Here is a 72,089-nt window from a genome sequence, read left to right as displayed (position 1 = left end):
TTATTTCCAAGTTTATAGAGACAGCGTTTTATATATTTCCATGTTTATACAGATAGCGGTGAAGATATTTCCATGTTTATACAGATAGCGGTGTAGATATTTCCATGTTTATACAGATAGCAGTGTAGATATTTCCATGTTTATATAGATAGTGGTGTACATAATTTCAATTTTATACAGAGAGCAGTGTAGATATTTCCAAGTTCATACATATAGCGGTGTAGATATTTCCACGTTTATAGAGATGGCGGTGTAGATATTTCCATGTTCATACAGATGGCAGTGTAGGTATTTCCATGTTTATAGGGATGGCGGTGTAGATATTTTCATGTTTACACAGATGGCGGTGTAGATATTTCCATGTTTACACAGATAGCGGTGTGGATATTTCCATGTTTATGCAGATAGCAGTGTAGTTATTTACATGGTTATAGAGATAGCAGTGTAGATATTTCCAGTGATATACAGATAGCTGTGTAGATATTTGCATGTTCATACAGATAGCTGTGTAGATATTTCCATGTTCATAAAGATAGCGGTGCAGATATTTCCATGTTCATACAGATAGCGGTGTAGATATTTCCATGTTCATACACATAGCGGTGTAGATATTTCCATGTTCATACAGTTAGCGGTGTAGATATTTCCATGTTCATACAGATGGCGGTGTAGATATTTACATGTTCATAGAGATGGCGTTATAGATATTTCCATGTTCGTACGGATGGCATTGTAGATATTTCCATGTTCATACAGGAGGCGGTGTAGATATTTCCATGTTTATACAGATAGCAGTGTAGTTATTTCCATGTTTATAGAGATCGCAGTGTAGATATTTCCATTGATATACAGATAGCTGTGTAGATATTTGCATGTTCATACTGATAGCGGTGTAGATATTTCCATGTTGATACAGATAGCGGTGAAGATATTTCCATTTTTATACAGATAGCGGTGTAGATATTTAAATGTTTATACAGACAGCGGTGTAGATATTTCCATCTTTATGGAGATAGTCGTGTAGATAATGCCAATTTTATACAGATAGCAGTGTAGATATTTCCAAGTTCATACAGATAGCGGTGTAGATATTTCCACGTTTATACTGATGGCGGTGTAGGTATTTCCATGTTCCTACAGATGGCGCTGTAGATAATTCCATGTTTATAGAGATGGCGGTGTAGATATTTTCATGTTTACACAGATGGCGGTGTAGATATTTCCATGTTTACACAGAAAGCGGTGTAGACATTTCCAAGTTTACACAGATAGCGGCGTGGATATTTCCATGGTTATGCAGATAGCGGTGTAGATATTTTCATGTTCAGATAGCGGAGTAGATATTTCCATGTTCATACACATAGCGGTGTAAATATTTCCATGTTCATGCAGATGGCGGTGTAGATATTTACATGTTCATACAGATGGCGTTGTAGATATTTCCATGTTCCTACGGATGGCATTGTAGATATTTCCATGTTCATACAGGTGGCGGTGTAGATATTTCCATGTTTATACAGATAGCAGTGTAGTTATTTCCATGTTTATAGAGATAGCAGTGTAGATATTTCCATTGATATACAGATAGCTGTGTAGATATTTGTGTGTTCATACAGATAGCGGTGTAGATATTTCCATGTTCATACAGATAGCGGTGTAGATATTTCCATGTTTACAAAGATAGTGGTGTGGATATTTCCATGTTTATGCAGATAGCGGTGTAGATATTTCCATGTTTATACAGATAGCGGTGCGGATATTTCCATGTTTATACAGATAGTTGGGCAGATATTTCCGTGTTTATACAGATAGCGGTGTAGATATTTCCATCTTAATACAGATGGCGGTGTAGATATGTCCATGTTCGTATAGATTGCGGTGTAGATATTTGCATGTTCATACTGATGGCGGTGTAGATATTTCGAAGTTTATAGAGATAGCACTGTAGTTATTTCCATATTTATAGAGAAATCTGTGTAGATATTTCCATGTATATGCAGATAGCTGTGTAGATATTTCCATGTTCATGCAGATAGCAGTGTAGATATTTCCATGTTCTTCCAGATGCTGGTGTAGGTATATCCATGTTCATACAGATGGCGGTGAAGATATTTCCATGTTCATACAGATGGCGGTGTAGATATTTCCATGTTCGTACGGATGGCAGTGTAGATATTTCCATGTTCTTACAGTTGGCGGTTTAGACATTTCCATGTTTATACAGATAGCAGTGTAGTTATTTCCATGTTTATAGAGATAGCAGTGTAGATATTTCCATTGATATACAGATAACTGTGTAGATATTTGCATTTTCATACAGATAGCGGTATAGATATTTCCGTGTTCATACAGATAACGGTGTAGATATTTCCATGTTCATACAGATAGCGGTGAAGATATTTCCATGTTCATACAGTTAGCGGTGTAGATATTAACATGTTCATACAGATAGCGGTGTAGATATATCCATGTTCATACAAATGGCGGTGTAGATATTTCCATGTTCGTACGGATGGCGGTGAAGATATTTCCATGTTCATACAGATGGCGGTGTAGATATTTCCATGTCCATACAAATGGCGGTGTAGATATTTCCATGTTCATAGAGATGGCGGTGTAGATATTTCCATGTTTATACAGAGAGCAGTGTAGTTATTTCCATGTTTATAGAGATAGCAGTGTAGCTATTTCCATTGATATACAGATAGCTGTGTACATATTTGCATGTTCATACAGATAGCTGTGTAGATATTTCCATGTTGATACAGATAGCGGTGTAGATATTTCCATGTTCGTACAGATAGCGGTGTAGATATTTCCATGTTCATACATATAGCGGTGTAGATATTTCCATGTTCATACAGATAGCGGTGTAGATATTTCCATGTTCAAACACTTAGCGGTGTAGATATTTCCATGTTCATACAGATGGCGGTGTAGATATTTACATGTTCATACAGATGGCGGTGTAGATATTTCCATGTTCATACGGATGGCAGTGTAGATATTTCCATATTCTTACAGGTGGCGGTTTAGATATTTCCATGTTTATACAGATAGCAGTGTAGTTTTTTCCATGTTTATAGAGATAGCAGTGTAGATATTTCCATTGATATACAGATAGGTATGTAGATATTTGCATGTTCATACCGATAGCGGTGTAGATATTTCCATGTTCATACAGATAACGGTGTAGATATTTCAATGTTCATACAGATAGCGGTGAAGATATTTCCATGTTCATGCAGTTAGCGGTGTAGATATTTCCATGTTCTTTCAGATGGCGCTGTATTTACATGTTCATACAGATGGCGGTGTAGATATTTCCACGTTCGTACAGATGGCGGTGTTGATATTTCCAAGTTCATAGAGATGGCGGTGTAGATATTTCTATGTTTATGCAGATAGCGCTATAGATATTTCCATGTTTATATAGACGGTGGTGTATATATTTCCATGTTTATAGAGATGGCGGTCTAGATATTTCCATGTTTATAGAGATAGTGGTGTAGTTATTTCCATGTTTATAGAGACAGCGCTGTAGATATTTCCATGTTTATACAGATAGCGGTGAAGATATTTCCGTCTTTATACAGATAGCGGTGTAGATATTAATTGTTTATACAGACAGCGGTGTAGATATTTCCATGTTTATAGAGATAGTGGTGTAGATAATTCCAATTTTATACAGATAGCAGTGTAGATATTTCTAAGTTCATACAGATAGCGGTGTAGATATTTCCACGTTTATACAGATGGCGGTGTAGATATTTCCATGTTCCTACAGATGGCGCTGTAGATAATTCCATGTTGATAGAGATGGCGGTGTAGATATTTTCATGTTTACACAGATGGCGGTGTAGATATTTCCATGTTTACACAGAAATCGTTGTAGACATTTCCATGTTTACACAGATAGCGGCGTGGATATTTCCATGTTTATGCAGATAGCGGTGTAGATATTTACATGTTTATACAGATAGCGGTGCGGATATTTCCATGTTTATACAGATTGTTGGGCAGATATTTCCATGTTTATACAGATAGCAGTGTAGATATTTCCATCTTAATACAGATGGCTGTGTAGATATTTCCATGTTCATACAGATGGCGGTGTAGATATTTCGAAGTTTATAGAGATAGTGTTGTAGTTATTTCCAAGTTTATAGATAGAGCGGTGTAGATATTTCCATGTTCATACAGATAGCGGTGAAGATATTTCCATGTTTATACAGTTAGCGGTGTAGATATTAACATGTTCATACAGATGGCCGTGTAGATATTTACATGTTCATTCAGATGGCGGTGTAGATATTTCCATGTTCGTACAGATGGCGGTGTTGGTATTTCCATGTACATAGAGATGGCGGTGTAGATATTTCTATGTTTATGCAGATAGCGGTATAGATATTTCCATGTTTATATAGATGGTGGTGTAGTTATTTCCATGTTTATAGAGATGGCGGTCTAGATATTTCCATGTTTATAGAGATAGTGGTGTAGTTATTTCCAAGTTTATAGAGACAGCGTTGTAGATATTTCCATGTTTATACAGATAGCGGTGAAGATATTTCCATTTTTATACAGATAGCGGTGTAGATATTTAAATGTTTATACAGACAGTGGTGTAGATATTTCCTTGTTTATGGAGATAGTGGTGTAGATAATTCCAATTTTATACAGATAGCAGTGTACATATTTCCAAGTTCATTCAGATAGCGGTGTAGGTATTTCCACGTTTATACAGATGGCGGTGTAGATATTTCCATGTTCCTACAGATGGCGCTGTAGATAATTCCATGTTTATAGAGATGGTGGTGTAGATATTTTCATGTTTACACAGATGGCGGTGTAGATATTTCCATGTTTACACAGAAAGCGGTGTAGACATTTCCAAGTTTACACAGATAGCGGCGTGGATATTTCCATGTTTATGCAGATGGCGGTGTAGATATTTACATGTTCATACAGATAGCGGTGTAGATATTTCCATGTTCATACACATAGCGGTGTAGATATTTCCATGTTCATACAGATAACGGTGTAGATATTTCCATGTTCATACAGATAACGGTGTAGATATTTCCATGTTCATACAGATAGCGGTGTAGATATTTCCATGTTCATACAGTTAGCGGTGTAGATGTTTCCATGTTCATACCGATGGCGGTGTAGATATTTACATGTTCATACAGATGGCGGTGTATATATTTCCATGTTCGTACAGATGGCGGTGTAGATATTTCCATGTTCATTGAGATGGCGGTGTAGATATTTCCATGTTTATGCAGATAGCGGTATAGATATTTCCATGTTTATAGAGATAGTGGTGTAGATAATTCCAATTTTATACAGATAGCAGTGTAGATATTTCCAAGTTCATACAGATACCGGTGTAGATATTTCCACGTTTATAGAGATGGCGGTGTAGATATTTCCATGTCCATACAGATGGCGGTGTAGATATTTCCAAGTTTACAGAGATGGCGGTGTAGATATTTCCATGTTCATAAAGATGGCGGTGTAGATATTTCCATGTTTACACTGATAGCGGTATAGACATTTCCATGTTTACACAGATAGTGGTGTGGATATTTCCATGTTTATGCAGATAACGGTGTAGATATTTCCATGTTCATACAGATAGTGGTGTAGATATTTCCATGTTCATACTGTTAGCGGTGTAGATATTTCCATGTTCATACAGATGGCGTTGTAGATATTTCCATGTTCGTACAGATGGCGGTGTAGATATTTCCATGTTCATAGTGATGTCAGCGTAGATATTTCCATGTTTATGCAGAAAGCGGTATAGATATTTCCATGTTTATGCAGATGGTGGTGTAGATATTTCCATGTTTATAGAGATGGTGGTCTAGATATTTCCATTTTTATAGAGATAGTGGTGTAGTTATTTCCAAGTTTATAGAGATGGCGTTGTAGATATTTCCATGTTTATACAGATAGCGGTGAAGATATTTCCATGTTTATACAGATAGCGGTGTAGATATTTCCATGTTTATACAGATGGTTGTGTAGATATTTCCATGTTTATAGAGATGGTGGTCTAGATATTTCCATTTTTATAGAGATAGTGGTGTAGTTATTTCCAAGTTTATAGAGACGGCGTTGTAGATATTTCCATGTTTAAATAGATAGCAGTGAAGATATTTCCATGTTTATACAGATAGCGGTGTAGATATTTCCATGTTTATACAGATAGCGGTGTAGATATTTCCATGTTTATACAGATAGTGGTGTAGATATTTCCATGTTTATAGATATAGTGGTGTAGATAATTCCAATTTTAAAGAGATAGTAGTGTAGATATGTCCAAGTTTATACAGATAGCGGTGTAGATATTTCCACGATCATAGAGATGGCGGTGTAGATCTTTCCATGTTCATACAGATGGCCGTGTAGGTATTTCCATTTTTATAGAGATGGCTGTGTAGATATTTTCATGTTTACACAGATCGCGGTGTAGATATTTCAATGTTTACACAGATATCGGTGTAGACATTTCCATGTTTACACAGATAGCGGTGTGGATATTTCCATGTTTATGCAGATAGCGGTGTAGATTTTTCCATTTTTATAGAGATAGCGGTGCGGATATTTCCATGTTTATACAGATAGTTGGGCAGATATTTCCATGTTTATACAGATAGCAGTGTAGATATTTCCATCTTAATACAGATGGCGGTGTAGATATGTCAATGTTCGTACAGATAGCGGTGTATATATTTCAAAGTTTATAGAGAAAGCACTGTAGTTATTTCCATATTTGTAGAGAAATCTGTGTAGATATTTGCATGTATATGCAGATAGCTGTGTAGATATTTCCATGTTCATGCAGATAGCGGTGTAGATATTTCCATGTTCATCCAGATGCCGGTGTAGATATATCCATGTTCATACAGATGGCTGTGAAGATATTTCCATCTTCATTGAGATGGCGGTGTAGATATTTCCATGTTCATAGGGATAGCGGTGTAGATATTTCCATGTTCATAGAGATGACGTTGTAGATATTTTCATGCTCATACAAATGGCGGTGTAGATATTTCCATGTTCATAGAGATGGCGGTGTAGATATTTCCATGTTTATACAGATAACAGTGTAGTTATTTCCATGGTTATAGAGATAGCAGTGTAGATATTTCCATTGATATACAGATAGCTGTGTAGATATTTGCATGTTCATACAGGTAGCGGTGTAGATATTTCCATGTTCATACAGATAGCGGTGTAGATATTTCCATGTTCATACAGATACCAGTGAAGATATTTCCATGTTCATACAGATAGCGGTGTAGATATTTACGTGTTCATACAGATGGCGGTGTAGATATTTCCATGTTCGTACGGATGGCACTGTAGATATTTCCATGTTCATATAGGTGGCGGTGTAGATATTTCCATGTTTATACAGATAGCAGTGTAGTTATTTCCATGTTTATAGAGATAGCAGTGTAGATATTTCCATTGATATACAGATATCTGTGTAGATATTTGCATGTTCATACAGATAGCGGTGTAGATATTTCCATGTTCATACAGATAGTGGTGTAGATATTTCGATGTTCATACAGATGGCGGTGTATATATTTCCATGTTCATACAGTTAGCGGTGTAGATATTTCCATGTTCATACAGATGGCAGTGTAGATATTTACATGTTTCTACAGATGGCGGTGTAGATATTTCCATGTGCGTACGGATGGCAGTGTAGATATTTCCATGTTCATACAGGTGGCGGTGTAGATATTTCCATGTTTATACAGATAGCAGTGTAGTTATTTCCATGTTTATAGAGATAGCAGTGTAGATATTTCCATTGATATACAGATAGCTGTGTAGATTTTTGCATGTTCATACAGATAGCGGTGTAGATATTTCCATGTTCATACGGATAGCGGTGTAGATATTTCCATGTTTATAGAGATGGCGGTGTAGATATTTCCATGTTTACACAGATAGCGGTGTGGATATTTCCATGTTTACGCAGATAGCGGTGTAGATATTTCCATGTTTATACAGATAGCGGTGCGGATATTTCCATGTTTATACAGATAGGTGAGCAGATATTTCCATGTTTATACAGATAGTAGTGTAGATATTTCCATCTTAATACAGATGGCAGTGTAGATATCTCCATTTTCGTACAGATGGCGGTGTAGATATTTCCATGTTCATACAGATGGCAGTGTAGATATTTCGAAGTTTATAGAGATAGCACTGTAGTTATTTCCATATTTATAGAGAAATCTGTGTAGATATTTCCATGTATATGCAGATAGCTGTGTAGGTATATCCATGTTCATAAAGATGGCGGTGAAGATATTTCCATGTTCATACAGATGGCGGTGTAGATATTTCCATGTTCATCCAGATGCCGGTGTAGATATATCCATGTTCATACAGATGGCGGTGAAGATATTTCCATCTTCATAGAGATGGCGGTGTAGATATTTCCATGTTCATAGGGATGGCGGTGTAGATATTTCCATGTTCATCCAGATGCCGGTGTAGATATATCCATCTTCATACAGATGTCGGTGTAGATATCTCCATGTTCGTAGAGATGGCGGTGTAGATATTTCCATGTTCATACAGATGGCAGGGTAGATATTTCGAAGTTTATAGAGATAGTGCAGTAGTTATTTCCATATTTATAGAGAAATCTGTGTAGATATTTCCATGTATATGCAGAGAGCTATGTAGATAATTCCATGTTCATGCAGATAGCGGTGTAGATATTTCCATGTTCATAGAGATGGCGGTGTAGATATTTCCATGTTTATACAGATGGCGGTGTAGATGTTTCCATGTTCATACAGATGGCGGTGTAGATATTTCCAAGATTATAGAGATAGCGTTGTAGTTATTTCCATCTTTATAGAGAATGCTCTGTAGATATTTCCATGTATATGCAGATACCTCTGTAGTTATTTCCATGTTCATACAGAGAGCGGTGTACGTATTTCCCTGTTCATCCAGATGGCGGTGTATATATATCCATGTTCATACAGATGGCGGTGTAGATATTTACGTGTTCATACAGATGGCGGTGTAGATATTTCCATGTTCGTACGGATGGCAGTGTAGTTATTTCCATGTTCATATAGGTGGCGTTGTAGATATTTCCATGTTTATACAGATAGCAGTGTAGTTATTTCCATGTTTATAGAGATAGCAGTGTAGATATTTCCATTGATATACAGATATCTGTGTAGATATTTGCATGTTCATAGAGATAGCGGTGTAGATATTTTCATGTTCATACACATAGCGGTGTAGATATTTCCATGTTCATACAGATAGCGGTGTAGATATTTCCATGTTCATACAGTTAGCGGTGTAGATATTTCCATGTTCATACAGATGGCAGTGTAGATATTTACATGTTCATAAAGATGGCGGTGTAGATATTTCCATGTTTGTACAGATGGCAGTGTAGACATTTCCATGTTCATACAGGTGGCGGTGTAGATATTTCCATGTTTATACAGATAGCAGTGTAGTTATTTCCATGTTTATAGAGATAACAGAGTAGATATTTCCATTGATATACCAATAGCTGTGTAGATATTTCCATGTTCATACAGATAGCGGTGTAGATATTTCCATGTTTATAGAGATGGCGGTGAAGATATTTTCATGTTTACACAGATGGCGTTGTAGATATTTCCATGTTTACACGGATAGCGGTGTGGATATTTCCATGTTTACACAGATAGCGGTGTAGATATTTCCATGTTCCTACAAATGGCGGTACAGATATTTCCATGTTCATACAGATGGCGGCGCAGATATTTCCATGTTCATACAGATGGTGATGTAGATATTTCCATGTTTATAGAGGTAGCGTTATAGTTATTTCCATGTTTATAGAGATAGCGCTGTAGATATTTCCAAGGATATACAGATAGCTGTGTGGATATTTCCATGTTCCTACAGATAGCGGGGTAGATATTTGCATGTTCATACAGATAGCGGTGTAGATATTTCCATGTTCATGCAGATAGCGGTGTAGATATTTCCATGTTCATACAGATAGCGGTGTAGATAATTCCACCTTCATAGTGATGGCGGTGTAGATATTTCTAAGTTCATACAGAGGGCGGTGTAGATGTTTCCATGTTTATAGAAATGGTGGTGTACATATTTCCATGTTTATACAAATGGCTTTGTAGATATTTCCATGTTTATAGAGATGGCGGTGTAGATATTTCCATGTTTATACAGATGGCGGTGTAGGTATTTACATGTTTATAGAGATGGCGGCATAGATATTTCCATGTTTATACAGAAAGCGGTGTAGATGTTTCCATGTTTACCCAGATAGTGGTGTAGAGTTTTCCATGTTTACACAGATAGCGTAGATATTTACATGTTTATAGAGATAGCGGTGTAGCTGTTTCCATGTTTACACAAGTAGCGGTGAAGATATTTCCATGTTTTCACACATAGCGGTGTGGATATTTCCATGATTATACAGATAGCGGTGCAGATATTTCCATGTTTATACAGATATCGGTGCAGATATTTCCAAGTTTATAAAGATACCGGTGTAGATATTTCCATGTTTATACAGGTAGCGGTTTAGATAATTCCAAGTTTATACAGATAGCGGAGTAGATATTTCCATGTTTATACAGATAGCGATGTAGATATTTCCATCTTAATACAGATGTCGGTGTAGATATTTCCATGTTCCTACAGATGGCGGTGTAGATGTTTCCATGTTCATACAGATGGTGGTGTAGATATTTCCAAGATTATAGAGATAGCGGTGTAGTTATTTCCATGTTTACAGAGAATGCTCTGTAAATATTTCCATGTATATGCAGATACCTCTGTAGTTATTTCCATGTTCATACAGAGAGCGGTGTAGGTATTTCCCTGTTCATCTAGATGGCGGTGTAGATATATCCATGTTCATACAGATGGCGGTGAAGGTATTTCCATGTTCATACAGTTGGCGGTGTAGATATTTCAATGTTCATAGAGATGGCGGTGTAGATATTTCCTTGTTCATAGAGATGGCAGTGTAGATATTTACTTGTTCATACGGATGGCAGTGTAGATATTTCTATGTTCATACAAGTGGAGGTGCAGATATTTCCATGTTTATACAGAGGTCGGTTTAGATATTTCCATGTTTACACAAATAGCGGTGTAGATATTTCCATGTTGATACACATAGCGGTGTAGATATTTCCAAGTTTATAGAGATAGCGGTGTAGATATTTCCATGTTTATAGAGATAGCGATGTAGACATTTCCATGTTTATGCAGATAGCGGTATAGATATTTCCATGTTTATAGAGAGAGTGGTGTAGTTATTTCCAAGTTTATACAGATAGCGTTGTAGATATTTCCATGTTTATACAGACGGCGGTGAAGATATTTCCATGTTTATACGGATAGCGGGGTAGATATTTCCACGTTTATACAGATATCGGTGTAGATATTTACATGTTTATAGAGATGGCGGCCTAGATATTTTCTTGTTTATACAGATAGCGGTGTAGATATTTCCTTGTTTATGGAGATAGCGGTGTAGATAATTCCAATTTTATACAGATAGCAGTGTAGATATTTCCATGTTCATACAGATAGCGGTGTAGACATTTCCAAGTTTATACAGATAGTGGTGTAGGTATTTCCATGTTTATACAGATAGCGGTGTAGATATTTCCATCTCCGTACAGATGGCGGTGTAGATGTTTCCATGTTCCTACAGATGGCGGTGTAGATGTTTCCAAGTTTATAGAGATAGCGGTGTAGTTATTTTCATGTTTATGGAGAAAGGTGTGTAGATATTTGCATGTATATGCAGATAGCTGTGTAGATGTTTCCATGTTCATACAGATAGCGGTGTAGATATTTACATGTTCATCAACATGGCGGTGTAGATACATCCATGTTCATACAGATGGCGGTGAAGATATTTCCATGTTCATATATAGGGCCGTGTAGATATTTCCATGTTCAAAGAGATGGCGGTGTAGATATTTCCATGTTGATACAGATTGCGGTGTAGATATTTCCATGTTCATCCAGATGGCGGTGTAGATATATCCATGTTCATTCAGATGGCGGTGAAGATATTTCCATGTTCATACAGATCGTGGTGTAGATATTTCCATGTTCATACAAATGGCGGTGTAGATATTTGCATGTTCATAGCGATGGCGGTATAGATATTTCTATGTTTATACAGAGGGCGATTTAGATATTTCCATGTTTACAGAGATAGCGGTGTAGATATTTCCATTTTGATATACATAGCGGTGTAGATATTTCCATGTTCATACAGATGGCATTGTAGATATTTACATGTTCCTACAGATGGCGGTGTAGATATTTCCCTGTTCGTACGGATGGTAGTGTAGATATTTCCATGTTCATACAGGAGGCGGTGTAGATATTTCCATGTTTATACAGATAGCAGTGTAGTTATTACCATGTTTATAGAGATAGAAGTGTAGATATTTCCATTGATATACAGATAGCTGTGTAGATATTTGCATGTTCATACAGATAGCGGTGTGGATATTTCCATGTTCATACAGATAGCGGTGTAGATATTTCCATGTTCATCCAGATGGCGGTGTAGATATTTCCATGTTCATGCAGATGGCGGTGAACATATTTCCATGTTCATATAGATGGCGGTGTAGATATTTCCATGTTCATACAAATGGCGGTGTAGATATTTCCATGTTCATAGAGATGGTGGTGTGGTTATTTTCATGTTTATAGAGATAGTAGTGTAATTATTTCCCTGTTTATAGAGATAGCAGTGTAGATATTTCCATTTATGTACAGATAGCTCTCTAGATATTTCCGTGTTCTTACAGATAGTGGTGTAGATATTTCCATCTTTATACAGATAGCGGTGTAGAAATTTCCATGTTCTTACAGATAGCGGTGTACATATTTCCATGTTCATACCGATAGCGGTGTAGATATTTCCATGTTCATACAGATAGCGGTGTACATATTTCCATGTTCATCCAGATGGCGGTGAAGATATTTCCATGTTCATACAGATGGCGGTGCAGATATTTCCATGTTCAAACAGATGGTGATGTAGATATTTCCATGTTTATAGAAGTAGCATTATAGTTATTTTCATGTTTATACAGATAGCGCTGTAGATATTTCCATGTATATACAGATAGCTGTGTGGATATTTACATGTTCCTACAGATAGCGGGGTAGATATTTGCATGTTCATACAGATAGCAGTGTAGATATTTCCATGTTCATACAGATAGCGGTATAGATATTTCCATGTTCATATAGATAGCGGTGTAGATAATTCCACCTTCATAGTGATGGCGGTGTACATATTTCTATGTTCATACAGAGGGCGGTGTAGATATTTCCATGTTTATAGAGATGGCTGTGTAGATATTTCCATGTTTATACAAATGGCTTTGTAGATATTTCCATGTTTATAGAGATGGCGTTGTAGATATTTCCATGTTTATACAGATGGCGGTGTAGGTATTTACATGTTTATAGAGATGGCGGCGTAGATATTTCCATGTTTATTCAGAAAGCGGTGTAGATGTTTCCATGTTTACACAGATAGTGGTGTAGACTTTTCCATGTTTACACAGATAGCGTAGATATTTACATGTTTATAGAGATAGCGGTGTAGCTATTTCCATGTTTACACAGGTAGCGGTGAAGGTATTTCCATGTTTACACACATAGCGGTGTGGATATTTCCATGATTATACAGATAGCGGTGCAGAAATTTCCATGTTTATACAGATATCTGTGCAGATATTTCCATGTTTATAAAGATACCGGTATAGATATTTCCATGTTTATACAGGTAGCGGTGTAGATAATTCCAAGTTTATACAGATAGCGGTGTAGATATTTCCATGTTTATACAGATACCGATGTAGATATTTCCAACTTAATACAGATGGCGGTGTAGATATTTCCATGTTCCTACAGATGGCGGTGTAGATATTTCCATTTTCATACAGATGGCGGTGTAGATATTTCAAAGAATATAGAGATAGCGGTGTAGTTATTTCCATGTTTATAGAGAATGCTCTGTAGATATTTCCATGTATATGCAGATACCTCTGTAGTTATTTCCATGTTCATAGAGAGAGCGGTGTAGGTATTTCCCTGTTCATCCAGATGGCGGTGTATATATATCCATGTTCATACAGATGGCGGTGTAGGTATTTCTATGTTCATACAGGTGGCTGTGTAGATATTTCCATGTTCATAGAGATGGCGGTGTAGATATTTCTTTGTTCATAGAGATGGCAGTGTAGATATTTACTTGTTCATACGGATGGCAGTGTAGATATTTCCATGTTCATACAGGTGGAGGTGTAGATATTTCCATGTTTATAGAGATGGTGGTGTAGATATTTCCATGTTTATACAGAGGTCGGCTTAGATATTTCCATGTTTACACAAATAGCGGTGTAGATAATTCCATGTTGATACACATAGCGGTGTAGATATTTCCAAGTTTATAGAGATAGCGGTGTAGATATTTCCATGTTTATAGAGATAGCGATGTAGACATTTCCATGTTTATGTAGATAGCGGTATAGATATTTCCATGTTTATAGAGATGGTGGTGTAGATATTTCCATGTTTATAGAGATGGCGGTCTAGATATTTCCATGTTTATAGAGATAGTGGTGTAGTTATTTCCAAGTTTATACAGATAGCGTTGTAGATATTTCCATGTTTATACAGACAGCGGTGAAGATATATCCATGTTTATTCAGATAGCGGGGTTGATATTTCCACGTTTATACAGATAGCGGTGTAGATATTTACATGTTTATAGAGATGGCGGCCTAGATATTTTCTTGTTTATACAGATAGCGGTGTAGATATTTCCTTGTTTATGGAGATAGCGGTGTAGATAATTCCAATTTTATAATGATAGCAGTGTAGATATTTCCATGTTCATACAGATAGTGGTGTAGACATTTCCAAGTTTATACAGATAGTGGTGTAGGTATTTCATTGTTTATGCAGATAGCCGTGTAGATATTTCCATCTCAGTACAGATGGCGGTGTAGATATTTCCATGTTCCTACAGATGGCGGTGTAGATATTTCCAAGTTTATAGAGATAGTGGTGTAGTTATTTTCATGTTTATGGAGAAAGGTGTGTAGATATTTGCATGTATATGCAGATAGCTGTGTAGATGTTTCCATGTTCATACAGATAGCGGTGTAGATATTTACATGTTCATCGACATGGCGGTTTAGATACATCCACGTTCATACAGATGGCGGTGAAGATATTTCCATGTTCATATATATGGCAGTGTAGATATTTCCATGTTCATACAAATGGCGGTGTAGATATTTCCATGTTAAAAGAGATGGCGCTGTAGATATTTCCATGTTCATACAGATTGCGGTGTAGATATTTCCATGTTCATCCAGATGGAGGTGTAGATATATCCATGTTCATGCAGATGGTGGTGTAGATATTTCCATGTTCATACAAATGGCGGTGTAGATATTTGCATGTTCATAGCGATGGCGGTATAGATATTTCCATGTTTATACAGAGGGAGGTTTAGATATTTCCATGTTTACAGAGATAGCGGTGTAGATATTTCCATGTTGATATACATAGCGGTGTAGATATTTCCAACTTTATAGAGATAGCGGTGTAGATATTTCTATATTTATAGAGATAGCGTTGTAGATATTTCCATGTTTATGCAGATAGCGGTATAGGTATTTCCATGTTTGTAGAAATAGTGGTGTACTTATTTCCAAGTTCATAGAGATAGCGATGTAGATATTTCCATGTTTATACAGATAGCGGTGAAGATATTTCCATGTTTAAACACATAGCGGTGTAGATATTTCCATGTTTATACAGATAGCGGTGTAGATATTTCCATGTTCATACAGATAGCGGTGTAGATATTTCCACCTTTATAGAGATGGCGGTGTAGATATTTCCATGTTCATACAGATGGCGGTGAAGATATTTCCATGTTCATACAGATGGCGGTGCAGATATTTCGATGTTCATACAGATGGTGATGTAGATATTTCCATGTTTATAGAGGTAGCATAATAGTTATTTTCATGTTTATACAGATAGCGCTGTAGATATTTCCATGTATATACAGATAGCTGTGTGGATATTTCCATGTTCCTTCAGATAGCGGGGTAGATATTTGCATGTTCATACAGATAGCGGTGTAGATATTTCCATGTTCATACAGATAGCGGTGTAGATATTTCCATGTTCATACAGATAGCGGTGCAGATAATTCCATGTTCATACAGATAGCGGTGTAGATAATTCCACCTTCATAGTGATGGCGGTGTAGATATTTCTATGTTCATACAGAGGGCGGTGTAGATATTTCCATGTTTATAGAGATGGCTGTGTCGATATTTCCATGTTTATACAAATGGCTTTGTAGATATTTCCATGTTTACAGAGATGGCGTTGTAGATATTTCCATGTTTATACTGATGGCGGTGTAGGTATTTACATGTTTATAGAGATGGCGGCGTAGATATTTCCATGTTTATTCAGAAAGTGGTGTAGATGTTTCCATGTTTACACAGATAGTGGTGTAGACTTTTCCATGTTTACACAGATAGCGTAGATATTTACATGTTTATAGAGATAGCGGTGCAGCTATTTCCATGTTTACACAGGTAGCGGTGAAGATATTTCCATGTTTACACACATAGTGGTGTGGATATTTCCATGATTATACAGATAGCGGTGCAGATATTTCCATGTTTAAACAGATATCTGTGCAGATATTTCCATGTTTATAAAGATACCGGTGTAGATATTTCCATGTTTATACAGGTAGCGGTGTAGATAATTCCAAGTTTATACAGATAGCGGTGTAGATATTTCCATGTTTATACAGATAGCGATGTAGATATTTCCATCTTAATACAGATGGCGGTGTAGATATTTCCATGTTCCTACAGATGGCGGTGTAGATATTTCCATGTTCATACAGATGGCGGTGTAGATATTTCCAAGATTATAGAGATAGCGGTGTAGTTATTTCCATGATTATAGAGAATGCTCTGTAGATATTTCCATGTATATGCAGATACCTCTGTAGTTATTTCCATGTTCATACAGAGAGCGGTGTAGGTATTTCCCTGTTCATCCAGATGGCGGTGTATATATATCCATGTTCATACAGATGGCGGTGTAGGTATTTCTATGTTCGTACAGATGGCGGTGTAGATATTTCCATGTTCATAGAGATGGCGGTGTAGATATTTCTTTGTTCATAGAGATGGCAGTGTAGATATTTACTTGTTCATACGGATGGCAATGTAGATATTTCCATGTTCATACAGGTGGGGGTGTAGATATTTCCAAGTTTATAGAGATAGCGGTGTAGGTATTTCCATGTTTATAGAGATAGCGATGTAGACATTTCCATGTTTATGTAGATAGCGGTATAGATATTTCCATGTTTATAGAGATGGTGGTGTAGATATTTCCATGTTTATAGAGATGGCGGTCTAGATATTTCCATGTTTATAGAGATAGAGGTGTAGTTATTTCCAAGTTTATACAGATAGCGTTGTAGATATTTCCATGTTTATACAGACAGCGGTGAAGATATATCCATGTTTATTCAGATAGCGGGGTAGATATTTCCACGTTTATACAGATAGCGGTGTAGATATTTACATGTTTATAGAGATGGCGGCCTAGATATTTTCCTGTTTATACAGATAGCGGTGTAGATATTTCCTTGTTTATGGAGATAGTGGTGTAGATAATTCCAATTTTATAATGATAGCAGTGTAGATATTTCCATGTTCATACAGATAGTGGTGTAGACATTTCCAAGTTTATACAGATAGTGGTGTAGGTATTTCCATGTTTATACAGATAGCGGTGTAGATATTTCCATCTCAGTACAGATGGCGGTGTAGATATTTCCATGTTCCTACAGATGGCGGTGTAGATATTTCCAAGTTTATAGAGATAGCGGTGTAGTTATTTTCATGCTTATGGAGAAACGTGTGTAGATATTTGCATGTATATGCAGATAGCTGTGTAGATGTTTCCATGTTCATACAGATAGCGGTGTAGATATTTACATGTTCATCGACATGGCGGTTTAGATACATCCATGTTCATACAGATGGCGGTGAAGATATTTCCATGTTCATATATATGGCAGTGTAGATATTTCCATGTTCATACAAATGGCGGTGTAGATATTTCCATGTTAAAAGAGACGGCGGTGTAGATATTTCCATGTTCATCCAGCTGGAGGTGTAGATATATCCATGTTCATTCAGATGGCGGTGAAGGTATTTCCATATTCTTACAGATAGCGGTGTATATATTTCCATCTTCATACTGGTAGGGGTGTACATATTTCCATGTTCATGCAGATGGCGGTGTAGATGCTTCCATGTTCATCCAGATGGCGGTGTAGATATTTCCATGTTCATACAAATGGCGGTGTAGATATTTGCATGTTCATAGCGATGGCGGTATAGATATTTCCATGTTTATACAGAGGGAGGTTTAGATATTTCCATGTTTACAGCGATAGCGGTGTAGATATTTCCATGTTGATATACATAGCGGTGTAGATATTTCCAACTTTATAGAGATAGCGGTGTAGATATTTCTATATTTATAGAGATTGCGTTGTAGATATTTCCATGTTTATACAGATAGCGGTATAGGTATTTCCATTTTTGTAGAAATAGTGGTGTATTTATTTCCAAGTTCATAGAGATAGCGATGTAGATATTTCCATGTTTATACAGATAGCGGTGAAGATATTTCCATGTTTATACACATAGCGGTGTAGATATTTCCATGTTTATACAGATAGCGGTGTAGATATTTACATGTTTATAGAGATGGCGGTGTAGATATTTTCTTGTTTATACAGATAGCGGTGTAGTTATTTCCATGTTCATACAGATAGCGGTGTAGATATTTCCACCTTTATAGAGATGGCGGTGTAGATATTTCCATGTTCAAACAGATGGCGGTGTAGATATTTCCATGTTTTTAGAGATTTTGGTGTAGATATTTCCATGTTTATACAGATAGCGGTGTAGATATTTCCATGTTTATACAGATATCGGTGTAGATATTTCCATGTTTCTTCAGATAGCACTGTGGATATTTGCATCTTAATACAGATGGCCGTGTAGATATTTCCATGTTCATACAGATGGCGGTGCAGGTATTTCCATGTTCATGCAGATGGGGGTGTATATATTTCCAGTTTTATTGAAATAGCGGTGTAGATATTTCCATGTTTATAGAGATAGCGGTGTAGTATTTTCCATGTATATACAGATAGCTATGTAGATATTTCCATGTTCATACTGATAGCGATGTAGTTATTTCCATGTTCATACAGATTGCGGTGTAGATATTTACATGTTCATACAGGTAGCGGTGTAAATATTTCCATGTTCATTCAGATAGCGGTGTAGATATTTCCGTGTTCATACAGATAGCGGTGTAGATATTTCCATGTTCATACAGATGGTGGTGTAGATATTTCCATGTTTATACCGATAGCGGTGTAAATATTTGCATGTTAATGCAGATAGCCGTGTAGATATTTCCATCTTAATACAGATGGCATTGCAGATATTTCCATGTTCCTACAGATGGCAGTGTAGATGTTTCCATGTTCATGCGAATGGCGGTGTAGATATTTCCATGTTTATAGAGAAAGCGGTGTAGTTATTTCCTTGTTTATACAGAAAGCTGTGTAGATATTTCCATGTATATGCAGTTAGCTGTGTAATTATTTTCATGTTCATACAGATAGCAGTGTAGATATTTCCATGTTCATACAGATAGCGGTGTATATATTTCCATCTTCATACTGGTAGGGGTGTACATATTTCCATGTTCATGCAGATGGCGGTGTAGATGCTTCCATGTTCATCCAGATGGCGGTGTAGATATTTCCATGTTCATACAAATGGCGGTGTAGATATTTGCATGTTCATAGCGATGGCGGTATAGATATTTCCATGTTTATACAGAGGGAGGTTTAGATATTTCCATGTTTACAGCGATAGCGGTGTAGATATTTCCATGTTGATATACATAGCGGTGTAGATATTTCCAACTTTATAGAGATAGCGGTGTAGATATTTCTATATTTATAGAGATTGCGTTGTAGATATTTCCATGTTTATACAGATAGCGGTATAGGTATTTCCATGTTTGTAGAAATAGTGGTGTAGTTATTTCCAAGTTCATAGAGATAGCGATGTAGATATTTCCATGTTTATACAGATAGCGGTGAAGATATTTCCATGTTTATACACATAGCGGTGTAGATATTTCCATGTTTATACAGATAGCGGTGTAGATATTTACATGTTTATAGAGATGGCGGTCTAGATATTTTCTTGTTTATACAGATAGCGGTGTAGTTATTTCCATGTTCATACAGATAGCGGTGTAGATATTTCCACCTTTATAGAGATGGCGGTGTAGATATTTCCATGTTCATACTGATGGCGGTGTAGATATTTCCATGATTTTAGAGATTTCGGTGTAGATATTTCCATGTTTATACAGATAGCGGTGTAGATATTTCCATGTTTATACAGATATCGGTGTAGATATTTCCATGTTTCTTCAGATAGCACTGTGGATATTTGCATGTTAATACAGATGACGGTGTAGATATTTCCATGTTCATACAGATGGCGGTGCAGGTATTTCCATGTTCATGCAGATGGCGGTGTATATATTTCCAGTTTTATAGAGATAGCGGTGTAGATATTTCCATGTTTATAGAGATAGCGGTGTAGTATTTTCCATGTATATACAGATAGCTATGTAGATATTTCCATGTTCATACTGATAGCGATGTAGTTATTTCCATGTTCATACAGATTGCGGTGTAGATATTTACATGTTCATACAGGTAGCGGTGTAAATATTTCCATGTTCATTCAGATAGCGGTGTAGATATTTCCGTGTTCATACAGATAGCGGTGTAGATATTTCCATGTTCATACAGATGGTGGTGTAGATATTTCCATGTTTATACCGATAGCGGTGTAAATATTTGCATGTTAATACAGATAGCCATGTAGATATTTCCATCTTAATACAGATGGCATTGCAGATATTTCCATGTTCCTACAGATGGCAGTGTAGATGTTTTCCTGTTCTTGCGAATGGCGGTGTAGATATTTCCATGTTTATAGAGAAAGCGGTGTAGTTATTTCCTTGTTTATACAGAAAGCTGTGTAGATATTTCCATGTATATGCAGTTAGCTGTGTAAATATTTTCATGTTCATACAGATAGCAGTGTAGATATTTCCATGTTTAAGCAGATAGCGGCATAGATATTTCCATGTTTATACAGATGGTGGTGTAGGTATTTCCATGTTTATAGAGATGGAGGTCTAGATATTTCCATGTTTACAGAGATAGTGGTGTAGTTATTTCCAAGTTTATAGAGACAGAGTTGTATATATTTCCATGTTTACACAGATAGCGCTGAAGTTATTTCCATGTATATGCAGATACCTCTGTAGTTATTTCCATGTTTATACAGATAGCGGTGTAGATATTTCCATGTTTATAGAGATAGTGGTGTAGATAATTCCAATTTTATACAGATAGCAGTGTAGATATTTCCAAGTTCATACAGATAGCGGTGTTGATATTTCCACGTTTATGGAGATTGAGGTGTAGATATTTCCATGTTCACACAGATGGTGGTGTAGATATTTCCATGTTTATAGAGATGGCGGTGTAGATTTTTTCATGTTTACCCAGATGGCGGTGTAGATAATTCCATGTATACACAGATAGCGGTGTAGACATTTCCATGTTTACACAGATAGCGGTGTGGATATTTCCAGGTTTATGCAGATAGCTGTGTAGATATTTCCATGTTTATACAGATAGCGGTGCGGTTATTTCCATGTTTATACAGATAGTGGTGCAGATATTTCCATGTTTATGCAGATAGCGGTGTAGGTATTTCCATCTTAATACAGATGGCGGTGAAGATATGTCTATGTTCGTACAGATGGCGGTGTAGATATTTCCATGTTCATACAGATGGCGGTGTAGATATTTCGAAGTTTATAGAGATAGTGCTGTAGTTATTTCCATATTTATAGAGAAATCTGTGTAGATATTTCCATGTATATGCAGATAGCTGTGCAGATATTTCTATGTTCATGCAGATAGCGGTGTAGATATTTCCATGTTCATCCAGATGCCGGTGTAGATAAATCCATGTTCATACAGATGGCGGTGAAGATATTTCCATGTTCATACAGATGGCGGTGTAGATATTTCCATGTTCATACAAATGGCGGTGTAGATATTTCCATGTTCCTAGAGATGGCGTTGTAGATATTTCCATGTTTACACAGATAGCAGTGTAGTTATTTCCATGTTTATAGAGATAGCAGTGTAGATATTTCCATTGATATACAGATAGCTGTGTAGATATTTGCATGTTCATACAGATAGCGGTGTAGATATTTCCATGTTCATACAGACAGTGATTTAGATATTTCCATGTTTATACAGATAGCGGTGTAGATATTTACATGTTTATAGAGATGGGGGTCTAGATATTTTCTTGTTTACACAGATAGCGTTGTAGATATTTCCATGTTTATTGAGATAGCGGAATAGTTATTTCCAATTTTATACAGATAGTAGTGTAGATATTTCCATGTTCATACAGGTTGTGGTGTAGATATTTCCACGTTTATAGAGATGGCAGTGTAGATATTTCCATGTTCATACAAATGGCGTTGTAGATATTTCCATGTTTATAGAGATGGAATTGCAGATATTTCCATGTTTATACAGATGGCGGTGTAGATATTTCCACGTTTATACAGATAGCGGTGTAGATTTTTCCATGTTTACACCGATAGCGGTGTGGATATCTCCATGTGTATACAGATAGCGGTGTAGATATTTCCATGTTTATACAAATAGCGGTGCAGATATTTCCATCTTAATACAGATGGCGGTGTAGATATTTCCATGTTCCCACAGATGGCGGTGTAGATTTTTCCATGTTCATACGGATGGCGGTGTACATATTTCGATATTCATACAGATAGCGATGTAGGTATTTCCATGTTCGTACAGATGGCGGTGTAGATATTTCCATGTTCACCCATATGGCGGTGAAGATATTTCCGTGTTCACACAGACAGCGGTGAAGATATTTCCATGTTTATACAGATAGCGGTGTAGATATTTCCATGTTTATAGAGATGGCGGTCTAGATATTTCCATGTTTATAGAGATAGTGGTGTAGTTGTTTCGAAGTTTACAGTGACAGTGTTGTAGATATTTCCATGTTTATACAGATAGCCCTGAAGATATTTCCATGTTTATACAGATAGCGGTGTAGATATTTCCATGTTTATAGAGATAGTGGTGTAGATAATTCCAATTTTATACAGATAGTAGGGTAGATATTTCCAAGTTCCTACAGATAGCGTTGTAGATATTTCCACGTTTATAGAGATGGCGGTGTAGATATTTCCATGTTCATACAGATGGCAGTGTAGATATTTCCATGTTTATAGAGATGGCGGTGTAGATACTTTCATGTTTACACAGATGGCCGTGTAGACATTTCCATATTTACACAGATAGCGGTGTGGATATTTCCATGTTTATGCGGAAATCGGTGTAGATATTTCCATGTTTATAGAGATAGCGGTGCGGATATTTCCATGTTTATACAGATAGTGGTGCAGATATTTCCATGTTTATACAGATAGCGGTGTAGATATTTCCATCTTAATACAGATAGCAGTGTAGATATTTCCAAGTTCATACAGATAGCGGTGTAGATATTTCCACGTTCATAGAGATGGCGGTGTAGATATTTCCATGTTTATACAGATGGTGGTGTAGATATTTCCATGTTTATAGTGATGGCAGTCTAGATATTTCCGTGTGTATAGAGATAGTGGTGTAGTTATTTCCAAGTTTATAGAGACAGCGTTGTAGATATTTCCATGTTTCCACAGATAGAGCTGAAGATATATCCGTTTATACAGAGAGCGGTGTAGATATCTCCATGCTTATTCAGACAGCGGTGTAGATATTTCCATGTTTATAGAGATAGTGGTGTAGATAATTCCAATTTTATACAGATAGCAGTGTAGATATTTCCAAGTTCATACAGATAGCGGTGTAGATACTTCCACGTTTATAGGGATGGCGGTGTAGATATTTCCATGTTAACACAGATGGCAGTGTAGATATTTCCATGTTTATAGAGATGGCGGTGTAGATATTTTCATGTTTCCACAGATGGCGGTGTAGATAATTCCATGTTTACACAGACAGCGGTGTAGACATTTCCATGTTTACACAGAAAGCGGTGTAGATATTTCCACGTTTATACAGATGGCGGTGTAGATATTTACATGTTCGTACAGATGGCGGTGTAGGTATTTCCATGTTCATAGAGATAGCGGTGTAGATATTTCCATGTTCATACAGATAGCGGTGTAGATATTTCCATGTTCATACAGAGAGCGGTGTAGATATTTTCATGTTCATACAGATAGCGGTGTAGATATTTAGATGTTCATAAAGTTAGCGGTGTAGATATTTCCATGTTCATACAGATGGCGGTGTAGATATTTTCATGTTCATACAGATGGCGGTGTAGGTATTTCCATGTTCATACGGATGGCAGTGTAGATATTTCCATGTTCATACCGGTGACGGTGTAGATATTTCCATGTTTATACAGATAGCTGTGTAGATATTTGCATGTTCACATAGATAGCGGTGTAGATATTTCCATGTTCATTCAGATAGCGGTGTAGATATTTCCATGTTTAGAGAGATGGCGGTGTAGATATTTTCATGTTTACACAGATGGCGGTGTAGATATTTCCATGTTTACACAGATAGCGGTGTGGATATTTCCATGTTTATGCAGATAGCGGTGTAGATATTTCCATGTTTATACAGAGAGCGGTGCGGATATTTCCATGTTTATACAGATAGTGGTGCAGATATTTCCATGTTTATACAGATAGCGGTGTAGATATATCCATCTTAATACAGATGGCGGTGTAGATATGTAAATGTTCGTAGAGATGGAAGTGTAGATATTTTCATGTTTACACAGATGGCGGGGTAGATATTTCCATGTTCGCACAGAAAGTGGCGTAGACATTTCCATGTTTACACAGATAGCGGTGTGGATATTTCCATGTTTATACAGATAGCGGTGCGGATATTTCCATGTTTATACAGATAGGTCTGCAGTTATTTCCATGTTTATACAGATGGCAGTGTAGATATTTCCATCTTAATACAGATGGCGGTGTAGATATCTCCATGTTCGTACAGATGGCGGTGTAGATATTTCCATGTTCATACAGATGGCAGTGTAGATATTTCGAAGTTTATAGAGATAGCGCTGTAGATATTTCCATATTTATAGAGAAATCTGTGTAGATATTTCCATGTATATGCAGATAGCTGTGTAGATATATCCATGTTCATACAGATGGCGGTGAAGATATTTCCATGTTCATACAGATGGCGGTGTAGATAATTCCATGTTCATACAAATGGCGGTGTAGATATTTCCATGTTCATAGAGATGGCATTGTAGATATTCCAATGTTCCTACAAATGACGGTGTAGATATTTCCATGTTCATTGAGATGGCGGTGTAGATATTTCCATGTTTATACAGATAGCAGTGTAGTTATATCCATGATTATAGAGATAGCAGTGTAGATATTTCCATTGATATACAGATAGCTGTGTAGTTATTTGCATGTTCATACAGATAGCGGTGTAGATATTTCCATGTTCATTGAGATGGTGGTGTAGATATTTCCATGTTTATACAGATACCAGTGTAGTTATATCCATGTTTACAGAGATAGCAGTGTAGATATTTCCATTGATATACAGATAGCTGTGTAGATATTTGCTTGTTCATACAGATGGCGGTGTAGATATTTCCATGTTCCTACAGATAGTGGTGTAGATATTAGCTTGTTCATACTGATAGCGGTGTAGATATTTCCATGTTCATACAGATAACGGTGTAGATATTTCCATGTTCACACAGATAGCGGTGTAGATATTTCCTTGTTCATACAGTTAGCGGTGTAGATATTTCCATGTTCCTACAGATAGCGGTGTAGATATTTACATGTTCATACAGATGGCGGTGTAAATATTTCCATGTTCGTACAGATGGCGGTGTAGATATTTCCATGTTCATAGAGATGGCGGTGTAGATATTTCCATGTTTATGCAGATAGCAGTATAGATATTTCCATGTTTATAGAGATAGTGGTGCAGATAATTCCAATTTTATACAGATAGCAGTGAAGGTATTTCCAAGTTCATACAGATAGCGGTGTAGATATTTCCACGTTTATAGAGATGGCGGTGTAGATATTTCCATGTCCATACAGATGGCGGTGTAGATATTTCCATGTTTACAGAGATGGCGGTGTAGATTTTTTCAAGTTTACACAGATGGCGGTGTAGATATTTCCATGTTTACACTGATAGCGGTGTAGACATTTCCATGTTTACACAGATAACGGTGTAGATATTTCCATGTTCACACAGATAACGGTGTAGATATTTCCATGTCCATACAGATGACGGTGTAGGTATTTCCATGTTCGTACGGATGGCAGTGTAGATATTTCCATGTTCATACGTTGGCGGTGTAGATATTTCCATGTTTATACAGATAGCAGTGTAGTTATTTCCATGTTTATAGAGATAGCAGTGTAGATATTTTCATTGATATACAGATAGCTTTGTAGATATTTGCATGTTCATACAGATAGCTGTGTAGATATTTCCATGTTCATACAGACAGCTGTGTAGATATTTCCATGTTCATAAAGATAGCGGTGAAGGTATTTCCACGTTCATACAGATAGCGGTGTAGATATTTCCATGTTCATACAGATAGCGGTGTAGATAATTCCATGTTCATACAGATAGCGGTGTAGATATTTAGATGTTCATACAGTTAGCGGTGTAGATATTTCCATGTTCATACAGATGGCGGTGTAGATATTTACATGTTCATACAGATGGCGGTGTAGATATTTCCATGTTAATACAGGTGGCGATGTAGATATTTCCACGTTTATGCCGATAGCAGTGTAGTTATTTCCATGTTTATAGTGATAGCATTGTAGATATTTCCATTGATATACAGATAGCTGTGTAGATATTTGCATGTTCATATAGATAGCGGTGTAGATATTTCCCTGTTCATACAGATAGCGGTGTAGATATTTCCATGTTTAGAGAGATGGCAGTGTACATATTTTCATGTTTACCCAGATGACGGTGTAGATATTTCCATGTTTACACAGATAGCGGTGTGGATATTTCCATGTTTATGCAGATAGCGGTGTAGATATTTCCATGTTTATACAGATAGCGGTGCGGATATTTCCATGTTTATACAGATAGTGGTGCAGATATTTCCATGTTTATACAGATAGCGCTGTAGATATATCCATCTTTACACAGATGGCGGTGTAGATATTTCCATGTTTACACAGAAAGCGGTGTAGACTTTTCCATGTTTACACAGATAGCGGTGTGGATATTTCCGTGTTTATACAGATAGCGGTGCGGATATTTCCATCTTTATACAGATAGGTGGGCAGATATTTCCATGTTTATAGAGATAGCAGTGCAGATATTTGCATCTTAATACAGATGGCGGTGTAGATATCTCCATGTTCCTACAGATGGCGGTGTAGATATTTCCATGTTCATACAGATGGCAGTGTAGATATTTCGAAGTTTATAGAGATAGCGCTGTAGTTATTTCCATATTTATAGAGAAATCTGTGTAGATATTTCCATGTATATGCAGATAGGTGTGTAGATATATCCATGTTCACATAGATGGTGGTGAAGATATTTCCATGTTCATACAGATGGCGGTGTAGATATTTCTATGTTCATACAAATGGCGGTGTAGATATTTCCATGTTCATAGAGATGGCAGTGTAGATATTTCCATGTTCATACAAATGATGGTGTAGATATTTCCATGTTCATAGAGATGGCGGTGTAGATATTTCCATGTTTATACAGATAGCAGTGTAGTTATTTCCATGTTTATAGAGATAGCAGGGTAGATATTTCCAGTGATATACAGATAGCTGTGTAGATATTTGCATGTTCATACAGATAGCGGTGTAGATATTTCCATGTTCATACAGATAGCGGTGTAGATATTTCCATGTTCATACAGATAGCGGTGTAGATATTTCCATGTTCATACTGATAGCGGTGTAGGAATTTCCATGTTCATGCAGATGGCGGTGTGGATATTTACATGTTCATACAGATGGCAGTGTAAATATTTCCATGTTCGTACAGATGGCAGTGTAGGTATTTCCATGTTCATAGAGATGGCGGTGTAGATATTTCCATGTTTACGCAGATAGCGGTATAGATATTTCCATGTTTCTAGAGATAGTGGTGTAGATAATTCCAATTTTATACAGATAGCATTGTAGATATTTCCAAGTTCATACAGATAGCGGTGTAGATATTTCCAGGTTTATAGAGACGGCGGTGAAGATATTTCCATGTCCATACAGATGGCGGTGTAGATAGTTCCATGTTTACAGAGATGGCGGTGTATTTTCATGTTTACACAGATGGCGGTGTAGATATTTCCATGTTTACACTGATAGCGGTGTAGACATTTCCATGTTTACACAGATAGCGGTGTGGATATTTCCATGTTTATGCAGATAACGGTGTAGATATTTCCATGTTTATACAGATAGTAGTGTAGTTATTTCCATGTTTATAGAGATAGCAGTGTAGATATTTTCATTGATATACAGATAGCTTTGTAGATATTTGCATGTTCATACAGATAGCGGTGTAGATATTTCCATGTTCATACAGACAGTTGTGTAGATATTTCCATGTTCATAAAGATAGCGGTGAAGATATTTCCACGTTCATACAGATAGCGGTGTAGATATTTCCATGTTCATACAGATAGCGGTGTAGATAATTCCATTTTCATACAGATAGCGGTGTAGTTATTTACATGTTCATTCAGTTAGCGGTGTAGATATTTCCATGTTCATACAGATGGTGGTGTAGATATTTCCATGTTCATAGTGATGTCAGCGTAGATATTTCCATGTTTATGCAGATAGCTGTATAGATATTTCCATGTTTATACAGATGGTGGTGTAGATATTTCCATGTTTATAGAGATGGTGGTCTAGATATTTCCATTTTTATAGAGATAGTGGTGTAGTTATTTCCAAGTTTATAGAGACGGCGTTGTAGATATTTCCATGTTTATACAGATAGCGGTGAAGATATTTCCATGTTTATACAGATAGCAGTGTAGTTATTTCCATGTTTATAGAGATAGCAGTGTAGGTATTCCCATTGATATACAGATAGCTCTGTAGATATTTGCCTGTTCATACAGATAGCGGTGTAGATATTTCCATGTTCATACAGATAGCGGTGTAGATATTTCCATGTTCTTTCAGATAGCGGTGTAGATATTTCCATGTTCATACTGATAGCGGTGTAGATATTTCCATGTTCATACAGATAACGGTGTAGATATTTCCATGTTCATACAGATAGCGGTGTAGATATTTCCATATTCATACAGTTAGCGGTGTAGATATTTCCAAGTTCATGCAGATGGCGGTGTAGATATTTACATGTTCATACAGATAGCGGTGTAAATATTTCCATTTTCGTACAGATGGCCGTGTAGATATTTCCATGTTCATAGAGATGGCGGTGCAGATATTTCCATGTTTATGCAGATAGCGGTATAGATATTTCCATGTTTATAGAGATAGTGGTGTAGATAATTCCAATTTTATACAGATAGCAGTGTAGATATTTCCAAGTTTATACAGATAGAAGTGTAGATATTTCCCCGTTTATAGAGATGGCGGTGTAGATATTTCCATGTCCATACAGATGGCGGTGTAGATATTTCCATGTTTACAGAGATGGCGGTGTAGATATTTTCATGTTTACACAGATGGCGGTGTAGATATTTCCATGTTTACACTGATAGCGGTGTAGACATTTCCATGTATACACAGATAGCGGTGTGGATATTTCTATGTTTATGCAGATAACGGTGTAGATATTTCCATGTTTATACAGATAGCAGTGTAGTTATTTCCATGGTTATAGAGATAGCAGTGTAGATATTTCCATTGATATACTGATAGCTGTGTAGATATTTGCATGTACATGCAGACAGCTGTGTAGATATTTCCATGTTCATAAAGATAGCGGTGTAGATATTTCCATGTTCATACAGATAGCGGTGTAGATATTTCCATGTTCATACAGATAGCGGTGTAGATATTTCCATGTTCATACAGAGAGCGGTGTAGACATTTAGATGTTCATACAGTTATCGGTGTAGATTTTTCCATGTTCATACAGATAGCGGTGTAGATATTTACATGTCCATACAGATGGCGGTGTAGATATTTCCACGTTCATAGAGATGGCGGTGTAGATATTTCCATGTTTGTGCATATAGCGGTGTGGATATTTCCATGTTTATGCAGATAACGGTGTAGATATTTCCATGTTTAAACAGAGAGCAGTGTAGATATTTCCATGTTTATAGAGATAGTGGTGTAGATAATTTCAATTTTATACAGAGAGCAGTGTAGATATTTCCAAGTTCATACAGATAGCCGTGTAGATATTTCCACGTTTATAGAGATAGCGGTGTAGATATTTCCATGTTCATACAGATAGCAGTGTAGATATTTCCATGTTCATACAGATAACGGTGTAGATATTTCCATGTTCATATAGATGGAGGTGTAGATATTTACATGTACATACAGATGGCGGAGTGGATATTTCCATGTTCGTATGGATGGCAGTGTAGATATCTCCATGTTCATACAGCTGGCGGTGTAGATATTTCCATGTTTATACAGATAGCGGTGTAGATATTTCCATGTTTATAGAGATAGTGGTGTAGATAGTTTCAATTTTATACAGAGAGCAGTGTAGATATTTCCAAGTTCATACAGATAGTGGTGTAGATATTTCCACGTTTATAGAGATGGCGGTGTAGATATTTCCATGTTCATACAGATGGCAGTGTAGATATTTCCATGTTTATAGGGATGGCGGTGTAGATATTTTCATGTTTACACAGATAGTAGTGTAGATATTTCCATGTTTACACAGATAGCGGTGTAGACATTTCCATGTTTACACAGATAGTGGTGTGGATATTTCCATGTTTATGCAGATATCAGTGTAGATATTTCCATGTTTATACAGATAGCGTTGCGGATGTTTCCATGTTTATACAGATAGTTGTGCAGATATTTCCATGTTTATACAGATAGCGGTGTAGATATTTCCATCTTAATACAGATGGCAGTGTAGATATTTCCATGTTTGTACAGACGGTGGTGTAGATATTTCCATGTTCATACAGATGGCGGTGTAGATATTTTGAAGTTTATAGAGAGAGCGCTGTAGTTATTTCCATATTTATAGAGAAATCTGTGTAGATATTTCCATGTATATTCAGATAGCTGTGTAGATATTTCCATGTTCATGCAGATAGCGGTGTAGATATTTCCATGTTCATCCAGATGCCGGTATACATATATCCATGTTCACACAGATGGCGGTGAAGATATTTCCAAGTTCATACAGATGGTGGTGTAGATATTTCCATGTTCATACAAATGGCGGTGTAGATATTTCCATGTGTAAAGAGATAGCTGTGTAGATATTTCCATATTTATACAGGTAGCCGTGTAGTTATTTCCATGTTTATGGAGATAGCAGTGTAGATATTTCCATTGATATACAAATAGCGGTGTAGATATTTCCATGTTCATACAGTTAGCGGTGTAGATATTTCCATGTTCATACAGATGGCGGTGTTGATATTTCCATGTTCATACAGATGGCGGTGTAGATATTTCCATGTTCATAGAGATAGCGGTGTATATATTTCCATGTTCATACAGATGGCGGTGAAGATATTTCCATGTTCATACAGTCAGCGGTGTAGAGATTCCCATGTTCATACAGATGGCGGTGTAGATATTTACATGTTCATACACATGGCGGTGTAGTTATTTCCATGTTCGTACTGATGGCAGTGTAGATATTTCCATTTTCATACAGGTGGCGGTGTCGATATTTCCATGTTTATACAGATAGCAATGTAGTTATTTCCATGTTTATAGAGATAGCTGTGTAGATATTTCCATCGATATACAGACAGCTCTGTAGATATTTGCATGTTCATACTGATAGCGGTGTAGATATTTCCATGTTCGTACGGATAGCGGTGTAGATATTTCCATGTTCATACAGATAGCGGTGTAGATATTTCCATGTTCATACAGATGGCGGTATAGATATTTCCATGTTCATACAGATAGCGGTGTAGATATTTCCATGTTCATACAGATAGCGGTGTAGATATTTCCATGTTCATACAGATAACGGTGTAGATATTTCCATGTTCATACAGACAGCGGTGTAGATATTTCCATGTTCGTACAGTTAGCGGTGTAGATATTTCCATGTTCATACAGATGGCGGTGTAGATATTTACATGTTCATACAGATGGCGGTATAGATATTTCCATGTTCATACAGATGGCGGTGTAGATATTTCCATGTTCATAGAGATGGCGGTGTAGATATTTCCATGTTTACATAGATAGTGGTGTAGTTATTTCCAAGTTTATAGAGACAGCGTTGTAGATATTTCCATGTTTATACAGATAGCGGTGAAGATATTTCCATGTTTATACAGATAGCGGTGTAGATATTTCCATGTTTATACAGATAGCAGTGTAGATATTTCCATGTTTATAGAGATAGTGGTGTAGATAATTTCAATTTTATACAGAGAGCAGTGTAGATATTTCCAAGTTCATACAGATAGCCGTGTAGATATTTCCACGTTTATAGAGATAGTGGTGTAGATATTTCCATGTTCATACAGATAGCGCTGTAGATATTTCCATGTTCATACAGATAACGGTGTAGATATTTCCATGTTCATAGAGATGGCGGTGTAGATATTTCCATGTTTATGCAGATAGCGGTATAGTTATTTCCATGTTTATACAGATGGTGGTGTAGATATTTCCATGTTTATAGAGATGGCGGTCTAGATATTTCCATGTTTACAGAGATAGTGGTGTAGTTATTTCCAAGTTTATAGAGACCGCATTGTAGATATTTCCATGTTTATACAGATAGCGGTGAAGATATTTCCATGTTTATACAGATAGCGGTGTAGATATTTCCATGTTTCTACAGATAGCAGTGTAGATATTTCCATGTTTATAGAGATAATGGTGTAGATAATTTCAATTTTATACAGAGAGCAGTGTAGATATTTCCAAGTTCATACAGATAGCCGTGTAGATATTTCCACGTTTATAGAGATAGCGGTGTAGATATTTCCATGTTCATACAGATAGCGGTGTAGATATTTCCATGTTCATACAGATAACGGTGTAGATATTTCCATGTTCATAAAGATGGAGGTGTAGATATTTACATGTACATACAGATGGCGGTGTAGATATTTCCATGTTCGTATGGATGGCAGTGTAGATATATCCATGTTCATACAGCTGGCGGTGTAGATATTTCCATGTTTATACAGATAGCGGTGAAGATATTTCCATGTTTATACAGATAGCGGTGTAGATAATTCCATGTTTATACAGATAGCAGTGTAGATATTTCCATGTTTATAGAGATAGTGGTGTAGATAATTTCAATTTTATACAGAGAGCTGTGTAGATAATTCCAAGTTCATACAGATAGTGCTGTAGATATTTCCACGTTTATAGAGATGGCGGTGTAGATATTTCCATGTTCATACAGATGGCGGTGTAGATATTTCCATGTTTATAGGGATGGCGGTGTAGATATTTTCATGTTTACACAGATAGTAGTGTAGATATTTCCATGTTTACACAGATAGCGATGTAGACATTTCCATGTTTACACAGATAGCGGTGTGGATATTTCCATGTTTATGCAGATAGCAGTGTAGATATTTCCATGTTTATACAGATAGCGGTGCGGATATTTCCATGTTTATACAGATAGTTGTGCAGATATTTCCATGTTTATACACATAGCGGTTTAGATATTTCCATCTTAATACAGATGGCAGTGTAGATATTTCCATGTTTGTACAGACGGCGGTGTAGATATTTCCATGTTCATACAGATGGCGGTGTAGATATTTTGAAGTTTATAGAGATAGTGCTGTAGTTATTTCCATATTTATAGAGAAATCTGTGTAGATATTTCCATGTATATTCAGATAGCTGTGTAGATATTTCCATGTTCATACAGATAGCGGTGTAGATATTTCCATGTTCATCCAGATGCCGGTGTACATATATCCATGTTCACACAGATGGCGGTGAAGATATTTCCAAGTTCATACAGATGGCGGTGTAGATATTTCCATGTTCATACAGATGGCGGTGTAGATATTTCCATGTTCATAGAGATGGCGGTGTACATATTTCCATATTCATACAAATGGCGGTGTGGATATATCCATGTTCATAGAGATGGCAGTGTAGATATTTCCATATTTATACAGATAGCCGTGTAGTTATTTCCATGTTTATGGAGATAGCAGTGTAGATATTTCCATTGATATACAAATAGCGGTGTAGATATTTCCATGTTCATACAGTTAGCGGTGTAGATATTTCCATGTTCATACAGATGGCGGTGTAGATATTTACATGTTCATACAGATGGCGGTGTAGATATTTCCATGTTCATACAGATGGCGGTGTAGATATTTCCATGTTCATACAGATGGCGGTGTAGATATTTCCATGTTCATACAGATGGCGGTGTAGATATTTCCATGTTCATACAGTTAGCGGTGTAGATATTTCCATGTTCATAGAGATGGCGGTGTAGATATTTACATGTTCATACACATGGCGGTGTAGTTATTTCCATGTTCGTACGGATGGCAGTGTAGATATTTCCATTTTCATACAGGTGGCGGTGTAGGTATTTCCATGTTTATACAGATAGCAGTGTAGCTATTTCCATGTTTATAGAGATAGCTGTGTAGATATTTCCATCGATATACAGATAGCTGTGTAGATATTTGCATGTTCATACTGATAGCGGTGTAGATATTTCCATGTTCGTACGGATAGCGGTGTAGATATTTCCATGTTCATACGGATAGCGGTGTAGATAATTCCATGTTCATACAGTTAGCGGTGTAGATATTTCCATGTTCTTACAGATGGCGGTATAGATATTTACATGTTCATACACAGGGCGGTATAGATATTTCCATGTTCGTACGGATGGCAGTGTAGATATTTCCATGTTCATACAGGTGGCGGTGTAGATATTTCCATGTTTATACAGATAGCAGTGTAGTTATTTCCATGTTTATAGAGATAGCTGTGTAGATATTACCATTGATATACAGATAGCTGTGTAGATATTTGCATGTTCATACAGATAGCGGTGTAGATATTTCCATGTTCGTAGAGATGTCGGTGTAGATATTTCCATGTTCCTACAGATATCGGTGTAAATATTTCCATGTTCATACAGATAACGGTGTAGATATTTCCATGTTTATACAGATAGCGGTGTAAATATTTCCATGTTCATACAGTTAGCAGTGTAGATATTTCCATGTTCGTAGAGAAGGCGGTGTAGATATTTACATGTTCATAGAGATGGCGGTGTAGATATTTCCATGTTTATGCAGATAGCGGTATAGATATTTCCATGTTTATGCAGATGGTGGTGTAGATATTTCCATGTTTATAGAGATGGCGGTCTAGATATTTCCATGTTTACAGAGATAGTCGTGTAGTTATTTCCAAGTTTATAGAGACTGCGTTGTAGATATTTCCATGTTTATACAGATAGCGGTGAAGATATTTCCATGTTTGTACAGATAGCGGTGTAGATATTTCCATGTTTCTACAGATAGCAGTGTAGATATTTCCATGTTTATAGAGATAGTGGAGTAGAAAATTTCAATTTTATACAGAGAGCAGTGCAGATATTTCCAAGTTCATACAGATAGCAGTGTAGATATTTCCACATTTATAGAGATGGCGGTGTAGATATTTCCATGTTCATAGAGATGGCGGTGTAGATATTTCCATGTTTATAGGGATGGCGGTGAAGATATTCTCATGTTCATACAGATAGCGGTGTAGATATTGCCATGTTCATACAGAGAGCGGTGTAGATATTTCCATGTTCATACAGATAGCGGTGTAGATATTGCCATGTTCATACAGAGAGCGGTGTAGATATTTCCATGTTCATACAGATAGGGGTGTAGATATTTCCATGTTCATACAGTTAGTGGTGTAGTTATTTCCATGTTCATACAGATGGCGGTGTAGATATTTCCATGTTCATACAGATTTCGGTGTAGATATTTCCATGTTCATACAGATGGCGGTGTAGATATTTCCATGTTCATACAGATAGCGGTGTAGATATTTCCATGTTCATACAGATAGCGGTGCAGATATTTCCATGTTCATACAGTTTGCGGTGTAGATATTTCCATGTTCATACAGATGGCAGTGTAGATATTTACATGTTTATACTCATGGCGGTGTAGATATTTCCATCTTCGTACGGATGGCAGTGTAGATATTTCCATGTTCATACAGGTGGCGGTGTGGATATTTCCATGTTTATACAGATAGCAGTGTAGTTATTTCCATGTTTATAGAGATAGCTGTGTAGATATTTTCATTGATATACAGATAGCTGTGTAGATATTGCATGTTCATACAGATAGCGGTGTAGATATTTCCATGTTCATACAGATGGCAGTGTAGATATTTCCATGTTTATAGGGATGGCGGTGTAGATATTTTCATGTTCATACAGATACCGGTGTAGACATCTCCATGTTCATACAGATAGCGGTGTTGATATTTCCATGTTCATACAGTTAGTAGTGTAGATATTTCCATGTTCATCCAGATGGCGGTGTAGATATTTACATGTTCATACAGCTGGCGGTATACATATTTTCATGTTCGTACAGATGGCTGTGTAGATATTTCCATGTTCATAGAGATGGCGGTGTAGATATTTCCATGTTTATAGGGATGGCGGTGTAGATATTATCATGTTTACACAGATGGCGGTGTAGATATTTCCATGTTTACACAGAGAGCGGTTTACACATTTCCATGTTTACACAGATAGCGGTGTGGATATTTCCATGTTTTTGCAGATACCACTGTAGATATTTCCATGTTTATACAGATAGCGGTGCGGATATTTCCATGTTTATACAGATAGTTGGGCAGATATTTCCATGTTTATACAGACGGCGGTGTAGATATTTCCATCTTAATACAGATGCCGGTGTAGATATGTCCATGTTTGTATAGATGGCGGTGTAGATATTTCCATGTTCATACAGATGGTGGTGTAGATATTTCGAAGTTTATAGAGATAGCGCTGTAGTTATTTCCATATTTATAGAGAAATCTGTGTAGATATTTCCATGTATTTTCAGATAGCTGTGTAGATATTTCCATGTTCATGCAGATAGCGGTGTAGATATTTCCATGTTCATCCAGATGCCGGTGCACATATATCCATGTTCATACAGATGGCAGTGAAGATATTTCCATGTTCATACAGATGGCGGTGTAGATATTTCCATGTTCATACAAATGGCTGTGTAGATATTTACATGTTCATAGAGATTGCGGTGTAGATATTTCCATGTTCATACAAATGGTGGTGTAGATATTTCCATGTTCATAGAGATGGCGGTGTAGATATTTCCATGTTTATACAGATAGCGGTGTAGTTATTTTCATGTTTATAGAGATAGCAGTGTAGAAATTTCCATTGATATAGAGATGGCGGTGTAGATATTTCCATGTTCATTCAGATGGCAGTGTAGATATTTCCATGTTCATACAGATAGCGGTGTAGATATTTCCATCTTCATACAGATAGCGGTGTAGATATTTCCGTGTTCATACAGATAGCGGTGTAGATATTTCCGTGTTCATACCAATAGCGGTGTAGATATTTCCATGTTCATACAGTTAGCAGTGTAGGTATTTCCATGTTCATACAGATGGCGGTGTAGATATTTACATGTTCATACAGATGGCGGTGTAGATATTTCCATGTTCGTACGGATGGCAGTGTAGATATTTCCATGTTTATACAGGTGGAGGTGTAGATATTTCCCTGTTTATACAGATAGCATTGTAGTTATTTCCATGTTTATAGAGATAGCAGTGTTGATATTTCCATTGATATACTGATAGCTGTGAAGATATGTGCGTGTTCATTCAGATAGCGGTGTAGATATTTCCATGTTAATACAGATAGCGGTGTAGATATTTCCATGTTCATACAGATAGCGGTGTAGATATTTCCATGTTCATACAGATAGCGGTGTAGATATTTCCATGTTCATAGAGATAGCGGTGTAGATATTTCCATGTTCATACAGTTAGTGGTGTAGATATTTCCATGTTCATACAGATGGCGTTGTAGATATTTACATGTTCATACAGATGGCGGTGTTGATATTTCCATGTTCATAGAGATGGCGGTGTAGATATTTCCATGTTCATACAGATAGCAGTGTAGATATTTCCATGTTCATACAGATAGCGGTGCAGATATTTCCATGTTCATACAGTTAGCGGTGTAGATATTTCCATGTTCATACAGATGGCGGTGTAGATATTTACATGTTCATACACATGGCGGTGTAGATATTTCCATGTTCGTACGGATGGCAGTGTAGATATTTCCATGTTCATACAGGTGGCGGTGTAGATATTTCCATGTTTATACAGATAGCAGTGTAGTTATTTCCATGTTTATAGAGATAGCTGTGTAGATATTTTCATTGAGATACAGATAGCTGTGTAGATATTTGCATGTTCATACAGATAGCGGTGTAGATATTTCCATGTTCATACAGATAGCGGTGTAGATATTTCCATTTTCATTCAGATAGCGGTGTAGATATTTCCATGTTCATACAGATAACTGTGTAGATATTTCCATGTTCATACAGATAGCGGTGTAGATATTTCCATGTTCATACAGTTAGTAGTGTAGATATTTATATGTTCATACAGATGGCGGTGTAGATATTTACATGTTCATACAGCTGGCGGTATAGATATTTTCATGTTCGTACAGATGGCGGTTTAGATATTTCCATGTTCATAGACATGGCGGTGTAGATATTTCCATGTTTATACAGATAGCGGTGTAGTTATTTCCATGTTTATACAGATAGCAGTGTAGAAATTTTCATTGATATAGAGATGGCGGTGTAGATATTTACATGTTCTTTCAGATGGCAGTGTAGATATTTCCATGTTCATACAGATAGCAGTGTAGATATTTCCATGTTCATACAGATAGAGGTGTAGATATTTCCATGTTCATACGAATAGCGGTGTAGATATTTCCATATTTAGTTAGGAGTGTAGATATTTCCATGTTCATACAGATGGCGGTGTAGATATTTACATGTTCATACAGATGGCGGAGTAGATATTTCCACGTTCGTACGGATGGAAGTGTAGATATTTCCATGTTCATACAGGTGGCGGTGTAGATATTTCCCTGTTTATACAGATAGCAGTGTAGTTATTTCCATGTTTATAGAGATAGCAGTTTAGGTATTTCCATTGATATACAGATGGCTGTGTAAATATTTCCATGTTCATACAGATAGCGGTGTAGATATTTCCATGTTCATACAGTTAGCGGTGTAGGTATTTCCATGTTCATACAGATGGCGGTGTAGATATTTACATGTTCATACAGCTGGCGGTATAGATATTTCCATGTTCGTACAGATGGCGGTGTAGATATTTCCATGTTGTTAGAGATGGCTTTCTAGATATTTCCATGTTTATGCAGATAGCGGTATAGATATTTCCATTTTTATACAGATGGTGGTGTAGATATTCCTATGTTTATAGAGATGGCAGTCTAGATATTTCCATGTTTACAGAGATAGCGGAGTAGATATTTCCAAGTTTATAGAGACAGCGTTGTAGATATTTCCATGTTTATACAGATAGCGTTGAAGATATTTCCATGTTTATACAGATAGCGGTGTAGATATTTCCATGTTTATACAGATAGCAGTGTAGATATTTCCATGTTTATAGAGATAGTGGTGTAGATAATTTCAATTTTATACAGAGAGCAGTGTAGATATTTCCAAGTTCATACAGATAGCCTTGTAGATTTTTCCACCTTTATAGAGATGGCGGTGTAGATATTTCCATGTTCATACAGATGGCGGTGTAGATATTTCCATGTTTATAGGGATGGCGGTGTAGATATTTTCATGCTTACACAGATGGCGGTGTAGATATTTCCATGTTTACACAGATAGCGGTGTAGACATTTCCATGTTTAAACAGATGGCGGTGTGGATATTTCCATGTTTATGCAGATAGCAGTGTAGATATTTCCATGTTTATACAGATAGCGGTGCTGATATTTCCATGTTTATAGAGATAGTTGGGCAGATATTTCCTTGTTTATACAGATAGCGGTGTAGATATTTCCATCTTAATACAGATGGCGGTGTAGATATGTCCATGTTCGTACAGATGGCGGTGTAGGTATTTCCATGTTCATACAGATGGCGGTGAAGATATTTCGAAGTTTATAGAGATAGCGCTGTAGTTATTTCCATATTTATAGAGAAATCTGTGTAGATATTTCCATGTATATTCAGATAGCTGTGTAGATATTTCCATGTTCATGCAGATAGCGGTGTAGATATTTCCATGTTCATCCAGATGCCGGTGCACATATGTCCATGTTCATACAGATGGCGGTAAAGATATTTCCATGTTCATACAGATGGTGGTGTAGATATTTCCAAGTTCATACAAATGGCGATGTAGATATTTCCATGTTCATAGAGATGGCGGTGTAGATATTTCCATGTTCATACAAATGGCGGTGTAGATATTTACATGTTCATAGAGATAGCGGTGTAGATATTTCCATGTTTATACAGATAGCAGTGTAGTTATTTCGATGTTTATAGAGATAGCACTGTAGATATTTCCATTGATATACAGATTGCTGTTTAGATATTTGCATGTTCATGCAGATAGCGCTCTAGATATTTCCATGTTCATACAGATAGCGGTGTAGATATTTCCATGTTCATACAGATAGCGGTGTACATATTTCCATGTTCATACAGTTAGCGGTGTAGATATTTCCATGCTCATACAGATGGCGGTGTAGATATTTACATGTTCATACAGATGGCGGTGTTGATATTTCCATGTTCGTACAGATGGCGGTGTAGATATTTCCATGTTCATAGAGATGGCGGTGTAGATATTTCCATGTTTATGCAGAGAGCGGTATAGATATTTCCATGTTTATACAGATGGTGGTGTAGATATTTCCATGTTTATAGAGATGGCGGTCTAGATATTTCCATGTTTATAGAGATAGTGGTGTAGTTATTTCCAAATTTATAGCGACAGCGTTGTAGATATTGCCATGTTTATACAGATAGCGGTGAAGATATTTCCATTTTTATACAGATAGCGGTGTAGATATTTCCATGTTTATACAGATAGCAGTGTGGATATTTCCATGTTTATAGAGATAGTGGTGTAGATAGTTTCAATTTTATACAGATAGCAGTGTAGATATTTCCAAGTTCGTAGAGATAGCAGTTTAGATATTTCCACGTTTATAGAGATGGCGGTGTAGATATTTCCATGTTCATACAGATGGCGGTGTAGATTTTCCATGTTTATAGAGATGGCGATGTAGATATTTTCACGTTTACACAGATGGCGGTGTAGATATTTCCATGTTTACACAGATAGTGGTGTAGACATTTTAATGTTTACACAGTTAGCAGTGTGGATATTTCCATGTTTATGCTGATAGCGGTGTAGATATTTCCATATTTATAGAGATAGCGGTGCGGATATTTCCATGTTTATGCAGATAGCGCTGTAGATATTTCCATGTTTATACAGATAGCGGTGCGGTTATTTCCATGTTTATACAGATAGTGGTGCAGATATTTCCATGTTTATAAAGATATCGGTGTAGATATTTCCATCTTAATACAGATGGCAGTGGAGATATGTCCATGTTCGTACAGATGGCGGTGTAGATATTTCCATGTTCATACAGATGGCGGTGTAGATATTTCGAAGTTTATAGAGATAGCGCTGTAGTTATTTCCATATTTATAGAGAAATCTGTGTAGATATTTCCATGCATATGCAGATAGCTGTGTAGATATTTCCATGTTCATGCAGATAGCGGTGTAGATATTTCCATGTTCATCCAGATGCCGGTGTAGGTATTTGCATGTTCATACTGATAGGGGTGTAGTTATTTCCATGTTCATACAGATAGCGGTGTACATATTTCCATGTTCATACAGAGAGCTTTGTAGATATTTCCATGTTTATACAGATAGCGGTGTAGATATTTCCATGTTCATACAGATAGCGGTGTAGCTATTTCCATGTTCTTACAGTTAGCGGTGTAGATATTTCCATGTTCATACAGATAGCGGTGTAGATATTTCCACGTTCATACAGATAGCGGTGTAGATATTTCCATGTTCATCCAGATGCCGGTGTAGATATATCCATGTCCATACAGATGGGAGTGAAGATATTTCCATGTTCATACTGATAGCGGTGTAGATATTTCCATGTTCATACAAATGGCGGTGTAGATATTTACATGTTCATAGAGATGGCGTTGTAGATATTTCCATGTACATACAAATTGCGGTGTAGTTATTTCCATGTTCGTACAGATGGCTGTGCAGATATTCCCATGTTCATACAGTTAGCCGTGTAGATATTTCCATGTTCATACAGAGGGCGGTGTAGATATTTACATGTTCATACAGATGTCGGTGTAGATATTTCCATGTACGTATGGATGGCAGTGTAGATATTTCCATGTTCATACAGGTGGCGGTGTAGATATTTCCATGTTTATACAGATAGCAGTGTAGTTATTTCCATGTTTATAGAGATAGCAGTGTAGATATTTCCATTGATATACAGATAGCTGTGTAGATATTTGCATGCTCGTAAAGATAGCGGTGTAGATATTTCCATGTTCATACAGAGAGCGGTGTAGATATTTCCGTGTTCACACAGATAGCGGTGTAGTTATTTCCATGTTCATACAGATAGCGGTGTAGATATTTCCATGTTCATACAGATAGCGTTGTAGATATTTCCATGCTCATATAGTCAGCGGTGTAGATATTTACATGTTTATGCAGATAGCGGTATGGATATTTCCATGTTTATACAGATGGTGGTGTAGATATTTCCATGTTTATAGAGATGGCGGTCTAGATATTTCCATATTTATAGAGATAGTGGTGTAGTTATTTCCAAGTTTATAGAGACAGCGTTGTAGATATTTCCATGTTTACAGATAGCGGTGAAGTTATTTCCATGTTTATACAGATAGCGGTGTAGATATTTCCATGTTTATACAGATAGCGGTGTAGATATTTCCACGTTTATAGAGATAGTGGTGTAGATAATTCCAATTTTATACAGATAGCAGTGTAGATATTTCCAAGTTCATACAGATAGCTGTGTAGATATTTCCACGTTTATACAGATGGCGTAGAAGATATTTCCATGTTCATACAGATGGCGGTGTAGATACTTCCATGTTTATGGAGATGGCAGTGTAGATATTTTCATGTTTACACAGATGGCGGTGTAGATATTTCCATGTTTACACAGATAGCGGTGTGGACATTTCCATGTTTACACAGATAGCGGTGTGGATATTTCCATGTTTAGGCAGATAGCGGTGTAGATATTTCCATGTTTATACAGATAGCGGTGTGGATATTTCCATGTTTATACAGAGAGTGGTGCAGATATTTCCATGTTTATAGAGATAGTGGTGTAGATAATTTCAATTTTATACAGAGAGCAGTGTAGATATTTCCAAGTTCATACAGATAGCGATGTAGATATTTCCATGTTTATAGAGATGGCGGTGTAGATATTTCCATGTTCATACAGATGGCGGTGTAGATATTTCCATGTTTATACGGATGGTGGTGTAGAAATTTTCATGTTTACACAGATGGCGGTGTAGGTATTTCCATGTTTACACAGATAGCGGTGTAGACATTTCCATGTTTACACAGATAGCGGTGTGGATTTTCCATGTTTTTGCAGATAGCAGTGTAGATATTTCCATGTTTATACAGATAGCGGTGCGGATATTTCCATGTTTATACAGATAGTTGGGCAGATAATTCCATGTTTATACAGATAGCGGTGTAGATATTTCCATCTTAATACAGATGGCGGTGTAGATATGTCCATGTTCGTACAGATGGCAGTGTAGATATTTCCATGTTCATACAGATGGCGGTGTAGATATTTCGAAGTTTACAGAGATAGCGCTGTAGTTATTTCCATATTTACGGAGAAATCTGTGTATATATTTCCAAGTATATTCAGATAGCTGTGTAGATATTTCCATGTTCATGCAGATAGCGGTGTAGATATTTCCATGTTCATCCAGATGCCGGTGCACATATATCCATGTTCATACAGATGGCGGTGAAGATATTTCCTTGTTCATACAGATGGCGGTGTAGGTATTTCCATGTTCATACAAATGGCTGTGTAGATATTTACATGTTCATAGAGATGGCGGTGTAGATATTTCCATGTTCATACAAATGGCGGTGTAGATATTTCCATGTTCATAGAGATGGCGGTGTAGATATTTCCATGTTTATACAGATAGCGGTGTAGTTATTTCCATGTTTATAGAGATAGCAGTGTAGGTATTTCCATTGATATACAGATAGCTGTGTAGATATTTGCATTTTCATAAAGTTAGCGGTCTAGATATTTCCATGTTCATACAGATAGCGGTGTAGATATTTCCATGTTCATACAGATACCGGTGTAGATATTTCCATGTTCATACAGATAGCGGTGTAGATATTTCCATGTTCATACAGACAGCGGTGTAGATATTTCCATGTTCAGTTAGCGGTGTAGATATTTCCATGTTCATACAGATGGCGGTGTAGATATTTCCATGTTCATACAGGTAGCGTTGTAGATATTTCCATGTTCATACAGATAGCGGTGTAGATATTTCCATGTTCATACAGATAGCGGTGTAGATATTTCCATGTTCATACCAATAGCGGTGTAGATATTTCCATGTTCATACAGTTAGCGGTGTAGATATTTCCATGTTCATACTGATGGCGGTGTAGATATTTACATGTTCATACAGATGGCGGTTTAGATATTTCCATGTTCGTACGGATGGCAGTGTAGATATTTCCATGTTCATACAGGTGGCGGTGTAGATATTTCCCTGTTTATACAGATAGCAGTGTAGATATTTCCATTTTTATAGAGAGAGCAGTGTAGGTATTTCCATTGATATACAGATAGCTGTGTAGATATTTGCAGGTTCATACAGATACCGGTGTACATATTTCCATGTTCGTACAGATAGCGGTGTAGATATTTCCATGCTCATACAGATAGCGGTGTAGATATTTCCATGTTCATACAGATAACGGTGTAAATATTTCCATGTTCATACAGATAGTGGTGTAGATATTTCCATGTTCATACAGTTAGCGGTGTAGGTATTTCCATGTTCTTAGAGATGGCGGTGTAGATATTTCCATGTTTATGCAATTAGCGGTATAGATATTTCCATGTTTATACAGATGGTGGTGTAGATATTTCCATGTTTATAGAGATCGCGGTCTAGGTATTTCCATGTTTACAGAGGTAGTGGTGTAGTTATTTCCAAGTTTACAGAGACAGCGTTGTAGATATTTCCATGTTTATACAGATAGCGGTGAAGATATTTCCATGTTTATACAGATAGCGGTGTAGATATTTCCATGTTTATACAGATAGCAGTGTAGATATTTCCATGTTTATAGAGATAGTGGTGTAGATAATTTCAATTTTATACAGAGAGCAGTGTAGGTATTTCCAAGTTCATACAGGTAGCGGTGTAGATATTTCCACGTTTAGAGAGATAGCGGTGTAGATATTTCCATGTTCATACAGATAGCAGTGTAGATATTTCCATGTTCATACAGATAACGGTGTAGGTATTTCCATGTTCATACAGATGGAGGTATAGTTATTTACATGTTCATACAGATGGCGGTGTAGATATTTCCTTGTTCGTACGGATGGCAGTGTAGATATTTCCATGTTCATACAGGTGGCGGTGTAGATATTTCCATGTTTATAGAGATAGCAGTGAAGATATTTCCATGTTTATACAGATAGCGGCGTAGATAATTCCATGTTTATACAGATAGCAGTGTAGATATTTACATGTTTATAGAGATAGTGGGGTAGATAATTTCAATTTTATACAGAGAGCAGTGTAGGTGTTTCCAAGTTCATACAGATAGCGGTGTAGATATTTCCACGTTTATAGAGATGGCGGTGTAGATATTTCCATGTTCATACAGATGGCGGTGTAGATATTTCCATGTTTATAGGGATGGTGGTGTAGATATTTTCATGTTTACACAGATGGCAGTGTAGATATTTCCATGTTTACACAGATAGCGGTGTAGACATTTCCGTGTTTACACAGATAGCGGTGTGGATATTTCCATGTTTATGCAGATAGCAGTGTAGATATTTCCATGTTTATACAGATAGCGGTGCGGATATTTCTATGTTTATACAGATAGTTGGGCAGATAATTCCATGTTTATACAGATAGCGGTGTAGATATTTCCATCTTTATATAGATGGCAGTGTAGATATTTCCATGTTTCAACAGATGGCGGTGTAGATATTTCCATGTTCATACAGATGGCGGTGTAGATATTTTGAAGTTTATAGAGATAGCGCTGTAGTTATTTCCATATTTATAGAGAAATCTGTGTAGATATTTCCATGTATATTCAGATAGCTGTGTAGATATTTCCATGTTCATGCAGATAGCGGTGTAGATATTTCCATGTTCATCCAGATGCAGGTGTACATATATCCATGTTCATACAGATGGCGGTGAAGATATTTTCATGTTTACACAGATGGCGGTGTAGATATTTCCATGTTTACACAGATAGCGGTGTAGACATTTCCATGTTTACACAGATAGCGGTGTGGATATTTCCATGTTTATGCAGATAGCAGTGTAGATATTTCCATGTTTATACAGATAGCGGTGCGGATATTTCTATGTTTATACAGATAGTTGGGCAGATATTTCCATGTTTATACAGATAGCGGTGTAGATATTTCCATCTTTATATAGATGGCAGTGTAGATATTTCCATGTTTCAACAGATGGCGGTGTAGATATTTCCATGTTCATACAGATGGCGGTGTAGATATTTTGAAGTTTATAGAGATAGCGCTGTAGTTATTTCCATATTTATAGAGAAATCGGTGTAGATATTTCCATGTATATTCAGATAGCTGTGTAGATATTTCCATGTTCATGCAGATAGCGGTGTAGATATTTCCATGTTCATCCAGATGCAGGTGTACATATATCCATGTTCATACAGATGGCGGTGAAGATATTTTCATGTTTACACAGATGGCGGTGTAGATATTTCCATGTTTACACAGATAGCGGTGTAGACATTTCCATGTTTACAAAGATAGCGGTGTGGATATTTCCATGTTTATGCAGATAGCAGTGTAGATATTTCCATGTTTATAGAGACAGCGTTGTAGATATTTCCATGTTTATACAGATAGCCGTGAAGGTATTTCCATGTTTATACAGATAGCGGTGTAGATATTTCCATGTTTATACAGATAGCAGTGTGGATATTTCCATGTTTATAGAGATAGTGGTGTAGATAATTTCAATTTTATACAGAGAGCAGTGTAGATATTTCCAAGTTCATACAGATAGCGGTGTAGATATTTCCATGTTTATAGAGATGGCTGTGTAGATATTTCCATGTTCATACAGATGGCGGTGTAGATATTTCCATGTTTATACGGATGGCGGTGTAGAAATTTTCATGTTTACACAGATGGCGGTGTAGATATTTCCATGTTTACACAGATAGCGGTGTAGACATTTCCATGTTTACACAGATAGCGGTGTGGATATTTCCATGTTTTTGCAGATAGCAGTGTAGATATTTCCATGTTTATACAGATAGCGGTGCGGATATTTCCATGTTTATACAGATAGTTGGGCAGATATTTCCATGTTTATACAGATAGCGGTGTAGATATTTCCATCTTAATACAGATGGCGGTGTAGATATGTCCATGTTTATACGGATGGCGGTGTAGTAATTTTCATGTTCACACCGATGGCGGTGTAGTTATTTACATGTTCATACAGATGGCGGTATAGATATTTCCATGTTCGTACAGATGGCGGTGTAGATATTTCCATGTTCATAGAGATGGCGGTGTAGATATTTCCATGTTTATTCAGATAGCGGTATAGATATTTCCACGTTTATACAGATGGTGGTGTAGATACTTCCATGTTTATAGTGATGGCGGTCTAGTTGTTTCCATGTTTACAGAGATTGTGGTGTAGCTATTTCCAAGTTTATAGAGACAGCGTTGTAGATATTTCCATGTTTATACAGATAACGGTGAAGATATTTCCATGTTTATACAGATAGCAGTGTAGATATTTCTATGTTTATACAGATAGCAGTGTAGATATTTCCATGTTTATAGAGATAGTGTTGTAGATAATTTCAATTTCACACAGAGAGCAGTGTAGATATTTCCAAGTTCATACAGATAGCGGTGTAGATATTTCCACGTTTATATAGATGGCGGTGTAGATATTTCCATGTTCATACAGAGAACGGTGTAGATATTTCCATGTTTATAGTGATGGCGGTGTAGATATTTTCATGTTTACACAGATGGCAGTGTAGATATTTCCATGTTTACACAGATAGCGGTGTAGACATTTCCATGTTTACACAGATAGTAGTGTTGATATTTCCATGTTTATGCAGATAGCAGTGTAGATATTTCCATGTTTATACAGATAGTGGTGCGGATATTTCCATGTTTATTCAGATAGCGGTTCGAATATTTCCATGTTTATACAGATAGTTGGGCAGATATTTCCATGTTTATACAGATAGCAGTGTGCATATTTCCATCTTAATACAGATGGCGGTGTAGATATGTCAATGATCGTACAGATGGCGGTGTAGATATTTCCATGTTCATACAGATGGCTGTGTAGATATTTCGAAGTTTATAGAGATAGCGATGTAGTTATTTCCATATTTATAGAGAAATCTGTGTAGATATTTCCATGTATATTCAGATAGCTGTGTAGATATTTCCATGTTCATGCAGATTACGGTGAAGATATTTCCATGTTCATCCAGACGCCGGTGTACATATATCCATGTTCATACAAATGGCGGTGAAGTTATTTCCATTTTCATACAGATGGCGGTGTAGGTATTTCCATGTTCATACAAATGGCGGTGTAGATATTTCCATGTTCATAGAGATGGCGGTGTAGATATTTCCAGGTTCATACAAATGGCGGTGTATATATTTCCATGTTCATAGAGATGGCGGTGTAGATATTTCCATGTTTATACAGGTAGCAGTGTAGTTATTTCCATGTTTATAGAGATACCAGTCTGGATATTTCCATTGATATACAGATAGCTGTGTAGATATTTGCATGTTCATACAGATAGCGGTGTCGATATTTCCATGTTCATACAGATAGCGGTGTAGATATTTCCATGTTCATACAGATAGCGGTGTAGATATTTCCATGTTAATACAGATAGCGGTGTAGATATTTCCATGTTCATACAGATAGCGGTGGAGATATTTAAATGTTCATACAGTTAGCGGTGTAGATATTTCCATGTTCATACAGATGGCGGTGTAGATATTTACATGTTGATACAGATGGCGGTGTAGATATTTCCCTGTTTACACAGATAGCGTTGTAGACATTTCCCTGTTTACACAGATAGCGGTGTGGATATTTCCATGTTTATGCAGATAGCAGTGTAGATATTTCCATGTTTATACAGATAGCGGTGCGGATATTTCCATGTTTATACAGATACTTGGGCAGATATTTCCATGTTTATACAGATAGCGGTGTAGATATTTCCATCTTAATACAGATGGCGGTGTAGATATATCCATGTTCATACAGATGGCGGTGTAGATATTTCCATGTTCATACAGATGGCGGTGTAGATATTTCAAAGTTTATAGAGATAGCGCTTTAGTTATTTCCATATTTATAGAGAAATATGTGTAGATATTGCCATGTATATTCAGATAGCTGTGTAGATATTTCCATGTTCATGCAGATAGCGGTGTAGATATTTCGATGTTCATCCATATGCCTTTGTACATATATCCATGTTCATACAGATGGCGGTGAAGATATTTCCATGTTCATACAGATGGTGGTGTAGATATTTCCATGTTCATACAAATGGCGGTGTAAATATTTCCATGTTCATAGAGATCGCGGTGTAGATATTTCCATGTTCATACAAATGGCGGTGTAGATATTTCCATGTTCGTAGAGATGGCGGGGTAGATATTTCCATATTTATAGAGATAGCAGTGTAGTTATTTCCATGTTTATAGAGATAGCAGTTTAGATATTTCAATTGACATACAGATAGCTGTGTAGATATTTGCATGTTCATAGAGATAGCGGTGTAGATATTTGCATGTTCATAGAGATAGCGGTGTTGATATTTCCATGTTCATACAGATAGCGGTGTAGATATTTCCATGTTCATACAGATAGCGGTGTAGATATTTCCATGTTCATACAGATAGCGGTGTAGATATTTCCATGTTCATACGGATAGCGGTGTAGATATTTCCATGTTCATACAGTTAGCGGTGTAGATATTCCCATGTTCACACAGATGGCGGTGTAGATATTTACATGTTCATACAGATGCCGGTGTAGATATTTCCATGTTCACACAGATAGCAGTGTAGATATTTCCATGTTCATACAGATAGCGGTGTATATATTTCCATGTTCATACAGATAGCGGTGTAGATATTTCCATGTTCATACCAATAGCGGTGTAGACATTTCCATGTTCATACATTTAGTGGTGTAGATATTTCCATGTTCATACAAATGGCGGTGTAGATATTTCCATGTTCATACAGATGGCAGTGTAGATATTTCCAGGTTCATACAAATGGCGGTGTAGATATTTCTATGTTCATAGAGATGGCCGTGTAGATATTTCCATGTTTATACAGATAGCAGTGAAGTTATTTCCATGTTTATGGAGATACCTGTCTGGATATTTCCATGTATATACAGATAGCTGTGTAGATATTTCCATGTTCATACAGATAGCGGTGTAGATATTTCCATGTTCATACCAATAGCGGTGTAGACATTTCCATGTTCATACATTTAGCGGTGTAGATATTTCCATGTTCATACAGATGGCGGTGAAGATATTTACATGTTCATACAGATGGCGGTGTAGACATTTCCATGTTTGTACGGATGGCAGTGTAGATATTTCCATGTTCATACAGGTGGCGGTGTAGATATTTCCATGTTTATACAGATAGCGGTGTAGTTATTTCCATGTTAATAGATATAGCGGTGTAGATATTTCCATTGATATACAGATAGCTGTGTAGATATTTGCATGTTCATACAGATAGCGGTGTAGATATTTCCATTTTCGTACAGATAGCGGTGTAGCTATTTCCATGTTCATACAGATAGCGGTGTAGATATTTCTATGTTCATACAGATAACGGTGTAGATATTTCCATGTTCATACAGACAGAGGTGTAGATATTTCCATGTTCATACAGTTAGCGTTGTAGATATTTCCATGTTCATACAGATGGCGGTGTAGATATTTACATGTTCATACAGATGGCGGTATAGATATTTCCATGTTGGTACATATGGCGGTGTAGATATTTCCATGTTCATAGAGATGGCGGTGTAGATATTTCCATGTTTATGCAGATAGCGGTATAGTTATTTCCATGTTTATACAGATAGCGGTGTAGATATTTCCACGTTTGTAGAGATGGCGGTGTAGATATTTCCATGTTCATACAGATGGCGGTGTAGATATTTCCATGTTTATAGGGATGGCGCTGTAGATATTTTCATGTTTACACAGATGGCGGTGTAGATATTTCCCTGTTTACACAGATAGCAGTGTAGACATTTCCCTGTTTACACAGATAGCGGTGTGGATATTTCCATGTTTATGCAGATAGCAGTGTAGATATTTCCATCTTAATACAGATGGCGGTGTAGATTTGTCCATGTTTGTACAGATGGCGGTGTAGATATTTCCATGTTCATACAGATGGCGGTGTAGATATTTCGAAGATTATAGAGATAGCGCTTTAGTTATTTCCATATTTATAAAGAAATCTGTGTGGATATTTCCATGTATATTCACATAGCTGTGTAGATATTTCCATGTTCATGCAGATAGCGGTGTAGATATTTCCATGTTCATCCAGATGCCTGTGTACATATATCCATGTTCATACAGATGGCGGTGAAGATATTTCCATGTTCATACAGATGGTGGTGTAGATATTTCCATGTTCATACAAATGGCTGTGTAGATATTTCCATGTTCATAGAGATGGCGGTGTAGATATTTCCATGTTCATACACATGGCGGTGTAGATATTTGCATGTTCATAGAGATAGCGGTGTAGATATTTCCATGTTCATACAGATAGCGGTGTAGATATTTCCAGGTTCATACAGATAGCGGTGTAGGTATTTCCATGTTCATAGAGATAGCGGTGTAGATATTTCCATGTTCATACAGATAGTGGTGTAGATATTTCCATGTGCATACAATTAGCGGTGTTAATATTTCCATGTTTATAGAGATAGCGTTGTAGATATTTCCATGTTTATAGAGATGGTGGTCTAGATATGTCCATGTTTATAGAGATAGTGGTGTAGTTATTTCTAAGTTCATAGAGATAGCGTTGTAGATAGTTCCGTGTTGATACAGATAGCAGTGTAGATATTTCCATGTGTTTACAGATGGCAGCGTAGATATTTCCATGTTTATACAGATAGCAGTGTAGATTTTCCATGTTTATACAGATATCGGTGTAGATATTTCCATCTTAATACAGATGGCGGTGTAGATATTTCCATGTTCATACAGATGGCGGTGCAGATATTTCCAAGTTCTTATAGATGGCGATGTATATAATTCCATGTTTATAGAGATAGCGGTATAGTTATTTCCATCATTATGGAGATAGCGGTGTAGATATTTCCATGATCATACAGATGACGGTGAAGTTATGTACATGTTCCTACAGATGGCGGTGTAGATATTTCCATGTTTATAGAGATGGCGGTGTAGATATTTCCATGTTTATTCAGATGACAGTGTAGATATTTCCATGTTTACACAGATAGCGGTGTAGATATTTCCATGTTAATACAGATAGCGGTGTAGATATTTCCATCTTAATACAGATGGCGGTGAAGATATTTCCATGTTCATATAGATGGCGGTGTAGATATTTCCATGTTCATAGAGATGGCGGTGTAGATATTTCCATGTTCATAGTGATAGTGGTGTAGATATTTCCATGTTCCTACGGGTGGCCGTGTAGATATTTCCATGTTCATAGAGATAGTGGTGTAGATATTTCCATGTATATGCAGATAGCTGTGTAGATATTTCCATGTTCATACAGATAGCGGTGTAGATATTTCCATGTTCATACAGATAGCAGTGTAGATATTTCCATGTTCATACAGATAGCGGTGTAGATATTTCCATGTTCATACAAATAGCGGTGTAGATATTTCCATGTTCATACATATAGTGGTGTAGATAATTCCACTTTCATGGAGAGAGCGGTGTAGATATTTCTATGTTCATACAGATGGCGGTGAAGATATTTCCATGTGTATAGAGATGGCGGTTTAGATATTTCCATGTTTATACAGATGGTGATGTAGATATTTCCATGTTTATAGAGATGGTGGTGTAGATATTGCCATGTTTATTCAGATGGCAGTGTAGATATTTCCATGTTTATAGAGAACGCGGTGTAGATATTTCCATGTTGATACAGATAGCGGTGTAGATATTTCCATGCTCATACAGATAGCGGTGTAGATATTTCCATGTTCATACAGATAGCAGTGTAGATAATCTCACGTTCATAGAGAGGGCAGTGTAGATATTTCTATGTTTATAGAGATAGCAGTGTAGTTATTTCCAACTTTAAAGAGATAGCGGTGTAGATATTTCAATGTATATGCAGATAGCTGTATTGATATTTCCATGTTCATACAGATAGCGGTGTAGATATTTCCATCTTCATACAGATAGCGGTGTAGATATTTCCATGTTCATACAGATAGCTTTCTAGGTATTTCCATGTTCATACAGATAGCGGTGAAGATATTTCCAATTTTATACAGATAGCATTGTAGATATTTCCATGTTCATACAGATAGCGGTGTAGATATTTCCAAGTTTATAGAGATGGGGGTGTAGATATTTCCATGTTCATATAGATGGCGGTGTAGATATTTCCAAGTTTATAGAGATGGAGGTGTAAATATTTCCATGTTTATAGAGATGGCGGTGTAGATATTTCCATGTTTACACAGATAGTGGTGTAGACATTTCCATGTTTACTCAGATAGCATTGTAGATATTTACTTGTTTATAGAGATGGCGGTGTAGATATATCCATGTTTACACAGATTGCGTTGTAGATATTTATATTTTTATAGAGATGGCGGTGTAGTTATTTCCATGTTTATACAGATGGCGGTGAAGATATTTCCATGTTTACACAGATAGCAGTGTGAATATTTCCGTGTTTATACAGATAGCGGGGTAGATATTTCCATGTTTATAGAGATAGTGGTGTAGATATTTCCATCTTAATACAGATGGCGGTGTAGATATTTCCATGTTCATACAGATAGCGGTGTAGATATTACCATGTTCATACAGATAGCAGTGTAGATATTTCGATGTTCATACAGATAGCGGTGTAGATATTTCCATGTTCATACAGATAGCGGTGTAGATATTTCCATGTGTATAGAGATAGCTGTGTAGATAATTCCAATTTTATACAGATAGCAGGGTAGATATTTCCATGTTCATAGAGATAGCGGTGTAGATATTTCCACGTTCATACTGATAGCAGTGTAGATATTTCCATGTTCATACAGATAGCGGTGTAGATATTTCCATGTTCATACAGATAGCGGTTTAAATATTTCCATGTTCATACAGATAGCGGTGTAAATAATTCCACCTTTATAGAGATGGCGGTGTAGATATTTCTATGTTCATACAGATGGCGGTGTAGATATTTCCATGTTTATAGAGTTGGCGGTGTAGATATTTCCATGTTTATACAGATAGCGGTGCAGATATTTCCATGTTTATGCAGATAGCGGTGTAGATATTTCCATGTTAATACAGATGTCAGTGTAGATATTTACATGTTAATACAGATGGCTTTGCAGATATTTACATGTTCATACAGATGGCGATGTAGATATTTCCATGTTTATATAGATAGTGGTGTAGTTATTTCCAACTTTATAGAGATAGCAGTGTAGATATTTCCACGTATATGCAGATAGCTGTGTAGATATTTCCTTGTTCATACAGATAGCGCTGTAGATATTTCCATGTTCATACAGATAGCGGTGTAGATGTTTCCATGTTCATACAGATAGCGGTGTAGATATTTCCATGTTCATATAGATAGCGGTGTAGATATTTCCATGTTCATACAGATAGCGGTGTAAATAATTTCACCTTTATAGAGGTGGCGGTGTAGATATTTCTATGTTCATACAGATGGCGGTATAGATATTTCCATGTTTATAGATATAGCGTTGTAGATATTTTCATGTTTATAGAGATGGTGGTCTAGATATGTCCATGTTCTAGAGATAGTGGTGTAGTTATTGCTAAGTTTATAGAGATAGCGTTGTAGGTATTTCCATGTTTATACAGATAGCGGTGTAGATATTTCCATGTTTGTACAGATGGCGGTGTAGATATTTCTATGTTTATACAGATAGCGGTGTAGATTTTCCATGTTTATACAGATAGCGGTGTAGATATTTCCATCTTAATACAGATGGCGGTGTAGATATTTCCATGTTCATACAGATGGCGGTGCAGGTATTTCCATGTTCATACAGATAGCGATGTAGATATTCCCATGTTTATAGAGATAGCGGTGTAGTTATTTCCATGATTATTGAGATAGCGGTGTAGATATTTCCATGTATATGCAGATAGCTGTGTAGATGTTTCCATGTTCATACAGATAGCGGTGTAGATATTTCCATGTTCATACAGATAGCGGTGTAGATATTTCCATGTTTATAGAGATGGCGGTATAGATATTTCCATGTTTATACAGATGGAGGTGTAGATATTTCCATGTTTATACAGATGGCGGTGTAGATATTTCCATCGTAATACAGATAGCGGTGTAGATATCTCCATGTTCATACAGATGGCGGTGCAGATATTTCCATGTTCATACAGATGGTGATGTAGATATTTCCATGTTTATAGAGATAGTGGTGTAGTTATTTCCAACATTATAGAGATAGCAGTGTAGATATTTCCATGTATATGCAGATAGCTGTGGAGATATTTCTTTGTTCATACAGATAGCTGTGTAGATATTTCCATGTTCATCCAGATGGCGGTGTAGAAATATCTATGTTCATACAGATGGCGGTGAAAATATTTCCATGTTCATTCAGATGGCGGTGTAGGTATTTCCATGTTCATACAAATGGCGGTGTATTTATTTCCATGTTCATAGAGATGGCGGTGTAGATATTTCCATGTTTATACAGATAGCGGTGTAGTTATTTCCATATTTATAGAGATAGCAGTGTAGATATTTCCAATGAGGTACAGATACCTGTGTAGATATTTCCATGTTCATATAGATAGCGGTGTAGATATTTCCATCTTAATACAGATGGCGGTGTAGATATTTCCATGTTTATACACATGGCGGTGCAGATATTTCCATGTTCATACAGATGGCGATGCAGATATTTCAATATTTATAGAGATAGCGGTGTAGTTATTTCCATCGTTATGGAGATAGCGGTGTAGATATTTCCATGTATATGCAGATAGCTCTGTAGATGTTTCCATATTCATACAGATAGCGGTGTAGATATTTCCATGTTCAAACAGAGGGCGGTGAAGTTATTTACATGTTCATACAGATGGCGGTGTAGATATTTCCATGTTTATAGAGATGGCGGTGTAGATATTTCCATGTTTATAGAGATGGCGGTGTAGATATTTCCATGTTTATTCAGAAAGCGGTGTAGATATTTCCATGTTTACAGAGATTGCGGTGTAGATATTTCCATGTTTTTACAGATAGCGGTGTAGATATTTACATGTTTATAGAGTTGGCGGTCTAGATATTTCGATGTTTATAGAGATAGTGGTGTAGTTATTTCCAAGTTTATAGAGACTGCGGTGTAGATATTTCTATGTTTATACAGATAGTGGTGTAGATATTTCCATGTTTATACAGATAGCGGTGTAGATATTTCCATGTTTATACAGATAGGGGTGTGGATATTTCCATGTTTATACAGATAGCTGTGTAGATATTTCCCTGTTTATACAGATAGCAGTGTAGATATTTCCACGTTCATACTGATAGCAGTGAAGGTATTTCCATGTTCATACAGATAGCGGTGTAGATATTTCCATGTTCATACAGATAGCGGTTTAAATATTTCCATGTTCATACAGACAGCGGTGTAAATAATTCCACCTTTATACAGATGGCGGTGTAGATATTTCTATGTTCATACAGATGGCGGTGTAGATATTTCCATGTTTATAGAGATGGCAGTGTAGATATTTCCATGTTTATACAGATAGCGGTGCAGATATTTCCATGTTTATGCAGATAGCGGTGTAGATATTTCCATCTTAATACAGATGGCGGTGTAGATATTTCCATGTTCATACAAATAGCTGTGTAGATATTTCCATGTTCATACAGATAGCAGTGTAGATAATCTCACCTTCATAGAGAGGGCGGTGTAGATATTTCTATGTTCATGCAGATGGCGGTGTAGTTATTTCCATGTTTATAGAGATGGCGGTGTAGATATTTCCATGTTTATACAGATGGTGGTGTAGATATTTCCATGTTTATTCAGATGGCGGTGTAGATATTTCCATGTTTATAGAGATGGCGGTGTAGATATTTCCATGTTCATAGAGTTAGCAGTGTTGATATTTCCATGTTCATACAGATGGCAGTGTACATATTTCCATGTTCATACAGATGGCGGTTTGGATATTTCCATGTGTATAGAGATAGCGTTGTAGATATTTCCATGTTTAAAGAGATGGTGGTCTAGATATGTCCATGTTTATAGAGATAGTGGTGTAGTTATTGCTAAGTTTATAGAGATAGCGTTGTAGGTATTTCCATGTTTATACAGATAGCGGTGTAGATATTTCCATGTTTTTACAGATGGCGGTGTAGGTATTTCCATGTTTATACAGATAGCGGTGTAGATTTTCCATGTTTATACAGATAGCGGTGTAGATATTTCCATCTTAATACAGATGGTGGTGTAGATATTTCCATGTTCATACAGATGGCGGTGCAGATATTTCCATGTTCATACAGATGGCGATGTAGATATTTCCATGTTTATAGAGATAGCGGTGTAGTTATTTCCATGTTCATACAGATAGCGGTGTAGATATTTCCATGTTCATACGGATAGCGGTGTAGATATTTCCATGTTCATACAGTTAGCGGTGTAGATATTCCCATGTTCATACAGATGGCGGTGTAGATATTTACATGTTCATACAGATGGCGGTGTAGATATTTCCATGTTCACACAGATAGCGGTGTAGATATTTCCATGTTCATACAGATAGCTGTGTATATATTTCCATGTTCATACAGATAGCGGTGTAGATATTTCCATGTTCATACCAATAGCGGTGTAGACATTTCCATGTTCATACATTTAGTGGTGTAGATATTTCCATGTTCATACAAATGGCGGTGTAGATATTTCCATGTTCATAGAGATGGCAGTGTAGATATTTCCAGGTTCATACAAATGGCGGTGTAGATATTTCTATGTTCATAGAGATGGCCGTGTAGATATTTCCATGTTTATACAGATAGCAGTGAAGTTATTTCCATGTTTATAGAGATACCAGTCTGGATATTTCCATGTATATACAGATAGCTGTGTAGATATTTCCATGTTCATACAGATAGCGGTGTAGATATTTCCATGTTCAAACAGATAGCGGTGTAGATATTTCCATGTTCATACAGATAGCGGTGTAGATTTTTCCATGTTCATACCAATAGCGGTGTAGACATTTCCATGTTCATACATTTAGCGGTGTAGATATTTCCATGTTCATACAGATGGCGGTGAAGATATTTACATGTTCATACAGATGGCGGTGTAGACATTTCCATGTTTGTACGGATGGCAGTGTAGATATTTCCATGTTCATACAGGTGGCGGTGTAGATATTTCCATGTTTATACAGATAGCGGTGTAGTTATTTCCATGTTAATAGAGATAGCGGTGTAGATATTTCCATTGATATACAGATAGCTGTGTAGATATTTGCATGTTCATACAGATAGCGGTGTAGATATTTCCATGTTCGTACAGATAGCGGTGTAGCTATTTCCATGTTCATACAGATAGCGGTGTAGATATTTCTATGTTCATACAGATAACGGTGTAGATATTTCCATGTTCATACAGACAGAGGTGTAGATATTTCCATGTTCATACAGTTAGCGTTGTAGATATTTCCATGTTCATACAGATGGCGGTGTAGATATTTACATGTTCATACAGATGGCGGTATAGATATTTCCATGTTGGTACATATGGCGGTGTAGATATTTCCATGTTCATAGAGATAGCGGTGTAGATATTTCCATGTTTATGCAGATAGCGGTATAGTTATTTCCATGTTTATACAGATAGCGGTGTAGATATTTCCACGTTTGTAGAGATGGCGGTGTAGATATTTCCATGTTCATACAGATGGCGGTGTAGATATTTCCATGTTCATACAGATGGTGGTGTAGATATTTCGAAGATTATAGAGATAGCGCTTTAGTTATTTCCATATTTATAAAGAAATCTGTGTAGATATTTCCATGTATATTCAGATAGCTGGGTAGATATTTCCATGTTCATGCAGATAGCGGTGTAGATATTTCCATGTTCATCCAGATGCCTGTGTACATATATCCATGTTCATACAGATGGCGGTGAAGATATTTCCATGTTCATACAGATGGTGGTGTAGATATTTCCATGTTCATACAAATGGCGGTGTAGATATTTCCATGTTCATAGAGATGGCGGTGTAGATATTTCCATGTTCATACAAATGGCGGTGTAGATATTTGCATGTTCATAGAGATAGCGGTGTAGATATTTCCATGTTCATACAGATAGCGGTGTAGATATTTCCAGGTTCATACAGATAGCGGTGTAGGTATTTCCATGTTCATAGAGATAGCGGTGTAGATATTTCCATGTTCATACAGATAGTGGTGTAGATATTTCCATGTGCATACAATTAGCGGTGTTAATATTTCCATGTTTATAGAGATAGCGTTGTAGATATTTCCATGTTTATAGAGATGGTGGTCTAGATATGTCCATGTTTATAGAGATAGTGGTGTAGTTATTTCTAAGTTCATAGAGATAGCGTTGTAGATAGTTCCGTGTTGATACAGATAGCAGTGTAGATATTTCCATGTGTTTACAGATCGCAGCGTAGATATTTCCATGTTTATACAGATAGCAGTGTAGATTTTCCATGTTTATACAGATATCGGTGTAGATATTTCCATCTTAATACAGATGGCGGTGTAGATATTTCCATGTTCATACAGATGGCGGTGCAGATATTTCCAAGTTCTTATAGATGGCGATGTATATAATTCCATGTTTATAGAGATAGCGGTATAGATATTTCCATCATTATGGAGATAGCGGTGTAGATATTTCCATGTATATGCAGATAGCTCTGTAGATGTTTCCATGTTCATACAGATAGCGGTGTAGATATTTCCATGTTCATACAGATGATGGTGAAGTTATGTACATGTTCCTACAGATGGCGGTGTAGATATTTCCATGTTTATAGAGATGGCGGTGTAGATATTTCCATGTTTATTCAGATGACAGTGTAGATATTTCCATGTTTACACAGATAGCGGTGTAGATATTTCCATGTTAATACAGATAGCGGTGTAGATATTTCCATCTTAATACAGATGGCGGTGAAGATATTTCCATGTTCATATAGATGGCGGTGTAGATATTTCCATGTTCATAGAGATGGCGGTGTAGATATTTCCATGTTCATAGTGATAGTGGTGTAGATATTTCCATGTTCCTACGGGTGGCCGTGTAGATATTTCCATGTTCATACAGATAGTGGTGTAGATATTTCCATGTATATGCAGATAGCTGTGTAGATATTTCCATGTTCATACAGATAGCGGTGTAGATATTTCCATGTTCATACAGATAGCAGTGTAGATATTTCCATGTTCTTACAGATAGCGGTGTAGATATTTCCATGTTCATACAAATAGCGGTGTAGATATTTCCATGTTCATACATATAGTGGTGTAGATAATTCCACTTTCATGGAGAGAGCGGTGTAGATATTTCTATGTTCATACAGATGGCGGTGAAGATATTTCCATGTGTATAGAGATGGCGGTTTAGATATTTCCATGTTTATACAGATGGTGATGTAGATATTTCCATGTTTATAGAGATGGTGGTGTAGATATTGCCATGTTTATTCAGATGGCAGTGTAGATATTTCCATGTTTATAGAGAAGGCGGTGTAGATATTTCCATGTTGATACAGATAGCGGTGTAGATATTTCCATGCTCATACAGATAGCGGTGTAGATATTTCCATGTTCATACAGATAGCAGTGTAGATAATCTCACGTTCATAGAGAGGGCAGTGTAGATATTTCTATGTTTATAGAGATAGCAGTGTAGTTATTTCCAACTTTAAAGAGATAGCGGTGTAGATATTTCAATGTATATGCAGATAGCTGTATTGATATTTCCATGTTCATACAGATAGCGGTGTAGATATTTCCATCTTCATACAGATAGCGGTGTAGATATTTCCATGTTCATACAGATAGCTTTCTAGGTATTTCCATGTTCATACAGATAGCGGTGAAGATATTTCCAATTTTATACAGATAGCATTGTAGATATTTCCATGTTCATACAGATAGCGGTGTAGATATTTCCAAGTTTATAGAGATGGGGGTGTGGATATTTCCATGTTCATATAGATGGCGGTGTAGATATTTCCAAGTTTATAGAGATGGAGGTGTAAATATTTCCATGTTTATAGAGATGGCGGTGTAGATATTTCCATGTTTACACAGATAGTGGTGTGGACATTTCCATGTTTACTCAGATAGCATTGTAGATATTTACTTGTTTATAGAGATGGCGGTGTAGATATATCCATGTTTACACAGATTGCGTTGTAGATATTTATATTTTTATAGAGATGGCGGTGTAGTTATTTCCATGTTTATACAGATGGCGGTGAAGATATTTCCATGTTTACACAGATAGCAGTGTGAATATTTCCGTGTTTATACAGATAGCGGGGTAGATATTTCCATGTTTATAGAGATAGTGGTGTAGATATTTCCATCTTAATACAGATGGCCTTGTAGATATTTCCATGTTCATACAGATAGCGGTGTAGATATTACCATGTTCATACAGATAGCAGTGTAGATATTTCGATGTTCATACAGATAGCGGTGTAGATATTTCCATGTTCATACAGATAGCGGTGTAGATATTTCCATGTGTATAGAGATAGCTGTGTAGATAATTCCAATTTTATACAGATAGCAGGGTAGATATTTCCATGTTCATAGAGATAGCGGTGTAGATATTTCCATGTTCATACAGATAGCGGTGTAGATATTTCCAGGTTCATACAGATAGCGGTGTAGGTATTTCCATGTTCATAGAGATAGCGGTGTAGATATTTCCATGTTCATACAGATAGTGGTGTAGATATTTCCATGTGCATACAATTAGCGGTGTTAATATTTCCATGTTTATAGAGATAGCGTTGTAGATATTTCCATGTTTATAGAGATGGTGGTCTAGATATGTCCATGTTTATAGAGATAGTGGTGTAGTTATTTCTAAGTTCATAGAGATAGCGTTGTAGATAGTTCCGTGTTGATACAGATAGCAGTGTAGATATTTCCATGTGTTTACAGATCGCAGCGTAGATATTTCCATGTTTATACAGATAGCAGTGTAGATTTTCCATGTTTATACAGATATCGGTGTAGATATTTCCATCTTAATACAGATGGCGGTGTAGATATTTCCATGTTCATACAGATGGCGGTGCAGATATTTCCAAGTTCTTATAGATGGCGATGTATATAATTCCATGTTTATAGAGATAGCGGTATAGATATTTCCATCATTATGGAGATAGCGGTGTAGATATTTCCATGTATATGCAGATAGCTCTGTAGATGTTTCCATGTTCATACAGATAGCGGTGTAGATATTTCCATGTTCATACAGATGATGGTGAAGTTATGTACATGTTCCTACAGATGGCGGTGTAGATATTTCCATGTTTATAGAGATGGCGGTGTAGATATTTCCATGTTTATTCAGATGACAGTGTAGATATTTCCATGTTTACACAGATAGCGTTGTAGATATTTCCATGTTAATACAGATAGCGGTGTAGATATTTCCATCTTAATACAGATGGCGGTGAAGATATTTCCATGTTCATATAGATGGCGGTGTAGATATTTCCATGTTCATAGAGATGGCGGTGTAGATATTTCCATGTTCATAGTGATAGTGGTGTAGATATTTCCATGTTCCTACGGGTGGCCGTGTAGATATTTCCATGTTCATACAGATAGTGGTGTAGATATTTCCATGTATATGCAGATAGCTGTGTAGATATTTCCATGTTCATACAGATAGCGGTGTAGATATTTCCATGTTCATACAGATAGCAGTGTAGATATTTCCATGTTCTTACAGATAGCGGTGTAGATATTTCCATGTTCATACAAATAGCGGTGTAGATATTTCCATGTTCATACATATAGTGGTGTAGATAATTCCACTTTCATGGAGAGAGCGGTGTAGATATTTCTATGTTCATACAGATGGCGGTGAAGATATTTCCATGTGTATAGAGATGGCGGTTTAGATATTTCCATGTTTATACAGATGGTGATGTAGATATTTCCATGTTTATAGAGATGGTGGTGTAGATATTGCCATGTTTATTCAGATGGCAGTGTAGATATTTCCATGTTTATAGAGAAGGCGGTGTAGATATTTCCATGTTGATACAGATAGCGGTGTAGATATTTCCATGCTCATACAGATAGCGGTGTAGATATTTCCATGTTCATACAGATAGCAGTGTAGATAATCTCACGTTCATAGAGAGGGCAGTGTAGATATTTCTATGTTTATAGAGATAGCAGTGTAGTTATTTCCAACTTTAAAGAGATAGCGGTGTAGATATTTCAATGTATATGCAGATAGCTGTATTGATATTTCCATGTTCATACAGATAGCGGTGTAGATATTTCCATCTTCATACAGATAGCGGTGTAGATATTTCCATGTTCATACAGATAGCTTTCTAGGTATTTCCATGTTCATACAGATAGCGGTGAAGATATTTCCAATTTTATACAGATAGCATTGTAGATATTTCCATGTTCATACAGATAGCGGTGTAGATATTTCCAAGTTTATAGAGATGGGGGTGTGGATATTTCCATGTTCATATAGATGGCGGTGTAGATATTTCCAAGTTTATAGAGATGGAGGTGTAAATATTTCCATGTTTATAGAGATGGCGGTGTAGATATTTCCATGTTTACACAGATAGTGGTGTAGACATTTCCATGTTTACTCAGATAGCATTGTAGATATTTACTTGTTTATAGAGATGGCGGTGTAGATATATCCATGTTTACACAGATTGCGTTGTAGATATTTATATTTTTATAGAGATGGCGGTGTAGTTATTTCCATGTTTATACAGATGGCGGTGAAGATATTTCCATGTTTACACAGATAGCAGTGTGAATATTTCCGTGTTTATACAGATAGCGGGGTAGATATTTCCATGTTTATAGAGATAGTGGTGTAGATATTTCCATCTTAATACAGATGGCCTTGTAGATATTTCCATGTTCATACAGATAGCGGTGTAGATATTACCATGTTCATACAGATAGCAGTGTAGATATTTCGATGTTCATACAGATAGCGGTGTAGATATTTCCATGTTCATACAGATAGCGGTGTAGATATTTCCATGTGTATAGAGATAGCTGTGTAGATAATTCCAATTTTATACAGATAGCAGGGTAGATATTTCCATGTTCATAGAGATAGCGGTGTAGATATTTCCACGTTCATACTGATAGCAGTGTAGATATTTCCATGTTCATACAGATAGCGGTGTAGATATTTCCATGTTCATACAGATAGCGGTTTAAATATTTCCATGTTCATACAGATAGCGGTGTAAATAATTCCACCTTTATAGAGATGGCGGTGTAGATATTTCTATGTTCATACAGATGGCGGTGTAGATATTTCCATGTTTATAGAGTTGGCGGTGTAGATATTTCCATGTTTATGCAGATAGCGGTGCAGATATTTCCATGTTTATGCAGATAGCGGTGTAGATATTTCCATGTTAATACAGATGTCAGTGTAGATATTTACATGTTAATACAGATGGCTTTGCAGATATTTCCATGTTCATACAGATGGCGATGTAGATATTTCCATGTTTATATAGATAGTGGTGTAGTTATTTCCAACTTTATAGAGATAGCAGTGTAGATATTTCCACGTATATGCAGATAGCTGTGTAGATATTTCCATGTTCATACAGATAGCGCTGTAGATATTTCCATGTTCATACAGATAGCGGTGTAGATGTTTCCATGTTCATACAGATAGCGGTGTAGATATTTCCATGTTCATATAGATAGCGGTGTAGATATTTCCATGTTCATACAGATAGCGGTGTAAATAATTTCACCTTTATAGAGGTGGCGGTGTAGATATTTCTATGTTCATACAGATGGCGGTATAGATATTTCCATGTTTATAGATATAGCGTTGTAGATATTTTCATGTTTATAGAGATGGTGGTCTAGATATGTCCATGTTCTAGAGATAGTGGTGTAGTTATTGCTAAGTTTATAGAGATAGCGTTGTAGGTATTTCCATGTTTATACAGATAGCGGTGTAGATATTTCCATGTTTGTACAGATGGCGGTGTAGATATTTCTATGTTTATACAGATAGCGGTGTAGATTTTCCATGTTTATACAGATAGCGGTGTAGTTATTTCCATATTTATAGAGATAGCAGTGTAGATATTTCCAATGAGGTACAGATACCTGTGTAGATATTTCCATGTTCATATAGATAGCGGTGTAGATATTTCCATCTTAATACAGATGGCGGTGTAGATATTTCCATGTTTATACACATGGCGGTGCAGATATTTCCATGTTCATACAGATGGCGATGCAGATATTTCAATATTTATAGAGATAGCGGTGTAGTTATTTCCATCGTTATGGAGATAGCGGTGTAGATATTTCCATGTATATGCAGATAGCTCTGTAGATGTTTCCATATTCATACAGATAGCGGTGTAGATATTTCCATGTTCAAACAGAGGGCGGTGAAGTTATTTACATGTTCATACAGATGGCGGTGTAGATATTTCCATGTTTATAGAGATGGCGGTGTAGATATTTCCATGTTTATAGAGATGGCGGTGTAGATATTTCCATGTTTATTCAGAAAGCGGTGTAGATATTTCCATGTTTACAGAGATTGCGGTGTAGATATTTCCATGTTTTTACAGATAGCGGTGTAGATATTTACATGTTTATAGAGTTGGCGGTCTAGATATTTCGATGTTTATAGAGATAGTGGTGTAGTTATTTCCAAGTTTATAGAGACTGCGGTGTAGATATTTCTATGTTTATACAGATAGTGGTGTAGATATTTCCATGTTTATACAGATAGCGGTGTAGATATTTCCATGTTTATACAGATAGGGGTGTGGATATTTCCATGTTTATACAGATAGCTGTGTAGATATTTCCCTGTTTATACAGATAGCAGTGTAGATATTTCCACGTTCATACTGATAGCAGTGAAGGTATTTCCATGTTCATACAGATAGCGGTGTAGATATTTCCATGTTCATACAGATAGCGGTTTAAATATTTCCATGTTCATACAGACAGCGGTGTAAATAATTCCACCTTTATACAGATGGCGGTGTAGATATTTCTATGTTCATACAGATGGCGGTGTAGATATTTCCATGTTTATAGAGATGGCAGTGTAGATATTTCCATGTTTATACAGATAGCAGTGCAGATATTTCCATGTTTATGCAGATAGCGGTGTAGATATTTCCATCTTAATACAGATGGCGGTGTAGATATTTCCATGTTCATACAAATAGCTGTGTAGATATTTCCATGTTCATACAGATAGCAGTGTAGATAATCTCACCTTCATAGAGAGGGCGGTGTAGATATTTCTATGTTCATGCAGATGGCGGTGTAGTTATTTCCATGTTTATAGAGATGGCGGTGTAGATATTTCCATGTTTATACAGATGGTGGTGTAGATATTTCCATGTTTATTCAGATGGCGGTGTAGATATTTCCATGTTTATAGAGATGGCGGTGTAGATATTTCCATGTTCATAGAGTTAGCAGTGTTGATATTTCCATGTTCATACAGATGGCAGTGTACATATTTCCATGTTCATACAGATGGCGGTTTGGATATTTCCATGTGTATAGAGATAGCGTTGTAGATATTTCCATGTTTAAAGAGATGGTGGTCTAGATATGTCCATGTTTATAGAGATAGTGGTGTAGTTATTGCTAAGTTTATAGAGATAGCGTTGTAGGTATTTCCATGTTTATACAGATAGCGGTGTAGATATTTCCATGTTTTTACAGATGGCGGTGTAGGTATTTCCATGTTTATACAGATAGCGGTGTAGATTTTCCATGTTTATACAGATAGCGGTGTAGATATTTCCATCTTAATACAGATGGTGGTGTAGATATTTCCATGTTCATACAGATGGCGGTGCAGATATTTCCATGTTCATACAGATGGCGATGTAGATATTTCCATGTTTATAGAGATAGCGGTGTAGTTATTTCCATGTTCATACAGATAGCGGTGTAGATATTTCCATGTTCATACGGATAGCGGTGTAGATATTTCCATGTTCATACAGTTAGCGGTGTAGATATTCCCATGTTCATACAGATGGCGGTGTAGATATTTACATGTTCATACAGATGGCGGTGTAGATATTTCCATGTTCACACAGATAGCGGTGTAGATATTTCCATGTTCATACAGATAGCTGTGTATATATTTCCATGTTCATACAGATAGCGGTGTAGATATTTCCATGTTCATACCAATAGCGGTGTAGACATTTCCATGTTCATACATTTAGTGGTGTAGATATTTCCATGTTCATACAAATGGCGGTGTAGATATTTCCATGTTCATAGAGATGGCAGTGTAGATATTTCCAGGTTCATACAAATGGCGGTGTAGATATTTCTATGTTCATAGAGATGGCCGTGTAGATATTTCCATGTTTATACAGATAGCAGTGAAGTTATTTCCATGTTTATAGAGATACCAGTCTGGATATTTCCATGTATATACAGATAGCTGTGTAGATATTTCCATGTTCATACAGATAGCGGTGTAGATATTTCCATGTTCAAACAGATAGCGGTGTAGATATTTCCATGTTCATACAGATAGCGGTGTAGATTTTTCCATGTTCATACCAATAGCGGTGTAGACATTTCCATGTTCATACATTTAGCGGTGTAGATATTTCCATGTTCATACAGATGGCGGTGAAGATATTTACATGTTCATACAGATGGCGGTGTAGACATTTCCATGTTTGTACGGATGGCAGTGTAGATATTTCCATGTTCATACAGGTGGCGGTGTAGATATTTCCATGTTTATACAGATAGCGGTGTAGTTATTTCCATGTTAATAGAGATAGCGGTGTAGATATTTCCATTGATATACAGATAGCTGTGTAGATATTTGCATGTTCATACAGATAGCGGTGTAGATATTTCCATGTTCGTACAGATAGCGGTGTAGCTATTTCCATGTTCATACAGATAGCGGTGTAGATATTTCTATGTTCATACAGATAACGGTGTAGATATTTCCATGTTCATACAGACAGAGGTGTAGATATTTCCATGTTCATACAGTTAGCGTTGTAGATATTTCCATGTTCATACAGATGGCGGTGTAGATATTTACATGTTCATACAGATGGCGGTATAGATATTTCCATGTTGGTACATATGGCGGTGTAGATATTTCCATGTTCATAGAGATAGCGGTGTAGATATTTCCATGTTTATGCAGATAGCGGTATAGTTATTTCCATGTTTATACAGATAGCGGTGTAGATATTTCCACGTTTGTAGAGATGGCGGTGTAGATATTTCCATGTTCATACAGATGGCGGTGTAGATATTTCCATGTTCTTACAGATGGTGGTGTAGATATTTCGAAGATTATAGAGATAGCGCTTTAGTTATTTCCATATTTATAAAGAAATCTGTGTAGATATTTCCATGTATATTCAGATAGCTGTGTAGATATTTCCATGTTCATGCAGATAGCGGTGTAGATATTTCCATGTTCATCCAGATGCCTGTGTACATATATCCATGTTCATACAGATGGCGGTGAAGATATTTCCATGTTCATACAGATGGTGGTGTAGATATTTCCATGTTCATACAAATGGCGGTGTAGATATTTCCATGTTCATAGAGATGGCGGTGTAGATATTTCCATGTTCATACAAATGGCGGTGTAGATATTTGCATGTTCATAGAGATAGCGGTGTAGATATTTCCATGTTCATACAGATAGCGGTGTAGATATTTCCAGGTTCATACAGATAGCGGTGTAGGTATTTCCATGTTCATAGAGATAGCGGTGTAGATATTTCCATGTTCATACAGATAGTGGTGTAGATATTTCCATGTGCATACAATTAGCGGTGTTAATATTTCCATGTTTATAGAGATAGCGTTGTAGATATTTCCATGTTTATAGAGATGGTGGTCTAGATATGTCCATGTTTATAGAGATAGTGGTGTAGTTATTTCTAAGTTCATAGAGATAGCGTTGTAGATAGTTCCGTGTTGATACAGATAGCAGTGTAGATATTTCCATGTGTTTACAGATCGCAGCGTAGATATTTCCATGTTTATACAGATAGCAGTGTAGATTTTCCATGTTTATACAGATATCGGTGTAGATATTTCCATCTTAATACAGATGGCGGTGTAGATATTTCCATGTTCATACAGATGGCGGTGCAGATATTTCCAAGTTCTTATAGATGGCGATGTATATAATTCCATGTTTATAGAGATAGCGGTATAGATATTTCCATCATTATGGAGATAGCGGTGTAGATATTTCCATGTATATGCAGATAGCTCTGTAGATGTTTCCATGTTCATACAGATAGCGGTGTAGATATTTCCATGTTCATACAGATGATGGTGAAGTTATGTACATGTTCCTACAGATGGCGGTGTAGATATTTCCATGTTTATAGAGATGGCGGTGTAGATATTTCCATGTTTATTCAGATGACAGTGTAGATATTTCCATGTTTACACAGATAGCGGTGTAGATATTTCCATGTTAATACAGATAGCGGTGTAGATATTTCCATCTTAATACAGATGGCGGTGAAGATATTTCCATGTTCATATAGATGGCGGTGTAGATATTTCCATGTTCATAGAGATGGCGGTGTAGATATTTCCATGTTCATAGTGATAGTGGTGTAGATATTTCCATGTTCCTACGGGTGGCCGTGTAGATATTTCCATGTTCATACAGATAGTGGTGTAGATATTTCCATGTATATGCAGATAGCTGTGTAGATATTTCCATGTTCATACAGATAGCGGTGTAGATATTTCCATGTTCATACAGATAGCAGTGTAGATATTTCCATGTTCTTACAGATAGCGGTGTAGATATTTCCATGTTCATACAAATAGCGGTGTAGATATTTCCATGTTCATACATATAGTGGTGTAGATAATTCCACTTTCATGGAGAGAGCGGTGTAGATATTTCTATGTTCATACAGATGGCGGTGAAGATATTTCCATGTGTATAGAGATGGCGGTTTAGATATTTCCATGTTTATACAGATGGTGATGTAGATATTTCCATGTTTATAGAGATGGTGGTGTAGATATTGCCATGTTTATTCAGATGGCAGTGTAGATATTTCCATGTTTATAGAGAAGGCGGTGTAGATATTTCCATGTTGATACAGATAGCGGTGTAGATATTTCCATGCTCATACAGATAGCGGTGTAGATATTTCCATGTTCATACAGATAGCAGTGTAGATAATCTCACGTTCATAGAGAGGGCAGTGTAGATATTTCTATGTTTATAGAGATAGCAGTGTAGTTATTTCCAACTTTAAAGAGATAGCGGTGTAGATATTTCAATGTATATGCAGATAGCTGTATTGATATTTCCATGTTCATACAGATAGCGGTGTAGATATTTCCATCTTCATACAGATAGCGGTGTAGATATTTCCATGTTCATACAGATAGCTTTCTAGGTATTTCCA

Source organism: Gorilla gorilla, chromosome 21 (genome assembly GCF_029281585.2).
Source record: "Gorilla gorilla gorilla isolate KB3781 chromosome 21, NHGRI_mGorGor1-v2.1_pri, whole genome shotgun sequence".
NCBI classification, from domain to species: Eukaryota; Metazoa; Chordata; class Mammalia; order Primates; family Hominidae; genus Gorilla; species Gorilla gorilla.
This window is presented reverse-complemented; position numbering follows the sequence as displayed.